The 72,089-nt window shown below is 34.6% G+C and overlaps 5 protein-coding genes and 1 non-coding gene across 12 annotated transcripts; 1 reads left to right on the plus strand and 5 right to left on the minus strand.

The window, feature by feature from the left end:
* Positions 1–3,002: 3,002 nt before the first annotated feature.
* On the minus strand, positions 3,003–8,074 carry LOC110702585. Of its 5 annotated transcripts, none has more exons than XM_021880315.1 (2): positions 5,192–8,074; positions 3,003–3,847 (listed from the first exon to the last, which is right to left on the minus strand). In XM_021880315.1, exons 1-2 carry the CDS (start codon positions 7,650–7,652, stop codon positions 3,801–3,803), a joined length of 2,508 nt encoding a protein of 835 aa, XP_021736007.1. In that variant the 5' UTR covers positions 7,653–8,074; the 3' UTR covers positions 3,003–3,800. The 5 variants fall into 5 exon arrangements, with proteins under 5 accessions (XP_021736007.1, XP_021736005.1, XP_021736009.1 ...); XM_021880313.1 differs by having other exon boundaries at positions 5,169–8,074; XM_021880317.1 differs by having other exon boundaries at positions 3,003–3,850; positions 5,169–8,074.
* Positions 8,075–21,382: 13,308 nt separating this feature from the next.
* On the plus strand, positions 21,383–29,676 carry LOC110702587. Of its 3 annotated transcripts, none has more exons than XR_002507495.1 (3): positions 21,383–21,646; positions 26,408–28,816; positions 28,892–29,676. XR_002507495.1 is itself a non-coding variant. In XM_021880319.1 (3 exons), exon 2 carries the CDS (start codon positions 26,447–26,449, stop codon positions 28,733–28,735), a length of 2,289 nt encoding a protein of 762 aa, XP_021736011.1. In that variant the 5' UTR covers positions 21,384–21,646; positions 26,412–26,446; the 3' UTR covers positions 28,736–28,760; positions 28,892–29,676. The 3 variants fall into 3 exon arrangements, 2 of the variants coding, with proteins under 2 accessions (XP_021736011.1, XP_021736010.1); XM_021880319.1 differs by having other exon boundaries at positions 21,384–21,646; positions 26,412–28,760; XM_021880318.1 differs by having other exon boundaries at positions 21,385–21,646; positions 26,408–28,760.
* A 3,884-nt stretch (positions 29,677–33,560) lies between these two features.
* LOC110702316 lies at positions 33,561–34,531 on the minus strand. Its single transcript, XM_021880018.1, has 2 exons — positions 34,160–34,531; positions 33,561–34,040 (listed from the first exon to the last, which is right to left on the minus strand). Exons 1-2 carry the CDS (start codon positions 34,529–34,531, stop codon positions 33,561–33,563), a joined length of 852 nt encoding a protein of 283 aa, XP_021735710.1.
* A 270-nt stretch (positions 34,532–34,801) lies between these two features.
* Positions 34,802–36,862, minus strand: LOC110702317. Its single transcript, XM_021880019.1, has 5 exons — positions 36,644–36,862; positions 36,109–36,555; positions 35,655–36,011; positions 35,021–35,413; positions 34,802–34,978 (listed from the first exon to the last, which is right to left on the minus strand). Exons 1-5 carry the CDS (start codon positions 36,860–36,862, stop codon positions 34,802–34,804), a joined length of 1,593 nt encoding a protein of 530 aa, XP_021735711.1.
* Positions 36,863–38,253: 1,391 nt separating this feature from the next.
* Positions 38,254–38,326, minus strand: TRNAK-CUU. Its single transcript has one exon. It is a non-coding gene; the product is annotated as a tRNA-Lys (tRNA).
* A 4,156-nt stretch (positions 38,327–42,482) lies between these two features.
* LOC110702588 (methylsterol monooxygenase 1-1-like) lies at positions 42,483–46,769 on the minus strand. Its single transcript, XM_021880320.1, has 5 exons — positions 46,095–46,769; positions 45,245–45,567; positions 43,246–43,393; positions 43,116–43,148; positions 42,483–42,839 (listed from the first exon to the last, which is right to left on the minus strand). Exons 1-5 carry the CDS (start codon positions 46,422–46,424, stop codon positions 42,786–42,788), a joined length of 888 nt encoding a protein of 295 aa, XP_021736012.1. The 5' UTR covers positions 46,425–46,769; the 3' UTR covers positions 42,483–42,785.
* Positions 46,770–72,089: the final 25,320 nt, after the last annotated feature.

The raw sequence follows: 72,089 nt of genomic DNA on the forward strand, positions 1-72,089 counted from the left end.
TAATATAATTATGCGTGTTTCCATTTACTAGGGCTTGTAATTTTCACACAACATTATATGGTGTAAATTTATTGCATTGTATCCAAGGTCTGGTACATTGGTGAAAAAAAAAAATTAATTCATTAGTTTGTTGGATGTTGAATTTTGAGTATAAATTTTACTTATGACTTATGAGTAATATTAAAGTTTAAAAAGTTTGATGTTAAAAGTTAAAAGTAATTAACTATTTAGAATTTAATAGAGAGGGCATGTGTCATGTGTTTTATGCCTATAAGTAGAAATTGATGTATGATCCTCTTTAATTTGATAGAATTTTACACTTTTTCCTTCAAGTGATGAAAAAAAAATAATAATAAAGTATACTCTCATAAAGAAAAGTGTAAAACAATTCTAATAGTGTAAAAATCATTACAAAAGTTTAAATTTTTTAAAGTTTTGATTCTCTCTTATATCATGTCATTAAACAAGTAGTACTACTATTTATAATTGCCAAAACTTCAAATAATCTTTTCAACAAAACTTAAAAAATAATTAATTTTTTTGAAAAATATACAAATTATCTTTCCAACTATAGGCAATATTTTCTCTCACCACAAGGGATAGGGACAGAGAATGAGTTAAAAGTTCTGTCTAATGACCACTAATTTTGTATAATAATGATGAATAGAGTAAGTAAATGATTACTGATCAAATTGGAGAATCTAGTCTCTACTTAACGTTCTAGAAAATGTAAAATCCAACTCTTATTCGCGCGCATTTGATGGGAGTTTTTTATGAAGAAAAAAGGTTACATAAGTAGTACTACAGTAAAAAAATATATTTAAAAATTGAAAATTTATTCTTATTTAGGACAGTAAAAAAATAATTACATGTAATAATAATAATAATTGATTGCAACCACTCAAATGTCTCAATCTAAAATTACTCATAATTTGTCCATCCCAATCACCGGGATGAATAATTACAAGTAACTAGATACAGAAATTATGTCTACTCTATCAACACATGAACTTCATCATTACTAATTAGTAATCACTATTCTTATCATACTTTTTGTCAATATAGGGAATTGAATTTATCATTCTTACAAGAAAAAAAAAAATCTTTATTTTATCTTCATTTTGAAAGTAGTGAAAGCTATATCCTCACATATATGGATCATTTTTCCTTCAAAAAAAAACATACTCCTTATATCGATCATTTATGTATATGTATAATATTATACTCTGTAATTCCGTATGTAGTACTTAGGGTTGGTATGGAGCATTAATTTAGAAATGCATAACAAAATCATGCACACAATAGTGTAATTAATGTCACATTTTTATTAGGTTTTGTTTTTTTTTTCATTTTTAGCTCCTTACATATACGTAGTATATATATACGGAGTATTATTTATTTTTCTTTAGCCGTTTGATATTAACTTTATATGTAGACATGTAGTACTCGATTTTATAAAGTTAAGGAGAATAAAACTTTATTATTAGTGCAAGGAAATTAGAATTATAATTTTGTGTCCAAATTTATCTTATTTGCAAATCAATAGGGTGATATAGGGAACACTTACATTATATTGACATGTTTATCACAAACTATGTAGAATTTTTTAAGCTAATGAAATCAAAAGGTCTATTTTTTTAAAAAAAAAAAAAAAAAAATCTTTATTTATATGTGATTATGATATATTTATGATTATGACATATATAATATAGCTACTAGGTCCATATAAAATTATTAAATACATTTACAAATGAATTTAGTTTAGGAATATGTAAAAATTATGTATGGATTAGTGTAATTAAATTTTGATTTATGTTTAATATATTTGTTATTAAGGTTGCATATTCATTTTTCATATATTTTGATTTAGTGATATTGAAGCCAAAAATAAATGATTATTTTGACCAGATCTAGTTTTTAATTTGATTTTTTCCCTTTTATCTAATAGAGTCTATGATATGATTTATACAACCTAATATAATTTGAAAATTTTGAAAGGTTATTATCATCATCATCAACTTCTGTAAAACAACAGTATAATCAACAATGACAGCAACAATCATGAGTCATAAACTGTAATGTTAGGTTAGGATTTGCAATGATAAGAGTAAATCATACGAAGTATAATGATTTGTATAATGAAATGCATTAGGTTGATATTGAGCCTCCTAAAAACTATGGATTAATGTCCTTTTGAAAAAAAAAATTATATATGGGTATTACTTAACAAATAGATGCCAAAAATTACCATTAATCATTTTTGTTTTGTGTTTTTTTTTTAAAAAAAAAAAAACCTACAACATACAAAGTACTCTCTTGACACGTATTCTGAACAAGAAATTTAGGTATACAAATACTTTGATTAAAATAATTGACAACCTTATCGACCCAATCTGTTCTTATTGATGTTCGAGTGATATACAATTATAAATTGACTGTTAATATTCTTAATCTACGCTACAAATAGTGTTTCTAGGCAATATCAATATGTTACAAGTAAAAAAAAAAAAGGCAGAGGAAGCCTCAAACGAAAAATAATGCCAATTATGGCCTTTTGAGGCAACTTTCCAAAATCATCCAAAGCAAGTGTGCCACTTTCATGCAGGAAAAAACTTAACATAATTGGCATCAGATTTGACAAAAATTCTCCCAAATTTAGACAATTCTGATTTCTAAACCAACATAAAATTAGGATTATTAAAAAGATACCGGATAAATCTGAGATTATTCCTGTCAAAGTTGCTTACAAAGTATGTAATAATATTTTTTTTAAAACTGACCATAAAATTCACTTCATCAGAAAATGTTTGAAAACCCTGTGCAGAACTGCAGGAGCAATTCATACAGTATTCTTAGCCGGAAACACCGAATAGAACTCGGCTAATCAGCTTCTGTAACAATTCAAGCCTGGTTTACGGAATGCTACAGAATCAAATAGTTGAACAAAATTGAAGCTAAAGCTAAACAGAGGTCTATTAATCAGAATTAGAATGACATCAGACTTCATAAAAAATGCATCATCTTAACTAACAAAGAATGAAGATGACAATAATATTGACACAAAGTTGAATAATGAAACTGACTAAAAAAAGTTGCAAACTTAAAATGGAAGCAAATGTACATGGACTAAAATGCCTACTCTTAAGATTATTGACTAAATCCTTCCTATCACCTGCAAAATTATCAGATTGATATCATAAATCCTGATCTTCAAATCAAATTTGTTGCGAAATCTCTATCAGCTTCACTCATCTGTTTGTGTCTTTCCGACAGTCTTTCCGTCATTTTTGGGGTCCTCCGCCAAACAGTAATCACACACTAGGATGAGATGCATCAACCAATCAATCTTTTGCATGAACATCATGAGCTTAAGGTTAATGTTTTCAAACAGAAGCTAGCTAATTCAAAGATTGATTTGATGTAATGACCCAACTTAACTTTTTTTTTTTTTTTTTTTTTGATGAACCACAGCAACCATCCAAAGCTTCAAAAAAGACTCCCACTTCCTTTTATGGTGGGGTTCCACACTGTGTTGTGCAGACACAAAGCTAGAACATTTGGAGATGATATGGAACCCAGCAAAAACAAGTGCAACTCCAGCTATAAAGATTTTTTGCTTCTCGCATCCATTGCAATGCCTTAAAAACCATGTCTCCGTCCAAATCTAATAAATTGATAGAGCAACATGCCGCCTTAAAACAAAGTGAATCTGGCAGTTCCTGTTTATTTTGCTGCTCAAGTCTTTTTCAGCTTATTCTTCCTCCACGATATACAGCAGCTCCTACTGTTTATTGACCAGTCTAAGGAGGCATTCCAAGTCCAACAGTTTCATCGTCTGATGCTGCAACTACTAAACATGAAAGATAAATATCAGTGTTAATCTCAGTATATATGTCCATACTATTCATCAATTATAGAATTTTTGATGTAAAGATCATACTACACTTAAAAAACAATGTACAGCAAAAAATGAGTATAAAATGCAGCAAGGAAGAAAGCCAAAAGCTAGAAAAAGAAACATATGGCCTGCATTGAATAAGCGATATAGAAATGCTTTGCTTATTGACACCCAGTACAACCAATTAACCACTGAACCACATATTAGTTACCAGAAACAAGGCAAGCTAAGGAATATATTCAAAGCATAAGCTGAGAATTATCAAGCAGCAAGATTGTCTACAGATAGTAGAAAGCACTAACTCAGCAGTAATCAGCAGATACTGTTCAGGATAAGTGGAAACCCTAAATGCGTCTGAAAAGAAAAAGGCAACGAATCTAACAATAATAGTAGACATGGATGTTAAAATTTTGGCCAAATTAGACAGGACAAAGATAAACTCTAAACAAAGACAAAGCAGTATGGAATTCACAAAATGTTACAGGATGCAGACCGTCAAAAACAGAGGACATAAGATTAAATTAAGAGCTCAAAAGTCCTTTAACTTGAAGAATTTCCAATAAACATAAATTATTATGAAGGTAAAGAGTGCACTAAGCCGGACAAGGCAACTAGACAAAGCAAGACTAAGAAGGGTATTACACTAGACAGTTGTAATAGCTTGCTGCAACATTCCAGAGCATTGTTGTGGACATGGGAACATGCAGATTAAGCAAGAAGAGATATGAAACTAACATAAGTTGTGATACAAAAAGTTTAGTTCTAAAAAGAGCATGAACAAATCAGTGCCACAAATGGTAGATAGCAGAACCATTGCAACTTACAGGTAAACTGATCAATGAATGAAATTCGAATAATGTAAAGGAGAAATGAAAAACTATTCCCCCTTGGAAAAAATCATTACTCAAAGCAACAGAACCAAGGTTACATCATTCTTCCTGCTCTCCAAGAAATCCTCACAAAGGAAACTAGTATCTTTTCTACATCTAATGGACTGAAAGTCATAGCCAGGTAAGGGCAAATCATAACTCAAGGCATCTAACAATAAGAATAAATACAAAAAAATCGAAACCCTAATAATGTAAGTAGCTCCTTTCACCACAATCCTGTGCCCTAAAATATCTTCAGAGTGTGAGACAAAAATACAAAGGTGGAAGGAGTAATAAAGTGGCTAAAAGAATTCAATAAATTCTGCTATGAGATTATACTTCTAAAAGAAGATGTAAAGAAAAGGGACTGCATTGAAGACATATCATGGACCAACAAAGACCTCATTTAGGACATCATCCTCACCGGTTGGCGATGCAAAAAGCTCTTCATCCTTGTCTTCATCACTAGTGAAATCACGTCTATCCAGCTTGGAATGAGCAGCAATGAAAATCATCTTCTGAGCCCTATCCATCCCCAACCTCGAACGTCCATGAGCTTGAACCCATTTCAAGAATGAAGAATTACATTTGAAACCGCGAGCAGTGGCATGAAGAAAGATAAGCCTAATAGCCACCTTCCCAAGGGACTTGAAATCTGGAAGATAAGTTTCCCAAACAAGCTTACTGCCATGAGGATTGGCAATTTTCATCTTTCCAGAAGAGGGATCTCTCTCCCTTAATTGAACAGCTTGTGCATAAACAGGATCAAGCCCTTCAGTCCTCCATTTCATTAACTCCATTAATGCAATATGTGCTTCCTCCCTCGAAACCAGTCTAGTAATGAGCTTGTCAACATCCTTCTCTTGCTCGGGTGTCAGGTATTTGAAGGGTGGAAGGTACTTCCCACTGCTGTCCCTCACCAAATAAAGGGGGTCTAGAATGTAAGCAGCAGCCCAAGCAGGATGGTAGTTCTTCCTGAACCGTCTTTCAATCAGCTTCTCGATGAGAGCTTCAGCAATGTGGAACTTGACACACCAATCTTTAACCTTAGTCCTAAGCTCTTCCCACAGGTGAAGGCATTGTCCAACTAAAGGCCTATCAGTCACAAATTCATGAGCCATTTCCTTCACCAATCTTACCAACGACCGCACTGCTTCCAAGTCATTCCAAAACCCTACATCTCGAATCATCTCCCCAAATTCCCTAGCAATTGGGTCCTCCATTGATACTATCTTGTAAGATTCATCCAAGAGTACCAATTGTAACACTCGAGCAGAGCTCATTATGTCTTCTATCAAAGCATAAATAGGCTCAAAATTCAAATTTTCGAGCTCTTTCATAGGCACTCGAAGCAAACCAGCAAGACCATACTCCCTCAGTTGGTACTTGTGGAAGCTATTTCGCACTTGGGTTTTGTTGTTGACAAAGTTTGCAAGCTTAAGGCAGTTCTCAGCAACATTTTTAAACAAAGGGAGCTCCCTATAGAAATCTTTGATCAAACCATTAAAGGCCTGATACTGACAAGAAAGATTAACCATCCACTGATTCTGATTCTCTAAATTCTTCAATGCTGAGTTCTTAAACTTATCAGCTACTATTCCTACACACTGCTGCAAAGCATTACCACACATGTCTGCCATTGTCTCCCACAACACTTCCTCAGCATACTTACACGGCACCTGACCGCCCGTAAACACCGCCCTCCGGTAAACACTGACACCATTGGGCAAATTGACAGTGAGATTCACCAAATTCTCCTCAAAACTACCCTTAGGCTTCCACCCATCAGTTGAAATTTGGAAGAAGGGAGCATCCCTTATCTTAGCCTCGGATTCTTTCCTAGTCTCCTCGTACTTAAAATCCAACCTAGACCCACAAAACTCCCTCTTAGAAACCTCAGGAACACCCACTTGATTAAGGAAGGCCTTAAACTTTGGGTGCTCAAGGCTTGAAAATGACACAGACCCACCTGACTCATACACCCAATCACTCAATAAATCAAGTGCACACTCAATTTGAGACTTGCTTAAAGCAGGCCCAGGTGATGCTTTAGGGCTCTTCAACTTCTTAATACTCTTCTCAAAAGTATCCCTAGCATCCGACATTTCATCCCCTCTCCCTCCACCACTCCCTCCACCACCCCCCATCCCCAATTGTTGCTGAACATTCACCTGATTTTGCTGAAGCTGCTGTTGTGATTGCGCTTGGTGAACCACCAATGCACCACCACTTGTATAACCCATCTCGGCCGAAAACCGAGCTGGGTCAATCACACTTATAGGAGCCACATACGGGGCATTCGTGTTCCCCATAGTGTTGGTGTTGGAGTTGGGTGTGGTCGTAACACCCCCAACACCAACACCCCCCACACTACCACCACCGGAAGACGACGAAGAACTCCTCTTCCGGTGGTTGGGAGGATTTTGTGGTGGTGGTGTAGTCCCAGTACTATTATTCGTTGTCGTAGTAGTACTACCTACACCCCCACCACCACCACCACCGCCACCACCACCAGATGACAAACACAGCGACTGCGACTCGCCAACCGGCGGTGGTGGTGGCGAAACAGACGACAAAGGTCTGGGCGTAGTCGGAGAACTAAAATTAGGACAAGTACCCCTCTTAAGATGTTCGGAAGCAGTTCTAGATGGGTTTGAAGCACTAAACATGGTGTCACACAAACAACACTTTAGCTTGACTGCCTTAGGCAATCCAGTGTCGGCGTTATGAACCAACAACGGCTCTAAGTGGGCCCAATACCACGCCCCTTTCCCCCTTATCGCCTTGTTCCTCACCAACATCAACCCTTCGTACCTCTTATGCACTGCTTTCGCCGTCGCCTCTTCCCCCGCCGTCTCCCCTGCGTTCCCCGCTGCGGCCGACATTTATCCAATTTTAACTTACTTTCTTTGTTATAAAAAAAACACAGTACGTCTATTTTCTGGGGTTGTTCACATCAAAATTACAAAACACACATTCACCCGGAAAAAAACGTTACTTCTCGCCGGAGTTTGCATCGCCGGCGATTCCCCATAACAGAAACAGAAAAAACAGGAACTAGAAAAAAAAAATAACCAGAAAAAAAGAGGAGAGAGTAGGTAAGAAAGGAAGAAATGAATGATCTGAAAAATGGGAGAGAGTCAGTGAATTTCGTGAGAAGGGTGGTGGGTTTGTTACAGCAAATTTTTTGGCGAAGTTGTTTCGCAGTGAGTGATGGGTAATTAGAGAGGAGAGAGAAAATGGGAAAATTTTAGGAGAGAGAAAATCAAATCAAATAAATAAAAAGAAGGGTGTTTTTGATGTTTAAGTGTTTGTGTTTGTGTTTGTGAAGTCCTTATTGTTTCAGAATTTAATTCACGCGCCTTTGTTGTTGCGAGTTACATTTATACTTTTATTTCCTTTGATTATTCAAACCAATACCCAAAGTCCAACGTACGAATTCACTATACGACATTACTCCGTACACTCACTCACTCTGCGTTTCTACTTCACGCGCTTTTCTATTTTTTGAATTTAAATTATTAATTAATAAAATAAAGGAATGAAAATTCTATGAGTATATTTTTTATTTTTATTTTATTTTGTTTATCGTTCATTTTTTTTGTGTTGGTATTGTTGGGGTCATGTTAAAAGAAAGAGGGGGGCCCCTCCCTCAGATAATGGAGGATAGTCCAATATTATTTTTTAAAAATTATTTTAATAATTAATTAAAAATAAAATAATAAATTTTCTTTTTCAAATGTGGGATCCATCCACCCTTCTTGTTTGTTTATACCTTTTTGGTTTTATTTTTTAAAAATTCAACTTTTAGAGAGAGGTAATATTATTATAAAATAATAAAAATTGATATAGGAAAGATTTATCTTCGGCAAGCAAAATTGGATTTCCCTAATAGAGGCTTGTTATTCATGTGGTGATATTGAATAGGGGTATAAATAAAAGGGGTAACCTAGGAATTTAATGTGATCCCACCAATATTTGTTGGGGTTGGGAAGTAGTATTGGTGTTGACCAATTAGGTTGAAGGAGCAAAATTTTGTGTTTGAATAAGTATTACCAAATCTACATGGAATCCAACCTTGGGTTTTCAAAAGCCTCAAGAGTAGGTAATATACAAAAATTTGGCAAACTACATGCTATTTTGCTCTTTTGCCTTTGCTTAACCCCTATTGTTCATTATACCATTATAATCATTTATTTGAGACCCAACTTGGGGGTTGGTTGTCACAAGTGAGAATATTAGTGTTATAGCTTGGATGTATTCTATGGAGTATTAGGAATTGGTATCTTCAATACAAAGTTTTAGATGTCTTACATACTTTGTATAACATTAAATCGTCTTTTGTAATTCTCGTATCCATATTTGCTTCAAAAGTGTCCGCAAAAGATACCCCATATAACTCGTGGAGGAGATAAGATATTTCAAAGATACAAAGCCAATTATAGTTAATTAATAATTCGTAGATTTCAAAGCTTATTGTGTATTTGTGTGTATGTAATATATATGTTATAACAATATGTGGACTTACCATCTACGATTTGATTTTCACAATAGTTATCAAGATTGATGGCATGTTTGGCAAAATAAAGATGTGGAGGTAGTTGTTGCCTGTGACGTTAACTGTTAATTGTCAAAAAATAGTTAGTTGTGAAGAATATATAATCATTAAAGTATCAGTATTCGGCCAGTAGTTATTGACTAGTTGTTACATATAAACAATATATGCAAGTAAAAGTTTTTGGGATTTTAAAATTGGAAATTTTGACAAAAATAATCCCAACTTTGCTTGATTCGCCTAAAATAATCTCAGCTTTAGTTAGATTATTATTTTTTTATCCGAAGTTTGATATGAATTTATTTCAAATGGTCTCAACCGGTCATCTTAATTGTTATAACAAGTTAGATGACACGTGTCGACACTTGATTGGACAAAAAATTTAAAAAAGTTGATTTTTTACAGAAAAATAAAAATTATTTTACATTATCGGTTTATTACACAACTTGTAATCTAAAGAGTAGATATTTTTGATACGTGTAAAAATTATCTACTCTTCATATTACCGATCACTTGAGACTATTTGAAGCAAATTCATATCAAAGTTTGGATTATTAAAAAAAAATCCAAAGTTAGGATTGTTTTGGGCGAATTAGGAAAAGTTGGGATTATTCTTCTCAATTTTTCCTTTGTAGTTTGGGTATTTATTTGGTTGACACAAAAGGCAAAAATGGGGGAAGTCGGAATTCATTATACTTCCCACAAAATGTAAGAAGTAAATTACCTAGGCACCCATGGCCATTCAAAATTCATGGGAATTATTCCAACTTCTCATTGTCACAACCAAACAACATTTTAAAAAATTTATAGGAATTTCATTTGGGAAATAATTTCCCATGAAATACAACTTTATACGGAAGTTATTTCCTGTGTCAACCATACGAGGCGTAAGATTTGATCATACAATTTATCTGCCTCAAATCTTTCTTGATTATTACCCAAGCAAAGGTTACTTACCATTTAATATTTCATGATCAAACACTTATTACCTTAAGTCCTTAATTCTTTATTTCTTAATCACCAAAATCTAAACTTTCCTAAATTTCTAAACTCTCTTTTCCAAATAATTCCTTAAACTAAAATTACCATATTTCTTCCTACATTTTCTTACCTTAATTCTTGCATGCTCGAGCCTATAAATTTCCCATGCATCAAAACCAAAAACTCACACCGAAACTCTCTATTTCCTCTCTTCTTTTTCTCTTAACCCCACGGTTTTCTCTCCTCTCTTTCTCTCGGTTTATTACGTAACCACCACCGCAAATTACCACCTTCACCGTTAGCCACCACCACCTTACTGACAACTATCGTGACCCACCATTAGTTGCCATATATCGGTGAGCTGCTGTCACTAATGTGCCTTCTTCTTCCTCCTTCTTCGGTTTTCAATATTTCTTATCTTCTCTAATATTTCAAGTTCGGAAGCGCGCGCAATGCATGCAGGATTTTCAAGGTAGCAAATTCATATAATTTACATTTGTTGGAGTTTAATTCAATAATTTTCAACAAAATAAATTATATTATATGTAAAAAGGTAAAAATGTTGAAATTAAGCTGAAATTCCCCTTGGGTCATCCAAGCTCGAAACTAAAAGTTTAATTGCTTTAACCATTATGATAACCATAGCAAATAATTTTACATAAAACCTTCTATTTGAGTTTTAATAAATAAATAAATTAATTAAAAACCCTTCTACTTGAATTTTTTATTTTAAGAATTTTGGCAATGACTTAAAAACATTAGGTTCTTAAAAAAATTGAAGTAATAAATAAAAGTTGAAATAAAAGAAATGTTGTCATTCCCTCATTCCGGGTAAAAAGTATAATTAGTCCTAAAAAAAGGAGTTTAAGTATAACTATTAAGCTTGATAACACCATTTTGAGTAGTAATTTTTATCTACAAAAATATAAATTAAATACATCTTATTTTTAAAAAAAATATATAACTATACAGTACAACACAAATCCAATAATTTAATCTTATCAATTAACGTTAAGATTTAAGGCAAGATATACTCCTTGCTTTTTTGATGAAAGAGATACACCATTGTCTCCATACAATCATAAATACTTCAATTAACGTTAAGGTTTGAGGCAACATAAAAGCTATTCATTGCATAATCCCAAGATATTAATTCCTTCAATAATCAATATGTTAATCAGCCATTCATTCACCTACCAATCAATATTAGATATAGTTAGTAGCATCACTAAAAATATTCTTAGACAATTATAATGATCTCATCACAATTTTACAAAACCATCTTGCTAACGAGCGCCCCGGGGCGTTAGATAAGGATAAATTATATTGGTTGAAATGGTATTAAGTTAGGAATTCAAGACAAAATCACGCGTCGTTCGGTGTAATTAATGTTAATTAAGCATACCCTATATTAAATTAAAGAAGGAATGAACACATACAATACCCACAATCAAATGCAACAAATTAAATTTCTCGAAGTTAAGTTTTGGTAAAAACTCATTGTTATTCAATAAAATAAGAGAAAAAAATCGTAACCAAACACCGAAAAGGGAGTAGAAAAAAGTAAAATAAATGAACAACTTAAATTCCATGTAACTAGAACTTTGAAGTAAAATAATTTTCATTAAGCATTTCATTAAATAAGAAATTGAAATGATTTTAGATTTGTTTTGTTATTTTCAAGATATATACTGATAATAAATGTAAATTTACCAGTATTGTTATGTATTTTATAGAGGAGAAATTGAGTCACCCAAATTGATGCAATTGTAAGCAAATTTGTATTGTTATGTATTTGATAGAGGAGAAATTGAGTCACCCAAATTGATAAAATTGTAAACATTTTTTTTTCTTTTAATTTGACGATGGTATGAGAAAGAAAAGAATAGTTTATCAAACTTTTGGTAATTATTGTGTATAATTTGTTTTTGGTAGTTATTTTTTTCCCACATTAAACTGTTTAAGGATTGTTGGCATTTTTTGCCCATTTTTTACTTTTACAAAGACTATATTTTTGTAGTAAATAAGTATTTTTATAAAGGTTATTTTTGGAATGGGACCAAAAAAGGGTTTTCCCTGTGGAGAGTAACATAGATTATTATTATTATTATTATTATTATTATTATTATTATTATTATTATTATTATTATTATTATTATTATTATTATTATTATTATTATGGTGTTTTAAATTAAATAAAATCACTATATTATTCAAGTTTATGAAAAGAAATTTTATAAGGTTCATGTACATAGAGTTGGGAGTTTATTTTAATTGTTGTGATTATTTAATTTGATGACCTTATATTAATTAAGGTTATATTTAATATATTGTAGGGTGTCTTTGACAAGAGTGATCGAGGTTCTTTTTTTTTCTTTTTTGTTTTTCTAATCGAGGATCAAAGTACGTTTAGGTTGCTAGATACCTTTGAAATTGATTGGATTGAATAAAACAAGTTCTGTATGATTTTAATAATGATTGAAATAAATTGCCATTTATGAAATAATCTTGAGAATAATTCATGTTTAAAATACATAAGTTTGAGAATGAATTTTTAATATCGTGTCTTAGCTTGAATGGTTTGAATTTATTATCATGTTTTAAATGGTTTATTTCTAAAGCATGTGGAATTTAATAAAAAGAAGTTTTGAGTTGAATTATTATAGAGGATTGAATTATTGATTTAATTAGTTAGAGAGGAATTATTGAATTATTTATTAAAGCTTTACATGCATGATTATATTAATCCCACTATACGGATTTGGTCGATAAGACTTTGGACTTTGTATGACCAAGTCATTTCTCAAGGATAGTCTTTCAATATAAAAATACTAAGGGCCTATTCTCTTCAACTTATTTTCAGTTCAGTTCAATTTTTAATTTCCTTCTCTCATAAAATATTCAGTTCAGTTCAGCTCTAATAAATTCAGTTCAATTCAGCTCATTTCAGTCTATCAGAACAGGCCTTAACTTGGGGGGTGTGCACACTTAGGAGAGGAATTGATTTATTAATCATTTTTATTGAATAATTGGAATGGTTTTGTGAATATTGAGAATTAGTTTTGAATTATGGAGTTTGGAATTATTGAAATAAATATTTGAGTTTTCTATGATTGGTTTTAATGCATGTGTTGCTAAGAAATTGAGTCATCTTGCACTTATCATACTTAGCTTATTTTGCTAATTGATATTTTGTATTTGTCTTAGTTCGCCCCGTTTACCTTAATGGTAAGCAGTGTTGACTTTTTTGAGTGGGGTCATATGTGAACATATGGGAGTCTCGGTATTTGTTTCACCTCACTAGTAGAAAAATACAAAAAGGCAACCCCCAAATGGCACCGGTTCAGACCAAACCGGTGCCAAAAACCGCCCTAAAAATTGGCGGGATTATAGACCAAGAGTAATGGCACCGGTTTAAAAATACAAAGGGCACCGGTTTGAACCGGTGCCACTAAACCGGTCCAACATTTAAAAAAAAAAGGGATCATTTTTAACCCTAACACCTTATCCGCCTCCATCCATTTCCTCTCCTCTCTCCTTTCTCTCTCTTCGTTCTTCTTTCTTCTTTCATCTCCATCTTCATCTTCTTTCATCTACCTTCGATCTCCTCTCTCTCTCTATCTCTTCGTTCTTCTTTCATATTCTCCCTTCGATCTCCTCTCCCCTTAGATCTGCAGCAAATGTAGACACCCATTTGTGTCTCCCCAAAACCAAACCCAGTGATGAGTACCTTTCGCGTCGAATCATAATCGAATGAAGCGAAAGTGTGGAAAGTCTAGTGTTGCGGATAGTTTTAATTCTTTTTCTCTCTGTTTTTGAAAACTTATTTTAAGAAAACAGCCAATCCAGTTTGGTTGGTCCATGATATGGGTCCAATAGTAGTGTAGTTGGATGGGGCTTGCCAAGATCTTTCCAACGATATATTATAAGCCCAATTCCGATGAATATTGAGGAAGTTATGGCCAATTTACTAAACTGGGCCCGGTTTGAGTCTTATAGGCGGCCCAATGATCTAAGGGAGGGCCTAATATGATTTATCATTCCTAATGCAATTAGGAATGGTTTTAGTCTTCTAGATTCTTCTAGAAGGTTCTTTTCATTCCTAATTCAATTAGCATTGATAAATTGACTTTTGTTGACTTTTCAGAGTTTTAATTAAAATCAAAGAGCATTTTTTGAGGAAAGATACGATTTTATCCTCCTGTACGGCAAAACTTATCTGATTTTCGAAAACGCGTCAAAAACAGAACTAGCGCCTGACGCCAGGCATTGGCGCCTGGAGCTAGGCTTGGCGCCTGGCGCCAGCTCTGTTTCACGTGCGCCAGGCTCTGTTTTGATAATTTTATATTTTTGGCTGATTTTCTCTATAAATAACGTATTAAAAACTCTGTTTGCATTCACCAATTCTCATCAACATTCATCTATATTTTACCTACAATCAATTTTCAATTCTCATTCTCTTCTAATTCATTCATTCATTCATCATCTCTCTCTCTTTTCTAAACCTTGCTTTTTACATACAAAATTCCGCATTCACAAGATCTAGAAACACCTAGCCATATTCGAAGTTGCCTTCGCCCTAGACGTGAAAGGTTTAATTTCTGAGGGTTTGGTCCCAAATCCCTATTTCAATTATTTAATTTGATTGTTTGTTAATTAATTTCCTTGAAGTTACTAACGTGTGTATTTTGTTATTAGAAAGAGATACGAGGCATCAAAGTAAGTACTTTAATGGTTTTATTGATGTTATGATGTAGAAATCATGTTTAAATTGTTATTATGATATTCCTAGTATCATGTCTAGGGTAACTTTAATATTAAATATGATTGTTACGATGCTTCCTATGTTCTTCCTAATATTTATGATTGTTAGGGTTAAAGATATGACTTTTATTGTTTAGTGACATGCTAGGGTTTGTTATTAATCTTGTTAGTATCATGCCTAGGATCTTGCTATTATTATGCTTTAATATTAACATGAACATGATTATGATTATGATTGTTATAATTTATGATGATTATGAATATTATTATTATTATTATTATTATTTTGATGATGATGATTATTTTATTTATGATTATTATTGTTTTGATTATGATTATAATTTTATATTTATTATTATTATTATTATTATTATTATTATTATTATTATTATTATTATTATTATTATGTTGCTTGATATTTATATTTATTGTTTGATCACGCATTTTATGCATGTTTAAAGGGAATTGGTACTTGTAATCACGCTTAATAAGATAATTAATAATCTTGTTTAGGGTTAATATGATTATAATTCAAGTGATCGCCAATAATAGATTTATTTGTGAATTAATATTCAACCAACATAGATAAACAGGTTTAGGGTTAATCCTATTGATTGTGTGTTAATCATGAAGCGCACATGAATACGATCAGAATAAAGTAGAGGCCTATTATTAGGGCAGGTTCAATCTCATTTAGGTTGGATTTGTACCTTCATCCCCGAACCCTTATTTGGTTTTAGACCTTATGGAGTTGACGATCTCTTGGATCGTTAAGGGGTGTAACCTTCACCCTGTGAACGGTTTACAAGTTCCTAAAACTTGTTGGCGACTCTTTTGCTCTATCTTCTTCCCTTTTGGACGCCACCGTACTTTAGTGTATGATCACAGTGGGGTTCAAGATAGGGGTTAACGCTTGAAATATATTCCCTACATCAACCAAAGCTTGAATTAGCGCAACAACAGCCGCCACCACCACCACAAAGTTCGAGCACCACCACCGGCATCAACATCAATTTCTGGGATTTTTTTTTCAAGTTCTGGCTTTTTTTTTCCGATTATAATTGTTTTTTTTTCGATTCGCCAATTTCGATTTTGGTTTTGTTTTTCGTATTTGTTTTTTTTTTCGATTTTGGTTTTTATTTCCGATTTTGTTTTTTTTTTTCGATTTGTGGGATTTTTTTTTTCGATTTTGGTTTGCTGGGTTTCAATTTTGATTTTGGTTTTTTTTTTTTTTTTCTAATTTCTGGGATTTTGTTTTTTATTTTGGTTTTTTGGTTTTCAATATTGATTTTGATTTTTGATTTTGGTTTTTCTTTTCGATTTCTGGGATTTTGTTTTTTATTTTGGTTTTTTGAGTTCCAATTTTAATTGGTTTTTTTTTTCCGATTTTGATTTTTGGTTTTTTTTTCGATTTCAATTTTGGGTTTTTTTTCGTTTTTGATTTTTTTTTTAATTTTGATTTTAATTTCTGTTTTTTTTTTTCCTTGGTTCAAACTTGAATTTATGGGTTTTTTCCCTTGGTTCAAACCTTGAATTTCTTGGTTCAAACTTGAATTTCTAGGTTTTCCTTGGTTCAAACTTGAATTTCTGGGTTCAAACTTTAATTTCGATTTTAATTTCGACTTGAATTTCTGGGTTTTTTTTATTTATTCTTAAGCTTATTTTTACCAATTGATTTTTTTTTCTGTTTTAATTAGTGCAGGTACAAATTATGCAAGAATATTGATGTGTTCATATTGTAATTTTTTTTATTTACGAGTATATAGTAATATTTTTATGATTTATAATGTAATTTTTTTTATTTATTTATAGTTGTAATTGATCTATATTGTAATTTTGGATTTGATTATATATTGTAAATTTTGGATTATATTGAAACGAATTCGATTTATGTTGTGATTGTTATTTTTTTAGTTGATTTAATTGTTAAGTGAAAAAAAAACCACAAAAAAAGGACATTTTCGGCACCGGTTAACCGGTGCCAAAAGGAGGGATTAAATTATTTTTTTGAGTATTTTTGGCACTGGTTAACCGGTGCCAAAACCTGTTTATGGCACCGGTTTTGAACCGTTGCCAAAAAGGGGGGTAATTGGCACCGGTTCAAACCGGTGCCTTAGGCCGGGTTTGAACTAGTGCCAATTTCATTTTTTCACATAGTGCCTAGATTAGGGGAATGTTGAATTTTGTTTTATTTTGAATACTCATAACAATAGTTACTATTGTAGGAACTTATAGGTACTATAACGCGGAAAAACACGAATCATATTCATAAAACACTTAATCCCAAGATCGCATGCATAACACACACGACACATAATCATGCCTGAATTCCACGTAGCAATTTAACAGGCAAATCAAGGAGAGAATAGAGACCCAAGCGTTGCTCCTCTACTAAGTCCACGAGATTCGAACAAGTCGTCCACCAATACAAGATTGGTCTAGTGAAAGAGGATAAACTGCAATCACCACCTTTATGGACAACCAACCACCGCACGAACCACCTCCACCACAAACCACCACCGGCGCCGAGAAGGAGGAGAGAGCCGTGAGAGAGAGAGGAGTTTGAGAGGGTTAGGTTTCGTGTTTGCTAATTAGGGTTTGATCAAACAGATCACTGAATTGCGTACTTCAAACCCTAGGCCCCTAGTCTATTTATAATCCTATTATAATTAGACTAGGGCACAAAACCCAAAAACCCTCCTTATTCCTCCCTATGGCCGGCCACCTAGAGTGATGAGATCCGTGATGGGCCTCGTCCTCTAATGCTCGAGCTAGGCCCTTTATGTGACCTTATAGGATCCGTCCAATTGGGTTTTGGCCTATTTTATAGCCCAAAGATCGTTAGTACCTCTGGCTATGATAAAACGACGACCCAAATGTACGAACTTAATTATCTCCATAATTTGATCCAATTATATATCTAGTAATTGCACACGTCGAAGATATAAATCCTTCAATCTCCCACTTGTCTAAGATAAGTGTGCAATATTCAAATTCCTTAAGTCAATATGTATCGATTTGATAATATGATTGCATCACATGTTGAGATCATATTAATCTATAAATCGTTTCTTGAAATCTGAGTTAGAATTACAAAACCAAATGATTACTGAGTAATGCATTTGAACGCGGCCACGTATTTCCTGAGTTCTCCCTCTTCAAGCGACTACGACACATTTCCTAATTTAATAGGTAGACTTATTCCAATATTGTGTCAACAAGGCTCCCACTCAACTTTTGAAATAACCAGGAAACACCTTTTATAATCTTCAGTTATGGGTAGACGTTTGTGTGCACCACAATCATATCATCCATTGAATGAAATCAATTTTCCACTCATTTCAAAAGAATCCACTAATATATCCGGAAGCTCTATACTTGAACTTCAAAGTAGGTCATTAGTTCAATAATGCATCATTCATGCATATCCAAGTGACTGACCGAGCATCACTATGCCCCTATAGCCCATGGAACCGCGTTATCCAATCACTCTTATATATAGCCCATGAAACGGAATATAGAAATCTTATATATAATTTGAGAGACGTTTTAACTAGAAGCCTCCAAAACCCCAATGCTCAACTCTCATTCATTTAGGGATTTTTTATTTTATTTTATATTTTTTAAGAAAAAAATAACTACCAATCTCACTACTTTATTTTTATTTTTTAGAGACATTTTAACTAGAAGTCTCTAAAACCCCAATGCTCAACTCTCATGCATTTAGGGTTTTTTTTTTGTTTTTTTTAAGAAAACAATAACTACCAATCTCACTACTTTTTTTTTTATTTTTTTTTATCATTTAAAAAAATAAATAAATCAATAACTACCCATTCACTATTTCCTTTTTGTTTTCCTCTTTGTTTTTTTTCAAGAGACTACTACTAACATTTCACTTTTTTTTTTTTTTTGGTACGTAGTACAACATATGACATGCATTAGCACGAGTATACAGTTTCTTTATCAACAATTCACTATAGTACTCAAAATTCCCAACATTTCACTTTTTTTTAAACACTACGTACTAACATTTCACTTTGTTTTACGAGTATTTTTTTTGTACATAGTATATAGGAAATTTTGACTTTTGCTTCCTCTGAAACACATACATTTCACTTTTGCTACATGGGAAAATTTTTATCTTATTTTACTACCTATCAATGACACTTTAATTTTTTAAAAATGGCTACCACTTAACGGAATCAACCAGAGTTCCGTTAAGTTAATTTTTTTAAAATAACAATAAAATAAAAATTTTAAAAATAATAATAAAAAACTAGCCACCCCCTTAAAAAAGCCCAACCACCCTCCCCTGGCGGCCGACGCCGACACCGGCAACCACACCTACCCCTTTCCCACACCTACTCCCTTTCCCCCACCTACGAAGCTCACCCCCCACCTACCAGCACCACCAGCCACACCCACCACACGCACCACTACCCAAAAAATTAAAAAAAAAATTCCCCACCCTAACCCTAAATCCGCCTAAGCCCACAGTCACCACAAACCCAACGCCACCCACCACACGCACAAACATCACACACGCACATCCACACCCACCACACACACCAGCACTACACGCACCACCACCAACACCATCACACACGCACAACCACACCCACTACACGCACCACCAAACCACCACTACCCAAAATTTTTTAAAAAATAATAAATTGATGGAAAAGGGTAAACATACCTTATGAAATCTTCAACTTTTGGTTTTTATGGTTAAATTGACCATTAAAACCCCAGATTTGGACTTTTCATGGTCAAATTTGACCTAAAAAACCATTTGTTGGTTGTGCCGTGGTCGAATCCGATCAAAAGCCCTGGGTGGGTGGCGCTGGACTTTAAAAACCGAGGAGAGAGAACGAGAAGGGAGGAGGGAGGCGGGAGGCGGAGATGAGAGGGAAAGAGAAGGGAGGAGGGAGGCGGAGATGAGAAAGACTGGAGGGAAGAGGGAGGAGGAGATGAGAGAGGAAGAGAATTGAAGGAGGAGATCAGAGGAGAGAGAATGAAGAGGAGGTTGGGTTTTAAAAAAATATATAATTTTTTTCAAAATTTTTTTGGTGGCTGACGGGGAGGTAGTTAGGGTGGCTAAGGAGGGAGTGGTGGCCGGAAGGTGATAGTGAGGATGGTTGGATCTCACTAAAGGAAATACTAACCGATTCCGTTAACTAGTAGCAATTTTTTTTCAAAAATGGCATTTGATGATAGGTAGTAATATAAAATAAAATAAAAATTTTCCTAGGTAGCAAAAGTGAAACGCATGTGTTTCACATGTAGCAAAAGTCAAAATTTTCTATAATATATGTCATGCATTAGCACAAGCATACATTTCCTTTATCAGCAATTCACTATAGTACACTAAATCACCAACCCTTCAATTATATGCATTTTTTAAGGGACTGCCCTCCAAACATTTTTCAATTATTTGATCATAAAAAACAAAAAAAAATGTACAACACGTTTTTGTGCAACTAGCCTCAGAAAATAACTACTTGCAACAGAACAAAGTATGTAACTCCTAGAGCAAGATACTAACTCATATGACACTAACCGAGTAACACGAGTAACCCCTATAACATCAAATGGGTAATCTCTATAACTTTGAAAAAGTAAACCCCATAATAGCATTGCGTGGCCACCAATAGGGCTGTACACCGGTCCAAAACCGGACCGGACCTTACCCGGACCTGAATCCTTGATTTTTAAGGACTGGAGACCGGACCTGAATCAACAGGTCCGGTCCGGGTTTGGACCTGAATAGACCTTATTATTATTATTATTATTTTTTTTTTGATTTTTTTTTAAATAATATGAAAGTGTTGACCTGTTTGGACCTATTATGGACATGTTTGATTGGACCTATTATGGACCTGTTTGGACCTGTTATGGACCTTTTTATGGACCTATTTAGACTTATTAAATAAAAAAAGTAGTTTTACCGGTTTCAAGTCCGGACTTGAAATTTCCGGGTTTTACCCGGACCGGGCCTGAAACCCGGAATCCTTGAATTTCAAGAACCGGAACCGGACCTGAATCTACAGGTCCGGATCAGGTCCGGTCCCAACAGGTTCGGTTCAGGTCGGTTTTCAGGTCCGGACCAGTTTTTGTACACCCCTAGCCACCAACATAAAAGAGTAAGACCCTGTTTTTTGAGTTTTTAAGCAAAGCATAGAATATCATATTTCAACATAGCATAGCAGGTGTCGGCACATTATTAATACGATTATTAATGCGCAGTACAACAGAACCGATCAATCCAAAACCGACCATTACAACTCGAGTCTAAATTACAACATTAAAATCAACTTTCCATATTTTGCACGGATATATCACGATTTTGCACGGATACAGTTTAGTATTTTTTTTTTTTGAAACACGGATACAGTTTAGTATAGACATACTGTACAGTACATAATTACATGGAGTAATAAAAAACTGATGAATGTAAACCTATCTGTCCTCAGTTTCCCGCTCTCTCTCCCGGTTTCCCAATTCCCATTGTAGCGCGCTGAACGCTCTCCATTGAGGCGACTTCTGCAATCTTTATCCTCCATTGAAGCAGCTTTTGAGGTAAACTGTTGTTTTCTTTTGTATTAATTGATTATCAATTTCACAATCTAGGGTTTATTGTTAATTTTATGTTCAGTATACTCAATTTAGGGTTATTCTAAATTCAATTTTCATAACAACCGATTTTGTTGCTAGAGAAGAAAATTATGAGATTATTCGACCCTAATTTGTTGGTTGAATCAACTTTTTGTCTTTAACGTTAGGATGGAACTATGAAATTGGACCTTTTCGACCAAAAATCTTATGATTTTTCGAGCCTAAATTGTTAATTGAATCAAGTTTAGTTGCTAATTTGTTGCAGAAACTTTAATGCTAGAATGGAATTATGATATTGGACCTTATCTCACCGGGCTCGGGGCAGCCGCCCCTCCTGCCATGGCTCAGGGACGAGCCTGGTTTTAGTTGAATTTTGTTTTTATGGGGAGTTTTGTTAAATAGACTTATTTTAATGGCATTAGGGAACTTGTTTTGAGTGGGTTTGGAGGAAGTATTAGGTCTAGAGCTTCTAAACGACTTATTGTTCATGTTTTTTTGTAATCATGGTTGGAGAATCTTGCTTGACTATGAGGTTTGTAGAAGAACTTGTGTTAAATTGCTGGTTAATAAACTTATTAGTGATGTAGACTTTTACTTATTGTAGTAGCTATATAAATCAGTTGTTCAATGATGCTTGTAAGTTGTAATCCAGGAAATTATGAAGCTATATTCCATTGTGAAAAAGATACCCTTCAATGTTTGTTAAATATCCTTCATCGTTGATAGTAGATAGTATTTGATGTTAAGTGTTGTGATACATCTATTTCTAGGTGAACCCATTTTTGGTAAAGATATTGGTTAATCTCATGTGTAGCTCATTTAGGTTGATTCTAATTGTGGAGTAAAGATTAAATTTTGCTAATATAGATGTGGAAAATGCTAGGCCGAATTGGAAGTTAGATTTTGGGTTAATTTGTTTTGGTAGAAAAGTGAAAAATTTGGGATTGTTTTATTCTGGTGTTTATGATACGGAAACCAGGGGACTACTCCAAACCCATCCCGAAAAAGAAATTCGGTTTAGATTCAGTAGTTTTAATGTTCTGGTCCAGAAAACGGTATAGAGGAAAATTCAATTAATCCAAATCTCCTCTATCTTCTTAGCTACTATTTGAAAGGAAGCTTCTAAGAAAAACATTAGCTCTACCAAATTCTTAATCTAGACCCTAGATTAATATGAAAAAAGTTGAGAATCAATAGCGTAATAAGTGGAACATATAGCAGAATAATGAATGCCAAGTTGTTTAGTTGAGACTAAAGAGTAAGTCAAGTGTAGGCCATGAGCCATTGTCAGCGGTGAAAGCAAAGAAGAAGCCAATCCAGGGCCAGGTTGTAAGGTGACACTATAATTTAGAATAGTCCTATGTCTCTTGTTTATTGGCCTAATTTTGCATCCGACCTCTCTTTGCAGAGTTTTTGAATTGTAATTTCACCTGCTAGTGGTCTATTGGTCTTACAACTTGTCCAGTTGTCTCTTGAGACTTGAGTCATATACGTTCAAAGTTGGCCCTTGTGTGTGTCACCTTGTTTTTTTCTACCTTTTTCATTTCCATGACGATTTTTAATCCCGTCACAGCCTTCCCTATGCCTCCAATTGTCTCTTATCCAAAATATAAGCATGCAAAGCTCTTAAGTGATTTTATTACATCTCCAAAATACATGTTTTGTCTTCACATGATTGCCAACGTAGTACTTTAACCATTAATATTTTTAATTATCATTAAGTTAATATTAGTATAAGTTATTGAAATATGTTAAACTGAATTTTTTTTTAAAGATATCAAATTGAATCTTTTTTTTTGAAATATATCCAAATGGATCTTTTTTTTTTTTGAAAGATATTAAAATGATCTAATTATATCTTTTATGTATATTTTAAGCGTAAATCACTGATGATAAGTTGATAACCTTATTAGTATTCATAGAGATATATATAGGAATTTAACTGTGTTGGGCTTTGTTATGTTTGTGTTGATGTGTAGATTGAAATATTACCTTTTATTTCCTTTGAATACATTTAGGAATTCACGCTTGCTAATGCATAATGTTAACTATTAATATCTCTAAATCTCTAATTATTTACAAGTAAAAATTATGTAAAAAAAATTATTTTGAAAATATCCATTTAAGACTAATCTAAGAGGATTCCAAATGACTTAAGGTTTTTCTTAAATAATGATCACCAAAGATAGTTAAAGTATATTTGTGAATAGTGTAAAAAATAGAAGTGTTGCAATTAAGTAAAAATGGAAGAATAAATTTTCATGTAATGGATATTGTTGTTCTTAGATGTGCATTCAAAACTATTTCAAAAAAAAAAAAAAAAAAAAAAAAAGATGTGCATTCAAAACTGTTAAAAACATAGAGAACAATGTTTTAGGAACGAAAGGGGTACATTTCTGGTTTTATTGTTCGTTACCACATCGGAAATGACCAAGTTTACATTAGAGCATGTAAGTGTTAGTGTGTGACTCTAGACACCTCAGAGATAAGCTGCTCTTGCAGATTGATGCTAATAATTTTGCAATAATCATGTGCAGTCTTTTTTAGAGCTTTTTTATATCGTAAACTAAGAATATAAAGTAAATTTACTGTTACCTTGGTGTCCTGCATTTCTCATTAACTTTCAATATGCAAATTATCGATATGCAAATTATCGCAAGTTTTGGGTAGGAGTAAAAATTTCGATATGCAAATTATCTGCCCTTTTCTAGTGTGATCCTTTTTTAACCTTTCTTAGTGCATAAGATATTTATATTGTAAACTAAGAATATAAAGCAAGTTTACTGTTACCTTGGTGTCCTGCATTTCTCATTTACTTTCGATATGCTAATTATCGCAAGTTTTGGGTAGGAGTAAAACTAGTATTGAAAAACTAGTATTGAATTAGGAATACAACTTTTTCCTAATTTTATGTGCTGTGAGTCATATGTGATCTTTCTTATCATATGCTATAATAAGTACTAATAACTCATGCAAAAAGGGGGTATTGGTGAATCTTTTCTTTCCTTGCTTTGTTTTTTTGGTAAATGGCTTGGTTACATAGCGTACTTTGGAGGCGAGGAATTTCTATTAAGTCCCATCATTAGCGGGCTTTGTTTCTCTTATGTATCTTTTAATCTAGTTATTGGTCTTGTTTTCTTATTTCTCTTTTTTCCCTAATGCATTGCAATTTTTAAAGCATAATATGTGACTAAAAATCCTTGAAGTTAGGATGACAAATGCTCTTTTTTTTTTACATGATCTTAAGATTAGTATTGCAGTAACCACTCCAGTACACGATTTGAAAATTTCCATTGGACAACCAACAAGTGTATGATACAACAATTTTTTTTTTTGGTTCATTAACGGAGCTCCACATTTAGGTTGTATTGTAGTTATTCTTCTATTATTTATAGAAACTTTTTTGTATTTTAATGCCTGCTCTTAATTAGGCTGCTGTTTGACAACCTATATTGAAGATTAGCCTTTTACTTAATTGCTGAAATTGTAGAAACAGAGCAAGAAAATTTTTGGGCATTGAAACATACAGTTCTCTTTGTTAGAGCTTCTGTCTATCAAGGGAAATGCTGATATACTACCTCCGTTAACCTTTATTTGCAACAAAGGGGGTAGCACGGACTCCAAGACAAAAGTTTTTAAACATGATTATTGAAATATAAGGGCATTACTTAAGTATTAATCCAATTTCTTTTTTTTTTTTTTAAAAACCCAAAATTAATCAAAACAAACCACCCAACCCAAAATCGAGAATAACCACCACCACCACGGAAACCCAGAATCCACCGAAAACCACCAAAACTCGGAACCCACCGAAAACCACCCCCACCGAAAACCATCACCGTCGAATCTACCACCATGAAACCCAGAACCCACCCCCACGAAACCCAAAACCCATCGTAACCAAGAACCCACTAATTGAACCACCACCACCACCACAAAACCCAACACCATGCCGCCCACTACCTACGAAACCAACACCACGCCAACTACCACCCTAGGAAATCAACCACAACAAAACCTATACCTAGACCCACGACATCTAGATCCACCTACGAAACCCACAAAACTTAGACCATCATCCACGAAACTCGTGCCGCCTAGAACCACCACACCCACGAAACCCATAGGCGACCTCCTCCAGATCTAGACAACAAATAGGGAAAATGAAGGAGTGAGATTTTGAAGATGAAGGAGAAGTGAGATCTTGAAGATGAAGGAGGAGTGAGGAGGATTGAGATTTAGATGATGAAGGAGGAGAGAGAAATTTGATGATGAAGGAGTATGGTTAGTGAAATGATTAAGGGAGTAAGTTGGTTAAGTAAGGGCAGTTTGGTCATTTCTTTCAAAAAAACATACTAAAAGAGGAAAAAAATTTATTTGTCGCACATAATAGGTAGCACCCGTTTATGGAAAATGTTGTAAATAACTGTTAACGGAGGTAGTATATTCTGTATAAACCACATAATTACGTAGAGTATGTAATCTTTAGATTTATTCCTTTGTTTAATTGAATAACTTGCACATAATAGGTAGCACCCGTTTATGGAAAATGTTGTAAATAACTGTTAACGGAGGTAGTATATTCTGTATAAACCACATAATTACGTAGAGTATGTAATCTTTAGATTTATTCCTTTGTTTAATTGAATAACTTGCATATCATGACTCTTTTCTATCATACTTTTGATTTGCAACTTATGTCTATGTTTATGTTTGTGAACCTAGGAAGGAAGTTTAGCATTGCTGCATGATTATCTTGGAAGGATGGATGCAAAAATAGATCAGACTGTGGAACTTGTAGACGTACATAATGTTTCTAATAATGACATCTCAGGGGTAGACTTGGGTTCTGCTCCTAGACAAGTTGGAGATAGAGAATTTGAACAACCACCTTTATCGCTCAATTCATTTGTTGAAGGTGTAGGTCAGCAGCTTGAATATGAACCTGGCTTTTTGGTGCCTGAGAACCTGGAATTTAGACCAACTAATGTTTTTCATGTTGCTGACACAAACATTGAGGATTTTCAGAAAGTGCAAGAACAAGCTGCCTATAATGAAGTTGAATTACCGGAGGAACAAGAAGTAAACAAGGAGTTAATTTCTAATTCGGCAAAGCCTTGGAGCAAGGTAGAAAAGAGTGCCAAAGGATCATATCCAAAATCTGGAAGTTTGATGATGGATCACCATGTTAGCTATCAGCTACCACCTGATCATGAAGGTAAGTTTGCAGTGTATGATTTGGTTTGGGGCAAAGTGAAGAGCCATCCTTGGTGGCCTGGGCAAATATTTTATCCTTCTGATTCCTCAGAAAAGGCTATGAAATATTTTAAAAAGGATTGTTATTTGGTGGCATATTTTGGAGATCGGACATTTGCATGGAATGAAGCATCAGTATTAAGGCCATTCAGAAACCATTTCTCCCAGGCAGAAAGGCAAAACAATTCAGAAGCATTCCAAAATGCTGTGAGCTGTGCTTTGGAAGAGGTTGCAAGAAGGGTGGAATTGGGGCTGGCCTGTTCTTGTGTATCTGAAGAGGCCTATGGCAAGATCAAATATCAAATGGTTGAAAACTCTGGGATAAAGGAAGAGTCGAGTAAGAGGGAAGGAGCTGATAGATCGACAGATGCAGATTCTTTTCAACCTGATAAATTTACTGAATATGTAAGATCACTAGCACTTTTTCCAACAAGTGGCGTCGAACGGCTTGAGCTTGTAATAGCAAAATCTCAGCTATTAGCTTTTAATAGACTTAGAGGTTATGTTGCTTTACCTGACTTCCAGTATTATGAGGGGTTGGTGGAACGTGATGCTGGTACATGTCCTGGAAATCAGGGGATGTCTATTGAGAATAAACATGTAGATTCAAAGACCAGAGTCAATGCTAAGACAGGCCCTCGTAAACGGAAACACAATTTGAAAGCTGTTGTGTACCAAAGGAGAAAAGAGAAAGGCGTGACTGAATCAGTCGGTAAGCCGATGTATGACCTTGATGATGAATTTGATTCACCTGAGGAAGATGATATCGTTTTGGCCTCCCCTACTGCTGGTGCTGGGAGAAACCCTGGATCCTTTGAAGATGATTTCGCAGCTCCTCAGAACACAAAAACTGTTTCTGTGGCCAAGGTTTCACATACAGCATCTCCAAATCCCCAGCAATCCTTTAAAGTTGGTGATTGTATTCGCAGAGTTGCTAGCCAGCTGACTGGATCATCAAGAACCATCAAAGGTTGCAGCGAGAGAAGCAATGACAAGCATTCAGATGTTGCTGATGAAATTTTGGAACCTCCTAACGACACTCTGACTGAAAGCACTGCGAAGCAAAGCTCTTTGGTTGAATTGCTCTCACAGCTTCACTTATCTGCACGTGATCCCATGAAAGGATACAGCTTCTTTAATGACATTATCAGGTTTTTCTCTGAATTTAGAAAAGTAGCTGTCACAACTCAGAGGAAAAGATTGCGCAAAGGGTCTAGCAGAAAAAAGAAGACATCTGCTCCAGTTGTTGGGTCCCCTGAGACTTTTGAATTTGATGACAGAAATGACTCCTATTGGACGGACATGGTTGTCCAAGATAGTGCTGAAGCTAAACCTGCTCGACGTAGTCACAAGAGAAAGGATAAACAGGTTATTTTTGGTGATCATGAGAAGCCCCTTCAACGGAATCCTAGGAAGCATTCCAGGAAACAGTTACATCATAGTAATCATGTATCAACTCCTATAGTATCAACTGAGGATGAGAAGCAGCTGGACCTGCCAGCAGAGCTCAGGTTGAACTTTGGTGAGATGGGTTCTGTACCTTCAGAAGTGAATTTGAACAAAATGTTCAGGCGTTTTGGGCCTCTGAAGGAATCTGAGACAGAAATAGATGTGCAAAGTAGTCGTGCTAGAGTGGTATTTAAGAAGCGTTCAGATGCTGAAGTTGCTTATAGTAGTGCTGCAACGTATAACATTTTTGGGTCAACTCCAGTCAATTACCAGCTTAACTATACACCTTTTGCTTCCTTTAGAAGTACACCCCTTGCATTGACTAATGGAATAGAGAATACAACTTGATGTCCTGTGAGCTCCATTCCACCAGGTATAGATTCAGTATGAGCTCTACCCCTCTGGCTTCCCCTCTAAAAAAATGTTGAGGTAGGAAAAAATTGTTTTTTATTTTTTAGATTTACATTGTCATTTGGTGCTCTTAACATAATTAATTTTCTGCAGTGTTCCTGGGAAGTCAGGTCCATGCTAGTTGGTGCTTTGCAGACTGACAATTTCAAACTGATGAACAGAAGGATTGCTGATTAAGAAGGTAACCTGGCTTTCATCTGGTTAACGGTATTACTCTTCCTATTGTCTCTGCTCTCTTGTAATTTCAATGATGGGGTGGGTTTTCTTGTTTCCTTGCCTTCAAGTTCAATGCTTAAGCACATCATGACAATCCCAGTGAGGACATCGTTGCATCTAACAAATTATTTGATTTTTCGACCATTTGGGTGGTTGAATGAATGTATAAAAGTCTAGAAGATAGTTAGGATCTAATCAACTCAATACAACACATTTAGTAGCTAGCTACTGCAGTGTCATTTCATGAAATCACTCGCTTGTTTGTCTTGCCCCCAAAAAAGCTTTTCTACAAATCAACTCACTGTAGGTTATGTAGCGATTGTCTCAAGGGAAACTTCTTATCTCCCAGAAGGCACTATAATAATGTTGTTGGAACTACACTGTATGAGTATACATTGCTGGCCTGAATGTACATCCCCAATTCTTGTGGCGTCTTACTTTCCTAGTCCAAATTGTGGATCGTTGGAAGGAGAATGATGAACAAACTGCCATCCTGGAGTACCTCAGTTTTCTATCGAGGATATATCCTTGGTAAGTACTACTTGAGACTGTTACAATCTCAGTTAGTTCTCTACTTTTTGCAATCCCTTGAAATGAACTCAACGTCAACACCCCAGTGCCATCTTTGATCATATATATATACCATCTTGTTATGTTGTGCATGTTGTTTTCTCTTATTTCGGGTCGTGTTATTCAAAAGACCTCTTGACATCCCTTTGGCAAAGCATACATATCCCATTATTGAATATACACATACCATATGAAACCCTCTCGCGGCACATATTCCATATGGGTAATGCCCATGTATTGGATCATTCTGTTAAATGCAAGTATAGTAGATATGTATAAATATATATTGCACGTTTTTTGCATCTACGGTCTACTAGTTGCTTCACTAGCTATCTACTACTCATATCATATAGTCAGTACTACGTAACAAGCACTACTATATGGTACTGTACTGTTTTATCACTTTGGATCTATTGGACCAAATTTTCACTTTAAAAAGCAAAGCACCTAAACTCTCCATTAGAGACTTCGTTTTCTGTTAGTTTTGTTTAATACTAGTATATAACCCACCAAAACCCTGAGCTAATCACAGTAAAGCCTAGGCTAGAACCTTACTCACCTTGCTTTTTTCAATATATATATATAAAAGAACCGCCAAGTTGATAACTCAAATTAATTGGGACAATTCCCTCAAAAACATAAAAATAAATGTGACAATGGGTATAGAGTAATTGGTGTAGAGGATAGTTGGTAGAGAGTAATTTGTGGAACTTATGTTTGGTAAGCAATTCCATGAATTTGTGGACTCATTTGTTAATATAGAGTAATGGAGATGGAGTGTGGTTTATACTCCGTATATAATAGTACTATCTCAAAATGAATGGTTTATACTTTATACTCCATATATAATAGTACTATCTCAAAATGAACTTGTCCTACTAGTGTTGCTTAACTTATTTGAACATGTGAAACTTGTTATGGAGTAGAACTTGTGTTATTAATTGAATTTGGGTAGCCTTATTTTTAAGCCGCCTAAAATTGCTTTGAACATATTCCGAATTTCTTTTTAATTTATTTATCTGAATTCAATAATTCTTGTGGTTTTGTGTGAATTTATTTTCCTAAAAAAATATCCTTTGGATAAAAGAAGTTTTGTTTTTTTGTAATAATGAAGTGATGTAAATGTACTAGTAGTTCAATTTCAAATGGGTACTGTTTATTTTTTTTTTTTATTTTTTTTTTTGAAATAAATGGGTACTGTATCAATTTACAACACTTCAGCGTGTCTTATTTTTTTTTTTTTTAATTATTTTTTAGGAAAATTTCAGCTTGTCTTATTGTCTTTAACTGGTCAAATACTAATTCAGAGGCTGTTTAATTCTAACTAAGGTCAATGTATGGCACGTTCACGGTTCACATAAATTAGACAGAATCCCATACCAATAAGACTAACAATAATAAAATCCCAACTCTTTGTAATTCTCCATTGAAAAAAAAAGAAAAAATAGTGATGCAAATTGTTTAAAAAATTATACTCTAAATGGAAATTATTCAAATACAAACAGACATATTAATTAACAGAATATAAAGATTGCATCTTTAACAAATTATCGCAGAATATGAAATTACTCCGTAGTTTTTACATCGATTTTGTTAGATTTGTTGTGCACTTAAAGTTGCCTAGTGTCTTACTCTTTCCGTTCCTTTATTAGAAGTCTATTTCTCTTAAAAATAAATATTAGAAATAGGCTTCTAGCTTCTAATAAAAGGATGGAGGGAATATTTGTTTTTTCTGTCATATGTTATAACATTGTATTAGAATTCCTTTTATCTCATCATGTATTCAACACCATACTAATCTAAAACACCCTCTTAGAGATCTCATATCCTCTATTCTAGTACTGTAAAAAAAAAAATACAGAATTTCCATGGCTGCTATTGTTTGATAAGCTTCACATCTCTTTTGTCATTGATGAATAATAATAACCCCTAACTACATCCGTGCGCATACACACACAATCCCACAACACTTTCACGACGACGCTTGCGCGCACACATGCACTTCCATTCTCGTCTACACCACCTGCGTTGTCTATACCCACTTTAGTGATATCTCCATTGTTCATACGCTACTATCCTTGTTGCAACTTTATTACAAACCTTGCTACAATATCGCCCAACTTTATTTCTAACCTCGCTTCAATTCATGCCCGATATCTTCCGATTGAGATCCACTTACCATGTTATAGTTTACTCCATATTTATTGATATCTCTTTGATGCAAATAAAAAGAAATAGAGGTAGTAAGAAAGACCATAATTTATTTTTTATTTCTTTCTTTCTTTATTTATTTATTTGAATAGACCATCATTTATTTTATTAAGGTAGGGAGATTGATGCTACTCGTAATTAAATCTCAACCTTTATTGTTTTTTTAGTATAGTATATGTAGGCCATACACTTTATAATGAAAGAAACTAGTTTTTGGGCTTGGGCGATGCCCCAGATTATTACATATAGCTAATCAATAATATATGTTGTAATTTATGATTCAATTTTTTTCTAATTAAATTATTGTTCATATTGTCATTTGTTATATATTAATATTTTGTGTTCAAAAAATCACATAAAAAATCACATAGCTTGGTGGTAAGACAATTAGTTCTAGAATTAAAGGTTGAACTATTTTTTTATTATTATAAGTGTATGACATGTAATGAAAACAAATGGAAGGGTGAGCCACATGGCGTTATGAGGTGGATGTTGTTAGAACCGTCTTTTAATATATTAAAATTAGTTTTTGGGCCCGGGCGATGCCTCCGATTATTACATGAAACTAACTGATCATTAATATACAATGTGTTTTCATTGAAAATGTATATATATATATATAACATGTTTAATAATTAGCTTAGATGGTTAAATAATCAATTTTACTGTAAGTGGTCATGTTTGTGAACTGACGTGGCGTCATGAATTGTCTGTGAAGTGATGTGACGCAATTTGAAAGAGTATACGTGGTACATGGACGTTTTTATAAACGTCTTTTAATATATTAGTATAAAAAAATAGGTAAGGTATAATCACCTTTAAATACTTGTATGAAGTAGACTTATAGTCGGCAAGATTCAACCTTGTGAGTTGTGATCTCAAGATTATATGATAAATCACAAATCCTTGCTTAGTACAAAAGACCATAACTATCATATAGAGTTTGAAATTTGGTTATTAACTGTGTAATTAGCAAAGGTAATTAGGTATTGGGACAGTTGCAAGAGAAATTGTCTCTAGTATAGAAATAAGTAGAGTAGAAAAGATGTGGAAAAGGTACATAAATCCCCTATAATTGGGACCCATGATTACCAATAAGAATGTTGCCACATGTTTGACAAAGGAAAAGAGGAAAAACATATGAGTGAATGACTTGTACCTATACCTATGATAATTACTTTTTATAGAAAGCCAAAAGCTGGATGAAATAATGACCAAAAGTCATTGGGTAAAATTCGTCTTTATGAAAAGCCTTGAAAAGAAATATGGGGCCATTAACAGGCAATTTACATTAAAGGCTGTTACTCAGTAATGCTGGATTTAATACAGCTGGTTGCTTCATTTACATTATTGTTGGACCCGTCGGGTGGAATAGTACGGACTTTTCACATTTGATACCCCTCCATGTATGTATAAACAGTACTCGGTACAATAACAACCCGAGACATGACTCGTGCTATATAGAGTATATTACTACTTCTTTCGTATTTAAATAAGTGTTATTTTTATGGAGTATTAAATAGACCCGTATCTTTATAAGTGTTACACATTCTTGTTTGACATACAACCTTTTTTTTTTTTTTTTTTTTTTTTATTTTTTTTTTTTAACAGAGGAAACACAAAACAAACAACAAAATAAAAAAGAAAAACAAAGTAAATCCCGACGACAGGCCGCCCTGGCAAGAGAATGAGCCTCTGCAATAGAAGTCCTAGGAACCTTTCGAATATGACAGGTAGCTAAGGAAGACACAATGACCTGGAGTTCCTATAGAATCCATATGACCGAAATATTCTCTGGATCTTGACTCAAAAGAAGACGGGGAATAATCAAGCAGTCAGTAAGAAGGACTCGAGTAAACCCTCGCAAACGAGCCTGTTGAAGACCAAAAAGGCAAGCAAGTAACTCCGAATGAAGCTTCGAGCTAGCCACACAAGCTTTAGCACCACCACCAACAGAATGAGGCGAAGAGGCCGAATGAAAACACCAACCAGTACCAGCCTTATGAGAATCCTTATCCCAAGCCCCATCAAATAACATAGTATAGTCACAACCGACAGTCAAAGCACCACAAAGCACATAAGTGGACTGTGGACACTTAAAACCTGTCGGTTTATCCATAGGAGAAACTTTCAAATTACGAGCACTCTGGCTTCTGCGGCACCAATCTGAAGCCAAGTCCAAAATAGAGTGTGGAGAGTAAACCGCCGAACGAAATCTAACATTGTTCCTTGTTAACCAAATCGCCTAACACATCCCAAAGAAAATATCCAAATTAAGCCAGTTCTTAGAGGAACTAAGACCAGAAATAGCACCCGAAAACCAATCAGGAAAAGGCATAGTGGTATCATGCATAGACAGAGGACCCCAATCCACATTACACCCAGAGGACCAGTAAAAGGGCAGTCTTGAAACAAATGAGCTACCGATTTATCAAATGTATGACAGAAAACACAAGTCAAATCCACTTGAATACCTTTTCTCGAGAGCGTGTCCATTGCAGGTAAAGCATTATGAAGAATGGTCTTCCAGGCTAACATCTTCCACTTAGGAAGAATAGGCAAACCCCATAGACGTTTCCACCATGTAGGAGAGAGCAATGCACCAGGGGAAGCAAAATGGTTAGATAAAACCTGTAAGTAGGCTGATTTGGTAGCAAAAAATCCATCGCGCGTATATTTCCAATAAACAAAATAATCAACTTTCCTTATAGGACGCTCTAGGCTCAGAATAGACATAGCAACAAAAGGGGGAAAAAGAGATCTAATGAAAGGAACAACTCCGACACAAAGGAAGGTCGGGCATTAATTAGAACCGAATCCTTAAAGTCTACCCTAACATTGGGAACCCAACAATCATTTAAAATACTAATATTACTCCCAGCACCAACCTTCCAAGCAACTCTTGAAGAAAGAACGGAGCTTCCCTCTAAAATTCCCCGACTACCCCATGAAGGACGGTTACAGGAGATAACCGCCTTGTGTTGAAGAAGAGTAGGATATTTAGCTCTAAGGACCCGAGAAGCTAAGAGTTAGAGGATTATGCCTTAAACGCCAAGATTGTTTAGCAAACAGAGCCACATTAAAAGACCGGAGATGACGAACACCCAAACCTTCCAAACCCTTTGGGAGGTAAACAACAGCTGCAGGAGCCATAGCCAAACCCCTAGAATCTTTCCCAGACCTCTACCAAAACCGTAAAAGAAGAGAGTCCACCTTATCACAAACCGTAGCAGGCACCTTGAACATAGAAAGCACATGATTGAAAGAAGCTATCAGAACAGAAGTTATAACCACCAATTTCGCAGTAGCCGAAAGCCGAAGAGAAGAAAAGACTGAAAGATGCCGCATCAACTTATCGATCATAAACTGAAATCTCCTGCATTTGCTCCGGTCTATGTCAACAGGAAGCCACAAGCACTCCCCTATGGAAGAGCGAGAAGTCATTTTAAGATTTTTCGAGAGATAGTCCCGGAAGTCATCAGGAGTATTAGAACTAAATCTAAAAAAGGACTTTTGTAGATTAACCATCTGACCAGAAATAGAACAAAACTCATTAATCACATCAAGAATATGATCACAAGCTGCCGGTGAAACACAGAAAAAAAAGTAGTGCATCATCTGCAAAAAACAGATGAGATATAGAAGGAGCCCGACGAGAAATCCGGAGTCCTTGAAATAAACCCCTTTGTTCATCATGCCGAAGCATCAAGGAGAACACTTTCATACACAACACAAAAAGGTAAGGAGACAGTGGATCCCCTTGTCTCAGTCCACATTTAGGAAGAAAGGATTGAAACGGAGAACCGTTAAAAAGAATTTGATATGAAACAGTAGTAACACACTACTGCAGGATATGAACCCAATATGGCGGAAATCCAAACCTACGGAGCACATCCCAAAGAAAATCCCAATTGACCCTATCATAAACCTTATTCATGTCAAGCTTCAAAGATGCTGAACAGACCTTAGAAGACGAGGAAGACATATATGAAAGCAGTTCATGAGCCAGAAGACCATTATCCGCCATTAAACGAGCCGGAACAAAAGCATTCTGAGTATCAGAAATTAAGGAAGGTAAAACCCGTCGGAGCCGATTAGTAAGACACTTTGCAATGCATTTATATAACACATTACATAAACCTATAGGACGGAACCGAGAAGCAGTCTCAGGATGGTCTAACTTTGGAAGTAAAACAAAAAAGGTACGGTTCCACTCCTTCAAAAGATAGCCGTGTGCAAAGAAAAACTGGATTGCTTCAGTAATTTGCTGACCAACCACCGTCCAATGAAGCTTGAAAAAGCCGAAGTGAAACCATCAGGCCCCTAGGAGATATATCACTCCCAATATGGAACATAGCATCCTTAATTTCTAAAGCTGAAAAAGGAGTCATGAGAAACTGATAATCCAACTCTGAAAGAGTAGGAATCTCCAAATCATCCCACTGACAAGAAGTAGGAGGCGCAGAAGAGCCATGGCAATTATATAACGTGGCAAAGTGTTTTTCCAGTAGAGACGAAATCCCTGCTTGGTCAGAAGCCCAAACACCATTCTCATCTTTTAAACTCATAATCTTGTCTCTTCGACGATGGGCCTGCACCGATCGAATTAAAAGACTAGAATGAGATTCCACAAAAGCATCCCAACGAACCTTACATCGTTGTTTCCAAAACAGGAAAGTCGTCTGAGCTCGGGAGATCTTTTCATCGCGTAAACACAAGAAGGTCTGACCTATCTTTTGCATCTTGAAGGTGTTGAGACCCTGAATTCAAAGAACCCTGTAAATCTTGCCAATCAATACCCCATTTCCGTTTATTGGATACACACCACGAAATCATATGGTGTTTCACCTCATCCAATTTCCTGGAGATCGAGTACATGAACGAACCAGAATGAAACTTTTTCCAATCAAACCCTATAATCTGCGAAACCTCAAAAAGACCCAAACACCAGTTCTCAATCTTGTAAGGGCTTCTCCGAGTATTAACTGATTCTCGCAAAATAATAGCCGCATGATCCGAGAAGAGAATCGGTTGATGGATAATAGAAGCATCAGGATGTGAGTCCATCCATAAAGAACTGGCATATCCTTTATCCAGCCTAGGGATGACAATCTAGTTCGGATCCGACCCTACTCCGCCCCGATCCAAGGTAAAATATCCGCTCCAAGTCCGAGAAGAAAGTAATCCGAGTTCGACTCCGTTAAAATAATCCGACTCCGAGTCGGAGGAGGGTCGGAGTCGAATCCTACAAAAAATCCGACTCCGACAAATGTCCGACTTTAACGAATTATCCGACTCCGACTCCAATAGATAGTGGATTATTGTGTGGGTCATGGTGGCATTGGGTGTAGTTGTAAAGGCCCAAATAGCCCAACATCTCAAAGTATATTGAATAATGAAAAAAAAACTCCCTCGGATTGGAGTCGGAGTCGGAGGTCGGATATTGAAGTCGGAGTCGAAGTCGGATGTCAGAGTCGGAGTTGGATTTAACCTCTGACTTCTTGTCGGGTCGGAGTCGGATTTAGCATAATTCGCTCCAAGTCCGACCCATTGCCATCCCTAATCCAGCCTTCCATACGTAGGATTTTGAATTTGTCCATTAGTCCATGTAAAGTGAGGTCCTGAGAATTTGACAGAAAGTAATATTTTAATAGTATATCACTCTCTTCTTACGGGCCTACCCAGATCTATTACAATATTACTTTTTTTTTTAATTATTATTTATTTCTTCTTACATTAATTATTTTTTAATAAAATATTAACTCTATTATCTCTCTTTTACAATTTTTTAATACTCCAATTATGCATTACTCCACTTACCTTTTGTTTTTATTTAAATTAATTAAATTGCTTAAAACCATATATCGGTTAAAGTGTAACACTTATTAAAACACGAATAGAGTATATACATCATTGTCACACATATGCTTATGTGGTGCATGAGACGCATGGCGATGCCATATGTATACATATGCAAATACGTGCATATGAACAATATGATAATCAAAATTAATGTCTTTGCTAAAATCATGTTGAATTGAATTAACTGTAAGGTTAATAACAGAGATTAATTGAGACTAATTGTTACACAAAATTGAACACAGGCCACCATATTTTGTACTTCGTAGAAGACTTGGAAACAAATACACAATAGGTTGTTTCTCAGAGTGCCAAGAAATGAGATTTTCTCGTCAAAATATCATTTACAGATTTTTTTTATTTTATTTTATTTTTTTATTTTATTTTATTTTTATTAAAAAATACATTGAATTTGATCATACATTCATGATGAGCATGATCAAGAAATAAATAGTTAATAGTCCATACAAAAAAAAAATCAAGTTTCTGTTGTTTTGTGGGCTACAAATTGTCACTCCAAAATCAAGAAAAGCCCATACTTTACAGCCTTGTTGAGGAAATAGTATTTACAATGGAAATACAGAAACATTAAAAATAAACGCCCACCGTGGGGCTCGAACCCACGACCACAAGGTTAAGAGCCTTGCGCTCTACCAACTGAGCTAGACGGGCTTGTTGTACATATTGTGACTAATAGTTTTATATAACAAATTACTGTACTAAAACAGTTTGAAAAAAGCAGCATATATTTAGGGGGAATAAATATTCCAAGTGAAATCTTATACTGTAAAGTGTAAATAATAAAAATGTTAACCTTTAGAAAATAAAAAATAATAATGTTTGTTCTAACTAAATCAATTCAAAACTCCAATTAACCCATTAATTTATAAAGAATCACTTCAAACTGTCATCATACATTCAAAATTATTCAGTAACTACCTTAATCCAACAATTCTTGAAAAAACAAAAAAAGTCATATGTATGTGATACAATATCTTGTACATTTGCACTGAATTACGAATACCTTCTAATACCAAAAAAAAAGGGGTATTCCATATAACAACATATGGATGATTTTCTTGTGAGAGAAAATAAGGCATAAACAGAGTTGGAGAGTTTTTTTCGTTTCTTAACAATAAACTAAAATTATCATTGAAAAGGGTTGACATAATAAGAATTTCAGAGGGTAGTTTTAAACTTTTAATATGCCTAAGATAGACCAGGCCTAGTTGGGCGTGCAATGTAGTATAAGTAAATAATACTACTACGAGTATAAAATTAAGTAGATATCTAATCTGTGGATCATGTGGACTAAGAGGCCCATTTTACCTCTAACATGTAAATTTTCCCATTTAGAAGTCCACTAGATTTAATCCATTTAAAGCATAAATAATGCAAAAATCCACACCTTATGTATAAATTGAAGCCCAACTTTATCACTGTTTGGTAAATAAATAAATGCTCTAACTATTGTTTTAATCTTAGCTTGGGTGTTCGCGGTGCGGTTTGGATTCTAAACCGCACCAGACCGCAAAAGTGCGGTTTGTAATTTTTTCAAACCGCACCAAACCGCACTTTTAAAAAAAACCGCACAAACCACACTTTTAAAAAAACCGCATCAAACCGCACCGCAAAATGCGGTTTGGTGCGGTGCGGTTTGCGACTTAACCGTATTTTATTAAAATTATAATTATTCTTTTTAAAACAAAATATTTATTTTATTTTATAACTATTAGTTTATAATTCAAATATTAAACAATTTTTGTAAACCTTTAATTAACTAATAGTCAAAGATTAGCTCATATATTTTAGTTCTTTTATATATTTTTTAATAAAATGTAGTATAAAAACGGAAAACTAAATTAATGTGCGGTTTGGTCTAAATTTTTTTGGAAACCGCAAACCGCGGTTTGGCAATTTTCAAAAACCGCACCGCAATATTCAAACCACAAACTAAATTAAAGTGCGGTTTGCGGTACGGTTTGGTCTAAATTTTTTTGGAAACCGCACCAAACCGCAAACCGCGGTTTGGCAATTTTCAAAAACCGCACCGCAATATTCAAACCGCAAAATTGCGGTTTGGTTTGCGGTTTGGTGCGGTCTAAACCGCACTCTGTATAGCCCTACTCTTAGCATAATTTTTTACCCATGATTTTTAACAATACATAATTGAATATACATAAAGGTCGAATTAAGAACTCAAAATGATGTGACTATTCCAGAATAGAGGAATATATTCTTAATTATTTTTTATTCATTTATAATCAATCAACCGCACTATATTTTTATACTATATATTGACCTTTATCAAACAAACTTTACTATTTTATTTATCTTTTCACATCCATTAAATTGTGTATTATTCCTTATGTCTCATACGACCTTATTGTTTTTCCCAGTTGTCCAATTTTACGGGAAATAAGATATCGCAAAAGGAAGTATATAAAATGCATTAAAAAGAGAGAAAAGTACAAAAAAATTGTGAGAAAAAAGTACGTGTGCATGAGTGGGGGCACAAATATACAAAGAAAATATGTATTTTAGGTAATTAAGTGAATAAAAACAAAAAAGGAATGAAGGCAATTTGGTCTTTCATAGTGTCCAAAAAATGAATTAAAATAAAATGGGAAGATTATTTTGATACACCAAAAAAAAAAGGTAAAAATAATATGAGATGAAGAGAGAATAAAACTTTTGTATGGGGACAAATTAATCAATAATCACTATAACTCAAGAGTCCAGAGTCTATCAGGATTAAGGAAAACTATATTGTAGAACAACTTTTGGTGGTATGACCATAACATTGGTGGGAAATGAAAGATTTGCTTTCTTTTTGTTAACAATGCTCTCCTTGCATAAGTGCAAATAAACATAAGATGTGGCCCATTTTATACAAATAGACATAAGATGTGGCCCATTTTGTTAACAGTGCTCTCCTTGCATAAGTACATTGAAGATTGCTGATTCAGTGATTTGATATCACAAAATGTCAAAATGTCTGTTATGAGTTTTGAGTTATGATGGTTGATTTAAGAAAAAATGTCCATAACTACTAATAGCACGTATTTTGAAAACAATTATCTTTTAATTTTTTTAAATAACTACCACAAAGTTGTAAAAACTTTAACAAGCACTACCACTCTTAACAATTTGGCTAGAATCTCCGGCGTTTGGGTCTCTTTTTTTTTTTACCACTTTTTACCTTTATGAAGGGTAATTTAGTCAATTTAGATGATGATTTCATGAAATAAAAGGTAAAAAGTAAAACCTACATATTGAATATTCTAGTCAGAATTGTTAAAATAATAGTGCTAGTTAAACTTTTTTTAAAATTGATAGTTCTTAACAAAATTTCCTTAATTTTATGGTCATTTCCCTCCACCAACATTTTAAGTGGCAATTTTCTCTAAAATTGTTGGAACTGAGCTTTCATACATTATTCATTTCAAAGATTTTTTTTTTCCCTATTTTAAATTAATACTATTATTTATGTACATGTTACAATTATTTTTGTACACATTATGACTATATGTTACTATTATTTCTACGCACATTTTTTTTTTTTAGTTTTTTTTTTAAATAAATTATTTTAGTCATAAATGACATTAAAAGGTGGGCATGGATTGTACCATGCGCTAGTGTGCTTCATGTTTAAGTGGGTTGTGTTTTAAACGGGCCAATATTTAGTGAGTTGTGTCACTTTGTGATCATGTCAATCTTTTAAAATTGGAGCCTATGGAAGACTCGAACTTATCAATTGCCACCCGTTATTGAAACCTCTTTATAATTTTCACATATTTGATTATTTGTTAAATTGGTTAAAAATAAGCTGGCCAACATTTGACCAGCCCGATGGTGCTTATGTCATGCTGTGTTGGGCTTATGACGGGATCATGCCTAATCGGACATGTTCGCGCCATGTCTAATTGACCCATGTGTCTTCCCGGTCCATTCCATCTCTAGAAAGACAACGTGAGATTAGTAGGACTAGAAAATATGAATGGAGCGGGGACCAAAGATTTCTATTTCTCAGAGCCTATGTTGTGAACTTGTGTGGGGTGGTATTTGGCCAAAAATATTCAATTCGTTGAGTTGCTTTCTCTATTTGACGAGGGTACTGCAATCCTGCAATAAAACGACATTTTCATGGTTGTGGAGATTTGAGCAATTGCTTTTTATATTTTTGAATTTTGGATCCATCTCCCAAAGTTGTCCCATCTCTTTTTTCTATTTAGGGTGGGTAACGCACTAACGCGCCCACCATAGCTAACAATATTCGAGAAGCTCTTTTAATTTGGCCTTAAATCACAATTTTATTTGTTAGTAGCATCAATAAGGGAAAATAGGTAAACAAATATTATATTCGCATATTATTCTTAAGAGTTTAAAAGATAATACCAGTGATAGCTAACAGTTCCAACAAAAAAAAAAAAAGCTAATAGTTGAAGTCGTATTACTTTGTACACATCAATAATAGTAGGAATTATTTTAAGCCAATTTTCTTTAAATGAATCTTCACTAACTATACATTATAAATTTATAATATTCACCCTATGATCCCTACCCTATAAATTTTCTAAAACTTTGTCATCTTTAACGGAGGGACCGAGGAAGTAGTAATACCGTATTCCACAAAATAATTTAACAAAATTACGAAAATACTCTTTCTTCATAAAATAGCTTAATTACCTTTTTACTCATAATTTTTTTTTAAAAAAAAATTCAATGTTAATACTTTGTATATTATGAGAAAAATTGTTGTTGAATAGTAAAGCAGGCATTTCACGCATTTAAAAGCTTTGTATTCGTAGTATTCACACACAAATCGTTTCCCAAGATAGACCCAAAATGCCATAAACACTTCATAAATATCAACACATTATGGGAGATTAAAACATATAACTACATACCAAAAAGGAAGTATAACTACATATGCTAACAACCTTCACCCCCCTCCCCCAAAAGAAAAGAAAAAGGAAAAAAAAAGGAAAGGAAAGGAAGGGGCAACAGCTGACTACACTACCTTAGGGCACAATTGAACATTCAGCTCAGCATAGCGAGCATCATCTACCTTAAAACTATAGCTGAGAATGCACCCACAGAGAGAAATCTAAGCATGCCGCGGAAATCCCTAATCATATTTAAGGCCATTTTGTTGGCCATTGGTGCTTGATTCTTCTTTCAACTGCATGGAAAATTATTCACCAAGATTAGTTATAGAGACCAGAGACACTTTAGTGTGAAGTAAAATTATAGGGTATGAAAGATATAAAACTACATAATTAGACCTTATTCTGTTGTTCATGAGTACAATTTTAGACGGATCAAGGTTATTTATTTGCCAACCTAATATTAATCTAATTTTGTCTGTTAACTGTTAACCAACTTAAGACAAGCTTCCTTTATCAACATAGATAAGTAGCAAATATCAAGCACATAAGACATGATGTCAAATGTGTACCTTTGCAAGGAGCTTCTTCTGGTAACGAAAGCCCTGTAAGACAACGGATAGAAAGGAATAAGCAGTGAGTATCACAATTAAGATCATTTGACAAGAAAGCTAATAATCACTGGACACAGAATGTAATCACCTTATCAGTCCCATAGATGTAATCACAGTAGGTGAAGACTGAAGCAAAGTTGCTTTGGCTTTGTCCTCCAACGTAATGATGGTAATCATGGTACTCAGCACCACCATAAAAAGGAATATACTTGGTGGGGCTCCAAGGAAAATCATATCTGCAAGAAAACAGTTAGTCTGATTCATATCAAGATAAGCAACAATGAAGATTTAGCGAGAATATCCGACAAAAAGCTCAAAAAGAACCCATAAACGATGGTGAGTTACATGATGGCAAGTAGGAATAATAAAAACCTTCCAATGGTGAGACACCAAAGCAGCTCAATTAGGAATGTCTCATCTCTCATCTAATTGGCACTAGAAATCTTAAATCATTTCATTTATAAAAGCTTATGCCGTTGAAGAGGAAAATCCACACAGAGAAACAATTAGTAGTACTGAACAGAGATTAACATAAAATCTGATTATTATTAGCCTCTGGTCTCTATCAAGAAAACACAGTGATATGTTTGTAGTATGGGCGGGATACAGGAAAAATCCTGCACTACTATGTCCAACATCCCCATCATGACAAAAGTTTAAATTGAACAACCAAAAGTTAATATCATGTGAAATGATCCAAAATGTATCTAAATTCTTAATGCACAAAATAGAGTCAAAGCAAACAGAAAAAAGGTATCCAAATATACCACACTTGTTCAATTAAAAGCTAATCAAGCGTATCCAAAGCACAAACCCAGTTGCAAATCATTATTTGACACCAAAGTGTCAAAAAAATGAAAGCCAGTTCAGGATCATGCCCAATCAGATTAAGAGGAAGTTCAAAATCTTTCTGCAGGAACCTAAGGGAAAACTACATTTACCATTTCCCACATAAAAATAAACTCTACAGGACTCTAGGGGTATGGTGAAAAACTGAAAATAGTGTTAATTACAATCTAGCCCTGGATCAGGGACTCATCAAAGGTGACAATTGCATCCCATCCCCTGTTTGTGATGATGGTTTTAAACGAACCCCTGATATCTTAAATGTCCAAAAACTTCATAGCCCAACACACAAATAGCGTATCTAAGTTTATTTACTTTAATTAAGATCCAGTAAAAGATGACAAAGTGTTTATCAGAACTAATTTCATCCGTTCTATGACTTCATGACTAAGAGTTTATACACATAAAATATGAATCCAAGCACAAATGGTATGAAGTACTTGTATATTATAACAGGCAGAAAAGACCATGATAAATATGACCCACAACCCAATGACAATGAAATGAAATGTGACTGTGTTGCAATTTAGCTTGCATAAATGCATGATACTTGATTACATTGCTTAGCCTTCCATTTCAACTGCATTTTTTTTTTTCAAGAAAGAAATAAAACTAGCCATACATAACTGGAGTGAATTTGGACTGTGAAATGCTGCAAATCAACGCAACATACAATATTACAATACTATCGTGATGATTCAGTCAAGGCACAACATGCAAAAGTTAACATATCAAGCATTTACTAAACAAGGATTGACTGAGAATATGCTGCTGAAGACATGAAAGCCATACATTTTGCTATTAAACTGAAAGACCATGTCAATACAAATAAATTATAGTACATAATTGCAATGTCAACTTCTACTTTGAGGCCAGAAGAGAACAGTAAGCTACAAAAATCTAATGCTAATACCCACATCTCATTATTAAGTCAATGATTAAAGCTAAAGCACTAATTTTACAGTTCATCAACAGATACAGTTAGGGAAGCAATGTGAAATTCAAAAAGTGTACAATGAGTCAAAGAAAAAATCAGGCTTGTGATTGCATTCACAGTGGATAAGAAGCATGATGCTAATAATGATCCATTAAATTCAAATCACTTTCTTGATCGTCTACTTAGAACATGAAATAAAAGAGGCGTAAAAGGTGATAATTAACTGTTTTTTCATCATTATGTTAATATGAATGACCATTGCATAAACAAAAAAGAAAGAAAGGAGGGCCATAAGCATGCTTACCCACTGTGGGTTTCAATCGCCTCAATCTGTCTCAATGCAATCCAAGACCAAAACGTAATCATATGGCCCGGAACCATTGCAGGGCCGAGAAACGATGGGATCCCAAGGATCAAAATCTCAGCCCAATGCGCATACGGGGCTGCAAAACCAATCGGCGCAGTGTACTCATGGTGGACCTTGTGAATCTTCTCGTACCCCCATTTGCAATGTAAAAATCTATGCACCCAATAATTTGTGTAGTCCTCAACTATGAAATATACAGCTAATTGGATCAACATCTCCCATCCTGATGGCAATGGCAGTCCCGTTCTTATCCCAATTAACTGTCACATTTCATAATCAATCAATTCAGTTCAACAAATCATTATCATCTTGCAACCACTCAACACAAAGATATTCACTAAATCATTTCATAATTTTAGCATTTTTCTATTAATTTTTTGTCCAATCAATCATATTCATCCTCTAATAGCACATTCTCCAATTCTCTACCAAATGCATTAATGCAGTAAAAATCAACCTTGTCAACTATATCAATCCCCAAATCTAATGAACATAGATATCAAATTCACATTATCAAACACAAAAATTCATCAAATCTACAACAAAAAATTACTAGAATAAACATCCTAATCAACTCAAAACTCAATCAATAACACGAACATAATCATCAAAAAAATCAATACAACAGTTTATATAAAACATGATAAGAATCATCAACATGCACCCACCCAAAAAAAAAAAACGTAAAATTACAAGAACTTTTCCACGAAATCATCGAAAACACAAAAACCCACTTCAGATTAAACAAAACCCAGAAAGAAAATCGCTGAAAAAAAGCAGTAATGACCTGAACAGAAGGGTAGGAAACGAGTTGAAGAGGACCCACAACAAAGAAGAACATCTTCATAACAGTCTTATAACAAGTAATGATCTCAGAAAACGATAATCTGACTTTAGGCTGGATTTTGTAACGCTCGACATTGGCAGCGCGAAGAACCTCGGCAACAACAAGGGGGATTGGGATGAGAGAGAAAATGACAAAAAGGAAGAGAATGTTGTGACAGTACAAAAAATAATCTGATTTATTAGCAGAGTAATTAAACCAAAGAGTTTCTGGGAATGTTAGTGTTCGATTCAAAGCAGATTCGGCTTCTCCGATTGTAGAGTATGGCAACATTGTATGAATGTAGGATTTTCCAGAAAAGCAGAGTATGAAATATGAATGAATGTGGATTTTGATTTTGATTTTTAATTTTGGGTTTGTTTTATGTGTTTGATTAGTTTTTTGGATTTGTTTTGTTTAGGGAAGGTGTTTTTGTATGGTGTGCTGGACTGGGCTGGCAAAAGGAGAAGAAGTGATTGTTATTTAAAGGGATTGAAGAGGGTGTTTACTGTTTGGGTTGGAATATTATGTTTGGTGGCTAAAGTACAAACAAGTGAGTGAGAGGTTGTCCTTTTAAAATCGAATTCGCTACTTTGGGTGGACGAAATGCGTATAAGCATTAAATTTATTATACTCCGTGTGTATGATTATGATTACTTCAAACTTTATATGCATTAAATATGCTTTTATAGTCAATTTTTTTTAATTATTTGTAACATTTATATTTGCGTGTTATAAGTATATTACGTATCTCGTCTTTCAAAAAATACATATATATATATATGCGTGTTATAAGTATATTACGTACCTCGTCTTTCAAATATATATATATATATATATATATATATATATATATATATATATATATATATATATATATATATATATACGCCTTTCATTTTTTTTACAAGGTAGAGTTGAAATTTTCCATTATTCATATGCCATCATTGACTTAATTTTTTTTACCACTACGTAGTATATACTTTCTCTATTTTTTTTAATAGTTGTAACACTTCTCTTTTCATGCTTGCCGATATAATTTCAATTGTTAATATTTTTAAAAACCAATATGTAAAAATTATTAAAATAGTATAAATCGAGACAAATATAACAATATCCTACTTAACTATATTTTTGCTTTAGTATAAATCATCAAAGCTAATCAAAGTGTAAAAGTCAAACTATTGTAACTATAAAACAACGAAGGAAGTAATATAAAAATATGATCATGTAGTATGTTGTCGGATTTATCATAATGTCTACTTTTATAAATTAATTTAATCACCAGTTTTACTAACATCTAATTAAATATATTAGTGGTTAAAGTTTGTGTCTCGACAAATGTGCAAATACAACTCTAGCTTATAAAAAGACATGTGGAGTATATAACTAAATTAGCCAAAGCATAATTTTGACCATTAATATCTTTAATTTTGTATTAGTTTACCTTATAAAAATTTAATGATATGAATACATATATTGTGATTAAGTCCATGTTTTTTTTTGAAATAAAATTGATTCATAAATAAAGTCATACGACATTTACAAAGAGATTCAGATCTAATGAATACATAATAATTGAATCAAATAAAAACATTCCGTAAGCAAAGTTACGATCGTTGTTGCAAATCGTACATTCTTCATACCCTCTTTCATATCGCTGTGATTTACAGCCTTCATTGGCGAGGGGGTCTATCGATCTGTTGTAGCCGTGCAAAAAATTTCCGTCTGATTCGCTAGATTGTAATCGAAATATTAACCTCTTTTTCGATCTCGCACAAAATTTTACTAATGAAACAACTCTATAGCAATCCATAAAATAAAAAAGCAAATCCTCCCTCAAAAGAGAGAAGAAAAATCCGGTCTTTCGAAGGAGCCAAATCTTCCTAAAGAAGAAGAAAAACCCGATCTTTCGAAGGAGCCAAATCTTCCTAAAGAAGAAGAAAAACCCAATCTTTTGAAGGAGCCAAATCTTCCTAAAGAAGAAGAAAAACTCTGTCTTTCGAGGGAGAAATATTCCTCCTAGAAGAGGAAGAATTATTATAAACCTAAAACAATAGAATAAGCACACAAAAACAAACAATTGGGGCTTTCCACCGATAAAAATCGATGGAAGCCCCTCCAAAATTCAACAATGGAGACTAGGGCTTTAGAGAGAGAAGAGAGGAAAGAGAGGCTAGGTTTTTTTTTTTTTTTTTTTTTTTTTTTTTTTTTTTTTTTTAATTAAGTTTCTATCCTATTCATGTCTACTGATTAAGTCCATGTTTAGTTGACCTTATATTTACTTATTTCATAAATAATAAGTTAAGATAAGAAAAATTAGTTCTAACGCAGTACACTCTATCGTTTTATGTGCGGGTTTTTATCACTAAATATCTTTAATTTCGTAATGAAAATTACATATTAATAAAATACATATGATTACAAATCTAAAAAGACCCATTAGAAATTTTTTTCTTTACACATTATCGCATTCATAAGGTCTAAGTTTTGTCAAATCAAACAATCAAATCCGATCAGATCAAATTATACTAAAATAGATCAAATAAGTAAAAAAAGGTTAACTAAATAAGCCATAAATAAACGTTATGGAGAAGTAATCCTATATATTTGTGGTGGTAGTGCCCTTAGTGAAGTAAGGCAAAGTGAGAGTAGGGACCAAAGCTCCCAAAAGCAAAATATGTAGACCCTATGTAACGTTGAAATGGGGGGCAATGCCCAAAAACCTTGAATATCTTAAGTTGGGTGCTCTAATTGTTTAGGGTTGTTGCAATAGGATGATGGATATTAATGGGATTGGTGGTTTTAGTAGTTATCGAGCATACGTGATGTTTGTAGGACTTTATCAAAAGTTGTCCTCCCTTTTAATATAAAATTAGTGTTGTTAACAATAAAATTAAGTTTAATGACTTCGAGATTGGATTGTTTAAGTAGTGATCCACGTGGGTCTTAAGATCTTGATTTGATTACAAGGTTTGTTTAGCATATAATTTGTTGTTTGATCAATGGAATTGAAATCGATTACTCCGTATATGTTTTTGTACTCCACTACTTGTACAATTAGGTACTCACTTTGTTACCAAAACTTCTTCATGTTTGCTTTTTAGTTAGGATTACTTTTTAAAGGAAGTTTATATGTAATTACTTCCTCCGTTAATTGTAAATTGCAATAATTACTAAAAATGGGTGCTAAGCTTTAATTGCAACAAAAAAATTCTTTCCTTTTATGGCAACTTTTTAATACCAAAAATTACGACACTACCCTTATTAAAAATTGATTAACATATACTTATACAGTTAACTACAATCAATTAAAATCATAATCTAACATTAGTTTCTAACCACTCCCACCAAAAACAAAAACAGATCCCACTTCCTCATTCAATTCTTTTAATATCACTTCCCCCAACTTATTCAACTTCCCATCTGCATCATTAAATGCAACACCTTCAACTACCTGCATCTACTCCATGGTAGTGGCGGATCTAGAGTTTAGCCCAAGTGGGTTCAATTACATAAATTTGACAAATTATAGTGCACATCCTGATAAAGTATAAAACATATTCCTAGGCCCCAAGCATCAACTTAAGCTTTTGGTTGAGTTGATCCACTAACATGGTATCAGAGCCAACGTGACATAAAGGTCACGGGTTCGAATCTCATCCACCCCCCCACTTTCAAGTGGAATATTAAGTGCTGGGTATGAGCAGGGCACATGCTGCATCCACACTCACTACAAGAAAAAGGTTAAATACCGACGGAAATTTTCCCTTGCAAAAAGGCCAATTTCCGTCGCAAACAGCATTTCCGACGGAATTCCGTCGTAACATTCCGTCGCAAAACCTTTCATAGGAAAAAAAAGAATTTCCGAGGGAAATTCCGTCGGAAATGTCTTTTACGACGGAAATACCGACTGAATATCTTCCGTTGCTAGAAAATTTGACTTTCAGGTATCATCCGTCGCAGATTTACGATGAAAACTTCCGTCGCTAAAGAATCACTTACGACGGAAAATTCCCTTGCAAAAGTTCAGAATTTGCGACGGAATTGTATTTCGTCGGAGGTTTGCGATGGAAAAATCCCTTGCAAAAAGATTATTTGCGACGGAAAAATCCCTTACAAAAAGATTATTTGCGACGGAAAAATCCCTTGCAAAAAAATTATTTGCGACGGATAAATCCCTTGTAAAAAGACTATTTGCGACGGAAAAATCCCTCACAATATTCCGACGGAATTTAATTCCCTCGCAAACTTTCAACTTTTGTGAGGGAAGTTTCCGTCGTTAAGGATTCTGTCAGCGACGGATTGTTCTTCATTTTCCGTCGTAAATCAATTCCGACAAACTAAATATTAATTATTTCCGTCGCAGAATATAATTCACAAAGCTAAAATTCTAGTTGTCCAGCATTAATAACCTATGTTCCTGCACCTAATACCTGTGAAAATTAAAATTATAAACCAATTTCGGAAATATAAATATATATATTTCCACAAAAGCTATTATGAAGTTAAACATATCCAAAAGCTACATAATATATAGTAATTCTACAAAAGCGGGAAAATCATCAAAAGCTACATAAATTCTAATTAACTACTTGTCCGTACTACATAAACCTAAGCTAGGATAAAAAACTGCAGGGGTACCCTGGCTTGCTCCTCCACTACCCGGGTCATCCTTAGGGTCTCGTCGCTGAGGCTGAATGGTGGAACATGTGTCGTTGTTGCCAAATCGTCTCATGAAGTCATTCCACCTCTCCTCGGCTCTCCTTTCCATTTGGGTCACTTCAGCTTGAATTTGAGCTTGCATCTCAACTTCCATTTCACTCCGAAGTTCACTCCGTATTTCACTCCGGAGTTCATTGCGGATCTCACTACGAAGAGCCTCCACCCTATGGTCCATCTGGTCCTGCGTGCATCTGACAAACAACAGACGGTGTGTACTGTTGTGAAGACCTAGAACCTCGACCCGTCCGGTTGCCAAAGTACAGCTCTGCACTTTGGCCAAGTCCCCTCACTCGACCCTTCTTGTTGCGACCACCCACACTCTCCCAATACAACTCATTAGGACTCTTTTTAATCCCTTGAGTGGTGGCTTCTTCAACATTCTTCTGGTAGTTCTCCTACAAGAAAGACATTATACAATAATATATAGTTTAAACAATTAACCAACAACATAAGTTACAAGTAAAGCAAATAAACATATAAGTGAAGACTTGAAATCACGTAAAAGAAGCAATTTTCTAAGTTTATGGGTCCATATTCTCAAAATGAAGCCATTTCAAGCAAAAATGGGTTCTTACATGCCTATTTTCTTTATTTCTTAACTTTTGCACTCATTCTTTCTCAAACCATCACATATTTACATAGTTATAAGAGTTTATGACTTGAAATCACGTAAAAGAATCAAATTTCTAAGTTTATGGGTCCATATCCTCAAAATGAAGCCATTTCAAGCCAAAATGGGTTCTTACATGCCTATTTTCTATACTTCTTAACTTTTGGACACATTATTTCTCAAACCATCACATATTTACATAGTTATAAGAGTTATGACTTGAAATCACATAAAAGAAGCAAATTTACTAAGTTTATGGGTCCATATCCTCAAAATGAAGTCATTTCAAGCCAAAATGATTTCTTACATGCCTATTTTCTTTATTTCTTAACTTTTGAACTCATTCTTTCTCAAACCATCCCATATTTACATATTTATAAGAGTTTATGACTGGAAATCACGTAAAAGAAGCAAATTTCTAAGATTAAGGGTCGAAATCCTCAAAATGAAGCCATTTCAAGCCAAAATGGGTTCTTACATGCCTATTTTCTTTATTTCTTAACTTTTGAACTCATTATTTCTCAAACCATCCCAATTTACATATTTACAAGATTTTATGATTTGAAATCACGTTAAAGAAACAATTTTCTAAGTTTATGGGTCCATATCCTCAAAATGAAGCCATTTCAAGCCAAAATGGGTTCTTTCATGCCTATTTTCTATATTTCTTAACTTTTGGACACATTCTTTCTCAAACCATCACATATTTATATAGTGATAAGAGTTTATGACTTAAAATCACATAAAAGAAGCAAATTTACTAAGTTTATGGGTCCATATCCTCAAAATGAAGCCATTTCAAGCCAAAATGGGTTCTTACATGCCTATTTTCTTTATTTCTTAACTTTTAAACTCATTCTTTCTCAAACCATCCCATATTTACATAGTTATAAGAGTTTATGACTTGAAATCACGTAAAAGAAGCAATTTACTAAGTTTATGGGTCCATATCCTCAAAATGAAGCCATTTCAAGCCAAAATGAGTTCTTACATGCCTATTTTCTTTATTTCTTAACTTTTGAACTCATTCTTTCTCAAACCATCCTATATTTACATATTTATAAGAGTTTATGACTTGAAATCACCTAAAAGAAGCAATTTTCTAAGTTTATGGGTCCATATCCTCAAAATGAAGCCATTTCAAGCCAAAATGGGTTCTTCCATGCCTATTTTCTATATTTCTTAACTTTTGGACACATTCTTTCTCAAACCATCACATATTTACATATTTATAAGAGTTTATGACTTCAAATAACATAAAAGAAGCAAATTTACTAAGTTTATGAGTCCATATCCTCAAAATGAAGCCATTTCAAGCCAAAATGGGTTCTTACATGCCTATTTTCTTTATTTCTTAACTTTTGAACTCATTATTTCTCAAACCATACCATATTTACATATTCATAAGAGTTTATACTTGAAATCACGTAAAAGAAGCAATTTACTAAGTTAATGGGTCCATATCCTCAAAATGAAGCCATTTCAAGCCAAAATGGGTTCTTACATGCCTATTTTCTTTATTTCTTAACTTTTGAACTCAGCCTTTCTCAAACCATCCCATATTTACATATTTATAAGAGTTTATGACTTGAAATCACGTAAAAGAAGCAATTTTCTAAGTTTATGGGTCCATATCCTCAAAATGAAGCCATTTCAAGCCAAAATGGGTTCTTACATGCCTATTTTCTTTATTTCTTAACTTTTGAACTCATTATTTCTCAAACCATACCATATTTACATATTTATAAGATTTTATGACTTGAAATCACGTAAAAGAAGCAAATTTCTAAGATTAAGGGTCGAAATCCTCAAAATGAAGCCATTTCAAGCCAAAATGAGTTCTTCCATGCCTTTTTTTTATATATTTCTTAACTTTTGGACACATTCTTTCTCAAATCATCACATATTTACATAGTTATAAGAGTTTATGACTTGAAATCACATAAAAGAAGCAAATTTACTAAGTTTACGGGTCCATATTCTCAAAATGAAGCCATTTCAAGCCAAAATGCCTTCTTATATGCCTATTTTCTATATTTCTTAATTTTTGAACTCATTATTTCTCAAACTATCCTATATTTACATAGTTGTAAGAATATTTGACTTGAAATCACATAAGCAAGCAAATGTACTAAGTTTAATGGTTCATATCCTTAAAGTGAAGCCATTTCAAGCCGAATTAATATGTTTAAAGCCAAAATTATATTAAAGTTGTTACCGCAATGTTCTTGACTTTGGCATTTGCTGGCACCTTTCCTTTCCCAGGGATCTCCTTGAAGTGTTTCTTCATGAAAATATCATGTGCAGTTGGTAACTGGCCATTGTTTTTCGCCGCCTTTGAACGTACATGCACCAAACCAAATTAAGCTTATCATTTCAATGTAACCATAATTGTTGTCTTTTTCAATTGCCTAAAAAACAAACTCACCATCCTTTTAGCATGTTGTACAGATGTAATTGAACCCTGGTAATGGGTTGGCTCAACCACATTGTCCATCGATCCGCCTCTTCTGTTCTTCTTGTTTTGTTCGGACCTCTTCTTATACGTATCATCATTGGCCAAAACGTCCATCATATCCTTGTGGACTTCATCGATCATCCATTTCGGCTTCTTACCGTTCATCCTGTGTGTGACTGCGTGAAACATGTCCCTCAGCCGATCTGCGAACTTGACTTCGAAGGTTCGCTTCACATGGTCGTTTAACTCAGGTGCCCATGTGCATTGTTTCTGCATATGACAAACATTTAAAATTATCAAACACAACTCCATCAATACATTTAGTAATACATAGTTATAAGTATAAAATGTCATACGCAAAACAAGTTCCACCAATGATCCTTCGTCTTCTTATCAACCTCTCCGTAATTCCTCCAAGCAGATCGATAGTAGCCTGTTAGGGAGTTAGAGACGGCGTTTCTCACAGGTTTATCGTCAAACCTATTTTAATGTGAATCATGAACAAATAATAAATAAATAGTTTATGTTAGATTAATACATAGGTCAGTGATAAGAAATATGGGTAGAAAGGGAATGAAATTACAACTACATACATACCAGCAAGTGGCAAGGTCTAATACCACCAACTTAGAAGACTGTGAGGCTTGTTGCCCCTGAAGCTGTTGCCCATGATGATGTATCTGCATCTGTGTTTGAGGATCCTCATTGTCACCCAAATCTGCTGCGTCCTCCACGTCCACCATTTCCTCGTCGTCATCATAAATGAGAACTTGCCTTTTCTCCTTTCCCTTATTTTTCTTTGATGTTTATTCTTTTTTCCCTCCCACCATTTCCACCTGAAAAAGATGTTAGTCACATGCCATGATATTATTAACATTATAAAAATTACAAGTATAATGAGATGTAACAAGATTAACAATAAAACGACAAACTCTTTAATTGATTTTACAGTGACAATCAAATTCAACCGACAATTACACAACTACAAGCAAATTTAACTATTCATTTTACAGTAACAAATAATAAATTCGATCTCCTAGTCATGACTTTCATCGCTACTATCACTACTGGTATCATCACTACTATCATCTAAAACCACATCGATCTCATCATCCTCGTCACTATCACTAGAGTCGACGCTTGATTCATCATCTTCATTGCTTGAGATTATTAAGCCGCCATCATCATCTTCGTCGTCATCCTCAACTAGGTCATAGCCAAGAATGCCATTCGATGGACAAAGCGTTGCATGGACTTGTGGCGACGGTGCCTGCATAAAATCAAGGTCCATTGGAGCATCAACCACTGACCTTGCTTGTGTTTTAAACACAGCCCACCATTGAACTCGATCCCTTTTTAGGCTTGGGTAGGATGTGTAGTACACTTGGCTCACTTGATAAGATAATACGAAGGGATCATACTTGGGGTATTTCTTAGTATGATTCACTTCGACTAGCTTGTATTGTTCATGTATGTTCATACCCCTACCACAATCCATCCAAATACACTTAAACAAAATAGTCTTGTACTCTTTTTTTGGACCAGTGTAGACAAGTTCAATTATATCATCTAGAATGCCAAAGTACTCTCCACCATCCTCACTAGACACACACACACCATAATTCATAGTAGACTTGTGTTTTCCATGGGAATGTGTATGGAAATTAAATCCACCAACAAAAATCTGCCTCCAAGTCCGAACACGCTTGAAAGGACGCATGCACAATGCTTGCAGGACATCTGATTTTGGTTTCTCTTCAACCACCTATTTACGTCACAATTCAATAATTAATTAAAGTGAATTGCAAGATCTAAAAAGCATACTTAAAGACCTAGAACATTTCTATCACCTTATGGTGAAACCAATTAGAGAATTCGGTGTCACATTTCTCCATAACTTCTTCTCTACGCAAAAACGGTCGGGAACTAAGAATGTAGTCCTCAAACTTCCTATTAGGTCAATGATACAAGAGAAATTAGTAATTCAACCATTTTAATTCTTCAGAACTATGAATAAAATTCATTCCTTAACACGTATACCTTTCGTATTCACCAAGAATGTCGCAGTTTCGTAAAACGAACAAATGAGCACACTCGAGTTCTTTTTCATCTAAATACCGAGTTTTACCCTCAGTTGAGACACGACTGGTATCCACCGAGAACAACTCTAGTAAGTCAGCGTTGTCCACTGTTGATTCCACGTCTACATTTACATTTCGACCGAGATCTCGAGTTTTTGTGTCAACTGATGCCTGAAAGTAATTTGAGCAAAAGTTTGCTATCTCTTCGGTGAGATAAGCATCACATATGGAACCTTCAACTCGAGCCTTGTTCCCAATTTTACGTTTCAAGTGATTAAGGAACCTGTAATTAAATTAGTATAAATAATTTTGTAAATAGGTCATGACTATGAAGGTTTTGTATGAAAGAGGAAGTGAAGGGGACTTTGATTTACCTTTCGAAGGGATACATCCATCTATATTGAACAGGACCACATAACTTGCCCTCATATGGAAAATGAATAGGTAAATGCTCCATGGAGTTGAAGAATGTCGGAGGGAACACCTTCTCAAGCTTGCAAAGGATTTCAGCTATGTTTTTCTCTAATTGCTCCATGTCACTAACGGTGATTGTGTAAAAACACAAATCACGGAATAATTGACTGATCTCTGTAACCGCATTCCAAATATGGGTAGGGAGCAATTCCCTCAAAGCAGTAGGCAACAACCTCTCCATGAACACATGACAGTCGTGGCTTTTCATACCATGAAGCTTACAACCTTGTAAATCTACGCATCTGCTCAAATTAGAGGCATATCCATAAGGAAAACGCAATTGTTTAACCCAGTCACACAACACTTTTCTTTGAGCCTTATCAAGAGAAAATGGGGCTTTTGGCATGTACTCTTTTCCCCTACCGTCCTCCTGCAGATGAAGTTGTGGCCTTTTACAATATTTAGCTATGTCATTTCGAGCAGATGGCGTGTCACATGTCTGTTTTTTCACATCCATAATGGTGTGGATTAACTGATCAAAGAAATTCTTTTCAATGTGCATGACATTCAAGTTGTGACGGATGAGCAGATGCTTCCAATAAGGAAGCTCCCACAACGAGGTTTGCTTGAACCACCCTTTTTTTGCTATTTTGAGGTGTTTCAATGCCTCCGGCCCATCAGTTGCCTTTGGAAGGTGTCTCACACATTCCCACAATTCCTCACCTGACATGATGTGTGGCGGTGAACCTTTTTCGACTTTGTTTTTACAAAATGCAGTTTTACTATTTCGAAAAGGGTGATCTGTAGGAAGGACTTGGCGATGGCAATCAAACCAAGAAACTTTGCCACCGTGTTCAAGCCAGAATGCTTTGCTTTTATCCATACAATAAGGACAAGCCTTCTTACCTGATGTGGTCCAACCAGACAACATACCGTAACCTGGGAAGTCACTAACAGTCCAAAGGATGGCTGCTCGAAGATTGAAATTTTGTTTCCTCGAAATGTCATAAGTATTTGCGCCTACTTCCCATAATTATTTCAACTCTTGTACCAACGGTTTCATATACACATCCAAATTGCCCTTAGGGTTCTTAGGACCAGGAATGAGCAACGAAAGGAACATGAATTGTCTTTTCATACACATTGAAGGAGGCAAGTTATAAGGGGTCAAAATGACAGGCCAACAGGAATATTGTCCCCCAAACTTACCATGAGGAGCAAAACCATCTGTACACAAGCCAAGTCGAACATTACGAGGCTCATTGGAAAATTCTGGAAAGCATCTATCGAGGTGTTTCCAAGCTTCATTATCACTAGGGTGCGCCATTGTGCCTTGAACTCGAGGATTTTTCAAATGCCATGTCATTTCCTCCGATACGTTCTTGGTTGCATAGAGCCTTTGCAATCTCGGTGTGATCGGAAAATAAATTAAAACATTCAAAGGCACTAAACTACCTTTAGAAGTCTTTTTGTATCGGTCGCTACCACACACCCTACATGTAGATAGCTGAACATCATCCTTCCGAAACAACATACATCCTTTCGGGCATGCATGAATCTTTTCATGAGGCAACTCCAACCCCTTCACAATCTTCTTCACCTCATAGAATGTGTCGGCCATATTGTTATTGTTAGGAATCGCTTCATTGACCAAAGAAGCAAACCCATCAACACATCTATGGGGCAAATTATACTCACACTTAAGACTAGTAATTCGGGCAACCATCTCTAACACAGACAATGAACTTCCTTCGTATAATGGTCTTTCGGAAGCCTTTAACAAATCTAGGAAATTCTTAGCTTGTGCATTAGGCTCCTCCTCTGCCTCTTCTGAATGCCCTTGATCTTCATTATGACCAAAAGCATCGAAAACCATTTCACGATATTCATTTGACGGTCCTTCAGGAGATCCCGGAAAGCCTTCCCCATGACACATCCACTCATAGTAATTAGGTATGAAACCCTTGCGGTACAAATGAATTTTAACAGTTTCCGCATCCCAAAGTCGTTTGTTCTTACATTTAAAACATGGACACCTAAATTCATTCGGGTTGCTACTCTCGGGATGGTCTTCCACGTATTTAAGGAATTCATCTACCCCTTTCACAAATTCCGGATTAATAGAATGCCCAACCTTCCTTTCATACATCCAGCTACGTTCTGTTCGTTTCATTATTACAACTTCTACACAAACTCACGAATATGTATAATCACATTAGTCACAACGCGTATTGAATATTCATTAACCATCTAAATGTTAAAAATATGATAATAAGATTGTACATGATGTCCAAAGGTCCTTATCACTCCAACCTAACCCATCCTTGGACATTTAATCTCACTAGCGAATGTATGCCAGGTTATCAATTCTATGGAAAATTCGGCAGCATTTCCCTTATGTTCTCCAAGTACACGATGTAGGCTATTAGATAACCCGTCATATGTTCCCAGAAAACATTATAGAGAAATGATAAGCCAGGATATTCCCTAGAATCAATAACAAGACATACATTCACCACCTAAGTGAGAATAAACGTCCAAGGACAGTCCCAACCGGGGACTATCCAAGACATACTCCTAATGAGTATGCCTTGAACGGGTATCTAGGCAAATGATGATGCAAATGATTCATTCAAAAATATATCAAGTAAATATAACACGCTCATTTAAAAATATGCCAAGCAAGTTACATAACACAACCATTGTAAAGTAAAGAACACTCATAATTAAATTATAATAATCATTATAAGTAAACCAAATATATCATAATCATAATTAAATTGATATAAACAATCATATATAAACAACTAGTATTCATAATTAAATTGATATAAACAATTATATAGTAATCATTACATTTAAAATTATATAAAACAAATATTTTTTACTAAATTAACTAACATACATTAAATTAAACTAACATACATTATATTAAACTAAACAAAACTAATATACATTATTAAATAATAATAAATTAAACTAAACTAACATACATTATTATAATAAACTAAATCAATGTAAACTAACATATCATGCGGTACATTATTATAATAAAATATCAACCTAAACTAACATATCATGTCATACATTATTATACTAAACCAAACAAAATTAAAATGTTATGTCTTACATTATTATAAAAAAAAAAAACAAACCAAATTAAACTTAACTAACATATCAACCATTATTATTTATTATAATAAAACCAAAGCAAACTAAACTAACATTTATCTAAGTCACTAACATGCCAAGTATAAACTAAAATAACAATTTTAGAAATTAGAATGTCACGAACCTGTAGATCTGCACTTTTTATTGAGATTCAAAGCAAGGAAAAGATACAAATCCTACAAATAATAACAATTAAACATTATTTAAGGTGTAAAATGTCAATTTTTATTAAAAAAAATGAAAAAAGGTAAAATTATGTCCAATAATTTACCGGCGGGAGGATGAAGGTGGTGGTGGTTCTGGTAGGAGCAAGGGCGGTGGAGGACCCTGAAAAAAAGGGGTGTTGGTGGTGGTTAGGGTTAAATAAAAAAAATAAAAATTAAAACATAAAAATAAAAAAATTATAAAAATACCTCACCGGCGCTGCAGCCGGAATTCTTGGAATGCCGCCGATGGGATAGGTGTGACAGCGGCTGCTACAAGCCGGTGGTGGCTATTCACAAGCCCCGGTGGTTAGTGGTGGCCTTTTGCGAATTTAAAAAAAAAAAAAAAGAAAAACCTTACAGCGGCTTACCGTCGGGGAGAACAGCGGTAGCGGGATCCGGTGGTCACGGTGACGGAGGCGCGCTCAGGCGGCGGCGTTCTCCTCTCCTCTTCCTCTTTCTCTTTCTTTCTCTCTCTTTCTCCCTTTCTTTCTTTCTTTCTTTCTCTCTCTTCCCCCGTTTTTTTCCTGGTTCTTTCTGGTTTACAAACCTAATTTCTAGTTCAAATTTTTGCGACGGAATTTATTTTCTGTCGGTAAATTTTTTCCGACGAAAAATTTCGTCGCAAATAATTTTGCTACGGAATTTTCCTTCGGAAATATAATTTTCCGACAGAAATAAATTTCGTCGCAAATTTAGCGAGGGAATTTCCGTCGCAAATCATATTTTCCGACGCATTTTAGCAACAAACTTAATTTCGTCGCTGAAATTAAAGTTTGCGACGGAAAAATAGGTCCGTCGTAAAAATACCGTCGGTATTAAGCCGTTTTCTAGTAGTGACTTCTAGCCCAAACGAGCTCTCGTGTGAGGGGGCGTGATAGAGTATAAAACATATTCCTGAGCCTCAACAATCAGCTTAAACTTTTGATTGAGTTAGTCCACTAACACATCCTTTGTTTCTAAAATATCTTTTACGCTTTAAATTTTACCATATATTTTTTACATTATATTCTATTTATTTTGTTACTATGTAATATATAGAATATAAATATAATTTTGAGCTTTAACCATTATATTAAGGTTTTGATTGAGTTGGTTCCATAATTTTTAATTTTTTTATAAAATAATAATAAATCAAAATTATATAAATCTGCATGTATATTTTAGAATTGAACGAATGATTCGTAACAAAAAAAGAAGTTAGAAAAACTCTACAATATACTTTATATTGCACTAATAATATAGAATACTATGTATTCCCTCTATGTTCTAGGCATTTGCAACCAATATTTTATGTACTCTAATATATATTTTTTCACCTTTGAAATAAAAGGCTATAAAATTAACAAATTATACTAGTAATTTAATATAATTATCTTTTTAACTTTTGTTATTTTATATTGAAAAGTAATTTTTATACACCTCCGTTTCTTATTATGTGCAACAAATGAATATTTTAGGTCTCACAAATAATATCCCTTTGTTGCACATAATAAGAAACGGAGGTAGTACATAGTTAGGCTAGTATGTTGGGTCAATCCACTAGTTCTTGGAGAAATTTATTAATTTTGTATAAATACTTTCCTTACATTCAACCAATTTTAAGAAGCTAAGTGGGTTCATTTGCACCCCGTTACCATAGAGTGGCTTCGCCCCTGCTCCATGGCTTCAAACCTTAACCTAGATCGTCAATAAAACCCCCACTCCTCACCCATTCCAGACGTTTTTGCATCCCACCTCAACTTATCTTCTCTCTCTTCTCCAAATTTCGACCTTGTTGTTTCTCAAATCTGAATAATTTCCTCCCAAAAATATGAATTTCCCAAATTAAAAACCATCTGATCTCTTCTTGTATGAGAATCTAGGTGTCAAGAAGAAGGAGAACGATCTTCCACCTCCAGGGTTCCAACACTACAAGTGCGAGCGATGAACTGGTAAAATGAAACCAGTTCGTCAATGATCTTTTCTTTGGACAAGATTTTAAAAAGGTGGGGGTGGTGCTAAAATCGCTGAGTACATCTCAAATGAGGAGAAGTCCTCTGGTAAGACAGAATTGAGCAGGAAAGTTGTAGGGAGAATGTTCCTGAGCCAGATATAGGAAAACAACTTGTTGTCCAGACTATAATTCATCCCCTCCATCCAGATTTGAAAAGGAAGGCACCTGATTCCCTTGATGTTACTGTAAAAATCGACCTTGAGGCTGCAAAATCTGCTCATGGTAAACAGCAGAGCCAGAGCACCCTTTGCTCTGGCTGGACACAAAAGGGTTCGATCTGGGTACCCCTTTTGATATGGACAATGTTGATGAAAATTATCTTCCTTATATGAAGGAGTTCCATCCAGAAATGTTCCTTGACAATTGATTAAGCAGCATAACTACAATCTAACCCTAACTTTCTGCTCATTTTTAATTGTGGTTATGAGCTGCTTTAATGAGTCCTTTTTTGAGTTAAATATCTGGCATGTTTGGAAGTGCACTAGTTATTTGTTTTGACTGATTGCCTGTGACTACTTTTTATTTACGTGTGCTGTTGGGGAATGTAATTGATGGATGATGATATTGTTTGTAACTTCTGTCAACTTAATGACAGTGTTGGATGGAAAAAATGCCCTATATGAATATGTTCTCAATGACATTAGTAGAGATAACCGAGTCCCCTATGTGTTAGCCTAAATATTTCACCTATAGTATTTTGAATGAGTCCCATATGTGACTGTTTTTGTGCCTTATGTGAAATAATTCCCTCATGTAAATAATTGGGAAATTCTCAATGGTACTCTTATGGTTCTTTATTTTCTCAATGGTAAACACTAAAAAAACAAATTATCAATGGTAATCTACAATTATTAAAACTATTTCAGTGGTAACATTAATGACATTAATCCATATTTTTTATCCTAACCCTAGTTAACTTAAGGCATAATGACTAATATAACCCTATTAATTAAATAAAATTAAAAAATTAAAAAACACTAGCCACCCCAACCCCAACCCACTGCCAGCCAACCCTCCCTGCCAGCGGCGGCCGGACACCCTCTCCCTCCCTTTCCTTGGCGCCGGCGACCCTCACCTTCCCTTCCCATGACGACGACGAACTTCTCCCTCCCTTCCCCGCGCGATTCCCTCACTTCTCCTTCCCGATTCCCAATCAACACAGCCACCATCTCCTTCAATCGATTCCCAACCCATCCACCATCTCCTTCCACCGATTCCCACCACATCCACCATCTCATTCCCTCGATTCCCTCTCTTTCCCCTGAATCCCAACTCGCCCAAACCAAACTAAACCACCAACAAAAATCTCGAGGAGAGAGAAAAACCCTCAAAAACCATCAAATTCCTTTAATGGCGGTTTCCAACAGCTGTTACGCTAGGGTTTTCCCGCATTCAATTGATCTTGCGATGAGCTTGCTATTTCCTCCGAGATTTGTTCGCCTGTTGACCACCAAGGCTCGCGCGGAATTGTTGCAACATCTGCATCAATTCAACGTTTCTTAGGGTTTTATGGAGTGGTGGTCAAGGTGGTGATAGAGGCAGCGGTGCCACAAAAGAGAGAGAGGAAATGAACGGTCGGATCGACACCGGTGTTGGGGTCAAGAGGGACTAGGCAGCCTGGGCTAGGTTGGGGGAGAGGGAAGAAGTAGGTGGTTTTTTTTTTTAAAAAAAAATAAGGGTATTTTAGACAAATCTCTTTTCCCTCCCTTTTAAAATATTAACCATGGTTAATATTTCTTAAAATTCTTAACTAGTGTTACCACTGAATTAGTTTCACAAACTATAGATTACCATTGATAATTTGTTTTTTTTTTTTTGGTGTTTACCATTGAGAAAATAAAGAACCTTAAGAGTACCATTGAGAATTTCCCTAAATAATTTAATCCTAGACACACTCCAAATGATGAAGGGACTAATTTGTATAGGAATGGCTATTGTTTGATTTGCTCTAACATATTCAGAAATGGATTGTTGTTGAGGTAACAACTTGGCCTATTTTTGTGAAAAAACACTCTTTCTGATGGAGTAATACAAGTACCTTGACATTTGAAATTATGAGGTCAAAAGTCTATCTTCTTTCATTTCATCATTGGAATTTCATAACTTCTCATACATGACATAACATAAAATATACATGCTAAAGTATAGGCTAACACATATAATCTAATACAGGACTGCCTCACTACATACTTTTAATGTTAACCAAAATACACATAACAAGTTTATAAGAATTTTTTTAAAAAAATACCCACCAAAATACACTACTAAGACATAGGCAAAAACTAAGATGTTATCATGACTGACTTGTTTTTTTCTTCATTGGTTATGTGTGGAAGTCCATATATTGATAGTGCATTCACCCATACTTTGACTAGTCATCATCCACCTCCATTCCTGTGTCCTCCACTTGGCTTAGTGATGTTGGAATGAATATTGTGTTAAAATATTTCACAACATGTTGAATGAGTGCCTTGGGTACATCCAAATATTCAAGGAGAATTCCCAACATGTCTAACTTCTTTTTGGCCATGTGAGGAGGGTTGAATTTATTACCTCCATCCTTCTCCAAAATTTCAATCATGACTGCCTGGAGACTTAGCCATGTGTACTTATTTAAGGTTGGATCAAACTCCCAATATGCTTCTTTTACTTCTCAACAAGGTCATCAAGAGTATTTGTGAATGACTGGTATTGTAAAGACTAAATCACCTTGAACAACCCTAAGTCTAAGACATTTAGATATGGACTATGTGATGGTTGGTATACTAATTGTATGTTGAATCCATTTGCTTGACATGCTGCAATGAACTCATGATCCCTAGGGATCTGATGGGGCTTAACATTATCCCATTAAATTATCACATTTTTTGGTAGACAAGTAGGCCATTAGGACTGTATAGTTGGAATGATATGTTCCGGTAACATTTTCCTTATGGCTTCTTTGTTGATACTCTGAACAACTTTTGTTTTCAGAGTTCCAACTTTCCTGTTTTTGCTCTTTTTCTTTGCCTTTGTGGTGTACACAAAAAGGAAAATATCATACTTCCCCGAATGAACTAGCTGCCTTGGTGTATTATATAGGGGATTCCCTATCATCCCCATAAATATAGCCTTAACCTTGAATCTTTTAGACTACATGCACACGTATGGATTTTCCCCTTATAAAGGAGATAAAACCTCCTTTCCTCTGGGCTCAAGTAGAACCATTTCTCATCAATATGAATAATATGTTTCATATCAACAAATGTAGGGTCTGAATCTGCAAGTATGGGATTAATGTGAGCTAAAGCCCACTTAATCCTTGCAATTTTGTGGTTAGAGGTGAGGGATGTATGGTTGCTACTCGTGTGTGTTCTGAGCCTTCCTGTTTTCTTTAAATTATGTAATGTCAAAGCTGATGCATAGCTTCTTATGTGGTTCTTTTGTATAGTGGGACTGACATCAACCACTCATTTGAATATTTTCTGAGTTTTGGACCATATCTGCCCAATTTTTTTTGACCTGACATCAATTACATTCCCCTCACTCATTTATTGCTTTATGTTATTGAATAACCTTGATAATGTTGACATGTGAACGTTAAATTCCTTGGCTTGTTAAGTGAGAAATCCCCTTGACAATTCACCATTTGTCATTGTTAACAGAAAAGCATCCACAATTTTTCTCTTTTGCTCAATAGTGAGGTTTTTTTAGCCATAATTTGGTGTTTTGCCATGTGTGTTGTCTTAGTTGTTTGCATGTTAATTTTCTTTGTGTCTTCTTCATATGATTCTCCACTTGAGCTTGAATTTGAAAATGCATTCATCTCTTCTTCCATTAGTAATTTCTCAATTCCATAATAATCTTGTTAAAAAAAACTACCATTTTATTTTATCCCTCGTGAATTTTCAGATCAGGAAGGTGGTGAAGTGGAGGTGGTGATTTTTTGGACAACTCAAGTTGAACCGAATAATGTACAAATGCTGTTGAAGATGCTATCACTAACTTAACACTAATTGCAGGACTTAAGATGGTAGTTTTGGGATTTTAAGATAACATTAGGATATAATTAGTGCTAACTTTTGTGGTTTAAATTAGGATGTAATTTGGTTAGTGATAGATCTTGGTTTGTACTTTTAAATTTGTGAAATTGTTTATGGTCTGTAGTAATATGTATACCCTCCTTTGCATTGGGTTTTTAGCATGATGGAAAAAACTTGGAAATGGAAATTTTAAATTTAGAGCTAAAACTTGAAAATTTGAATTTTGGTGAAGATTTTGGGAGGGAAAAGTATACCCATCCATAATTCAGATTGAAAATATTTTTTAAAAAGACATGTTGGCCCACACACCTTCCCTCCTTTTTATTCTTAATCACATGGCTTTAGAAAACAATTAACAACTCTTCAAAATTTTGAAGTGGAGTACGCGCGCAACCCCGTTGTTGCAATAACAATTAACAGAGGAAGTATGTGTTTTTAAAAAATTATGAAAGTACGTTATAGTACAATTTCATTGCTTTCTTCTATTTCTAAAGGTTAAAAAAAATCCATGTATTAGTTTCTTATAATTGCAATAATGTTTTTCTTTTACTCCTCTTGTTCCATACCCTGTAATATTAACACTTTTCTACTCATTTTTTTTTCCCTTACACATACCATTATATTCTATTTTACTTTATTCATTTTTTTACACTTAATCACCTCATCATAATTCTCTCTAATCTGAATTAGTGAGCAAAATAATATAATAATTAAAAGATTTTAAAAAGCAGTTGTTCTCCATAGTATTTGAAAATAAATATTAAGACGAATCTATATTAAGATATCAAAGGATGATATTTTTTTTTTCAATCTTATGTATATATATACTGTAATGGTGAAAATTGTTAAAGGATTGCTTTGAAATTATGACAAACTCTAGACAATAGCCAAAAAAAAAAACAAAGGGAATACTTGTTACTACGTAGTAATATATCATAGTAAAAAGATACTTTCAATTTAATTAACACATTTATTGATTTTTTTTTTGTTTTTTTTTTGTTTTGTTTTGTTTTGTTTTTTTTTTTTTTAAGATCTTTCCGTTTGTATTTTGCACAATTTTGAGTTTTTTTTTTAAAGGAAAAATTAGAAATAATAATCCCAACTTTGCCGAATTTCGTTTCAATAATCCCAACTTTGGATTATTCTGAAATAATCCGAACTTTGGGGGTTGTTGATTTTCTTCAGTCCCTAACCGATCAACAAAAGTCAATGACCTGTTGTATCAGGTTACTTGACACGTGTCAAGTCCTAATTGGTCCAAAAGAAATTAATTTTTTTTTAAAAAAAAACAGCTAGCTTCCCCCACCGATCAACCCAAACGTCCACCATCACAACCAAGCCCACCGCCCCTCCCTTGGCCAGATCGTCGCGTTTCCTACACCTCTTGCGTCGCTGGTTTCTCCTTCCCCGAAAACCCCTCCCGTTCCTCCACGCAGCCACCAAAACCCCTAAATGTCAGCCACGAAACCCCAATGTCGCAGCCGCGAAAGTGACAAAACCCCAAAATCGCAGCCATCAACCACAAAACGGAGGTTTCACAGGTGGTTTAGGTGTTTTCGGGAGTAGGGGAGAGGTTTTAGGGAAGATTTGCGATCGGTCGGCGTACAGGTGGTCGGATTTGTGGTTGGGGCAATTGAGAGGAGAGAAAAAATGCAAAAGGGGTTTCGTGGCTGGGGGCAATTAGCTGACGGGAGGAGGAGAATGGATTGGAGACAATGGGAGTGGTTTTCCAGGAGAAACCCGGCGCATTTGGGCGGCCGACCAGTGTCATTGGGAGGTTGTCCGGATTCCTTGGTGGTGGCCGACGTCAAGAGTTTTCTGCTTTTTTTTTTTTTTTTAATTTTTTAGCGAATTAACTTGTGACACGTGTCACTTTTAAAAAAAAAAGTAAAAGTTCGGATTATTTCAAAATAATCCATAGTTGGGATTATTGAAACAAATCCGACAAATTTGGGATTATTATTTCTAATTTTTCCTTTTTAAAAAAATGAATAACTTCAATTTCACGTTAGTAATAACTATAAAAGTAAATCGCTAAACACTGCGCAACCAATAATATTTATAACTATCGCTAACATTTGGTGTGAATGGACAATTATAACACCTTACTACTTCACCACCACCTTGCAACCACCTCCCTCCTTCCCGTCATCACTCATCAGTGACCCACAACCTCCCCTTCACTAGCATCCTACAACCTCCTCCTCATCTGCGAAAAAGCTGTTTATATATAGGGGCAACCTACCCTGTCGGCTCCCAAAATCAACCCAACCGATGCCAAAAATCGGTTGTCCCAAGAAAAAAAATTAAGAATCGATTTTTGGCGCCATTGGTTTTAATTTTCCTCGCGGACCTTCAAGTCAGAATAATAATAATGGAAGGAAAATAAAAGGGTTCCCCCCCCCCCCCGAAAAATTGCTGGACTCAAGCAATGGTATCGGATTTTTATTAAAAAAAATTAAAAGGTGATATTTTAAAGTAGTAATAATAATGAGAGTGATGATAGCTCAAGTGGTTAGAGCTTCCTTCCCGATTCCAAGAGATCTTGGGATCGAAGTAGTAATAATAATAATATAAAAAATAGGTCTTAATTAAATTAAAAAGTGGTTTTTTAAGAGTGGTAAATAATTACTTCCTCCGTTACGAATTACTCACAACAAGGGGTATTATTTGTGAGACATAAAATATTCCCTTGTTGCGAGTAATATGTAACGGAAGGAGTATTAATTTTCCTAAATTATCATATTTAGAATTTGACTAGTTTGAACACAATTTTGTTTAACATGATTCAAATTTGAAATATACCCGATCCAATTACGTATATAATTAACATTTCTTCATGAACCTAATTAATGTACGTAAGTAACTTTATTTGATCTATTTTCACCTTATAATAATACGGAGTAATATACATCAAGTCCATCATGGAATATTTTATTGGAAAATTGGAAATTAATAATCTCATCTTTGACTTTTCTGCTCAAAACAATCTTAGCTTTTCGGATTCCCAAAATAATCCCACCTTTGACCCTCGTCTATTCAAAATGAGCCTTTTTAACCTACAACTAGTTTAACATGTTAATTTTTTATTTTTACTTTAATTTTTTTTTTAAAATTTTTTTCAATCTCTCATCTCCCACCTTAACTACCCACCATAACCACCACCACCACACCACAACCTAACCCCACCACCTTCTTTCTCTCTCCTAACCTCAACCACCCCAGCACCACTAACCTCAACCCCAGCACCACTAACCACATACGACCACCACTAACCTTCCTCTACTAAAGACGCCGACAACCCAGAACCCGCCGGAACCCCATACCTCCCCCCCCCCCACCACCAAAGCCACTAATAGACCAGAACCCGTTGGAACCCCCTAACCTCCCCCTACCAAAGTCGTCGATAGTACAATCCTAAACTCGCCGGAACCCTCTGATCCCCCCTACCAAAGCCGCCGATAGCCAGAACTAGCCGCCGATAGCCAGAACTCGCCGGAACCCCCTGATCTCCCCCCTACCAAAGTCGTCGACAGCTCGGTACCCCTTGGCCTCCCCCCTCTCACCCTTACCCTCACCTGAACCCACCCAAACCCGCACCCAAAAACCGAAACCCAAACCAAATCGAGGCTAGGGCTGGGGTGTTTCAAAGTTTGGCGCGTTGCTGGTGGTCGACTGCGACGACTACATTGGTTTTCGGCAGTCAACAAAGGGGCAGAAGGTGTTGACGACGAGGTTTGGGTTGTCGCCGATGTAGATTATTGTTTTGGCAAAATTGTACCAACCAGAAGGTGACATGTGGCAAGACACCTTCTAAAACAAGTTACCAATTTCACAAATCGCTAAAAGGCTCACTTTGAGCAGATGAGGGTCATAGGTGGAAATATTTTGGAACTTCGAAAAGTTGGGATTGTTTTAAGCAGAAAAATAAAGATAAGATTATTAATTTCCGATCGGTGAAATGAAATAATATTTGCATTGTTTTTTTTATCATCAAACTCAAACAATATGGTTACTTGTGCACCAGAAATTTTTATGCTGTCACTTACCGTCACGTGACACCTATACTGCTTTATTAGTGCATAGTCTAAAAGGCTTTTAGCCAAAGTGTCCCTTAATCTCTTTGCGTAAAAATATTTAATTCCAATCCAAACTCCAAATGTCTGTTACTTTGTATGTTGAGCCACATCTAGACATAGATTATTTTTTGTCCATATAATATTAAGAGTAGTATGATAATTGAACTAAAATAAGAATTCTTTTTTGTAAATCTAGCCAAGCTTGAGTTGTACTATATTGTCTAAATTTGCCACTAATTATGTAATTAACAGTTCAAATTAGTCAAGGGTTAACGATGCTAGTTAATTGCCGCATCACCTAATTGGCTTCAAACCATTAATCATCTTATAATTCATAAATTGAAAGCCTTTACACTCGTGGTCTAGTAGTAGTAGTTGAGATTCATCATTTCAAGAGTTCCATATTGCACTTGAACCAAATTTTGGGGTCCAAGGTGCGGAAAGACTCTTGTACTTCTTGATTTTAAAAATTCTTATCATTAAAGTTATGAACTTTTAACTAATTAACAACATCTGTATTAAAAAAAAATAAAAAATAAAAAATAAAAAATAAAAAATAAAAAATCAAGAACACTTTAGGGCCTATTCTCTTCAGCTAATTTTCAATTCAGTTCAGCTCCAATAAGTTCAGTCCAGTTCAGCTCTTATTTTCCTTCTCTCATATAATATTTAGTTTAGTTTAGTTCAGTTCAGTTCATCTCTAATAAGTTCAGTTCAGTTTAGTTCATATCCAATAAGTTCAGTTCGGTTTAGTTCAGTTCAGTTCAGCTCAGCTCAGTTAATCAGAACAAACCCTTACTATATACTCGTAACTATTATGGTCATGAGATGATTAAAAAAAAAAATTGGATGCACTGATATTGTGTATTATCTACTACGAAGTATATATCATAAACTTTACACTTAATTCGTCATTTGACCTAATATATATGGCTTGTTATATGGATAATACGAAGTATAAGGGTTACACTATTCAGGAAATCATAACTACTACCTCCGTTAAATGTTATGTGCAACTTTAAAATATTTAATATCTCACAAATAATACCTCATAGTTGCACATAACATTTGCACATAACATTTAACAAAGGTAGTATATGTTTTTCTATTACATGTAGCACATGATCACTTTCTAAAGCATGTATGTGCGGTGTTTGCATTGTAATTGTCTATACTAATGTAAAAATGTGAATACACGTTCGTTCATCTATTGTACCAATAAGTTTCATTTTCATAGTTGATTTCCTCAAATCATAAGCATGGTTGATTGTATTATAAACTGTACGTAATGGACTTAGCACAAGTCAACTTCAAACGAAACTAGATCCACTTATAGATTCAACATAGTGAGTAAATTAAAGGTTTTTAATCGTTTTATGATGGAACTTACTAATATATTGCACTGCATAGTTCAATATCAATGTAAGTAGGGATGACCCTTTGATTTGAATACTGCGAGATAGAAATTAAATAATTTAAATTGAATAATTATTTTGAGCTAGAAGCTTAACATGAAAAATTGTCACAACCCCAAGCAGGAATCATGTGACTTCATGTAGGGAGTACGTCCAAACGAAAGCTCAACGAGTATGGTGTGAACGTTCTATATTGCACGAAAATATTATATATATATATATATATATATATATATATATATATATATATATATATATATATATATATATATATATATATATATATATATATATATATATATATATATATTGGTGCAAACAAAAATGATATTATCATATGTCATAGGTATGAGAAGAAGTATTAAGATGATAACACACATATAAAGTAGTTAATTAGTATGTTGTCAAACTCTTTCCTAACACGTATTGTTGAAGTATTAACTTCTCAAACAACACTTTACACGTATATAAGTGTCTCACCGTTGAAAAATGAAGAGAAAGTTGCACTTTATAAGACTAAGTAAGAGGCTAATCCTCCTAATGCTATATGGTTTTGAGATGAGACTTCCTTTGACCTGTGAAATGGACTATGTCTCTTAGGACTCTTACTGACAGATTCGGCCCAAACCTGCATTTAATACACACACCCACACACACATAAGTGCATTGAAAATTTGTCATTGTACACCTATTCTTTAACCCTAAATGGAATACACAAGTCATGATATTGCACAAACTTAATAATTAACAAAGGGCCTTACAAAAACCGTACAACAGTAGATTTT

This window comes from Chenopodium quinoa, unplaced genomic scaffold (genome assembly GCF_001683475.1).
Source record: "Chenopodium quinoa cultivar QQ74 unplaced genomic scaffold, ASM168347v1, whole genome shotgun sequence".
NCBI classification, from domain to species: Eukaryota; Viridiplantae; Streptophyta; class Magnoliopsida; order Caryophyllales; family Amaranthaceae; genus Chenopodium; species Chenopodium quinoa.

Excerpts from the sequence above, each read along its gene's own strand:
- LOC110702587 (XM_021880319.1), top strand. The coding sequence starts at position 26,447 with ATGGATGCAAAAATAGATCAGACTGTGGAACTTGTAGACGTACATAAT.
- LOC110702316 (XM_021880018.1), bottom strand. The coding sequence starts at position 34,531 with ATGTCTATTCTGAGCCTAGAGCGTCCTATAAGGAAAGTTGATTATTTT. Across the intron at positions 34,041-34,159 it reads TGGGTGTAATGTGGATTGGG|GCGATTTGGTTAACAAGGAA; the intron begins GTCCTCTGTCTA and ends GGGATGTGTTAG.
- LOC110702585 (XM_021880313.1), bottom strand. The coding sequence starts at position 7,652 with ATGTCGGCCGCAGCGGGGAACGCAGGGGAGACGGCGGGGGAAGAGGCG. Across the intron at positions 3,848-5,168 it reads AGGATGATGTCCTAAATGAG|TTGCAGCATCAGACGATGAA; the intron begins GTCTTTGTTGGT and ends CATGTTTAGTAG.
- LOC110702588 (XM_021880320.1), bottom strand. The coding sequence starts at position 46,424 with ATGTTGCCATACTCTACAATCGGAGAAGCCGAATCTGCTTTGAATCGA. Across the intron at positions 43,394-45,244 it reads GCGATTGAAACCCACAGTGG|ATATGATTTTCCTTGGAGCC; the intron begins GTAAGCATGCTT and ends GTTTTCTTGCAG. Across the intron at positions 43,149-43,245 it reads ACATCTATGGGACTGATAAG|GGCTTTCGTTACCAGAAGAA; the intron begins GTGATTACATTC and ends GTTGTCTTACAG.
- LOC110702317 (XM_021880019.1), bottom strand. The coding sequence starts at position 36,862 with ATGGACTCACATCCTGATGCTTCTATTATCCATCAACCGATTCTCTTC. Across the intron at positions 36,012-36,108 it reads TATCTCCTAGGGGCCTGATG|GAGTGGAACCGTACCTTTTT; the intron begins GTTTCACTTCGG and ends TATCTTTTGAAG. Across the intron at positions 35,414-35,654 it reads TTGGATTTCCGCCATATTGG|ATGATGCACTACTTTTTTTT; the intron begins GTTCATATCCTG and ends TGTTTTTTGCAG.